The 60,948-nt window shown below is 43.2% G+C and overlaps 2 protein-coding genes, 1 long non-coding RNA gene and 1 pseudogene across 8 annotated transcripts; 3 read left to right on the top strand and 1 right to left on the bottom strand.

Annotated features, from left to right (window-relative positions):
• The first annotated feature begins 3,500 nt into the window (after nt 1-3,500).
• LOC121043767 (beta-enolase-like) lies at nt 3,501-4,922 on the top strand (annotated as a pseudogene).
• A 13,316-nt stretch (nt 4,923-18,238) lies between these two features.
• On the top strand, nt 18,239-27,482 carry FAM111B (FAM111 trypsin like peptidase B). The gene is made up of 3 exons (XM_040495062.1): nt 18,239-18,469; nt 19,661-19,827; nt 25,212-27,482. Exons 2-3 carry the CDS (start codon nt 19,747-19,749, stop codon nt 27,327-27,329), a joined length of 2,199 nt encoding a protein of 732 aa, XP_040350996.1. The 5' UTR covers nt 18,239-18,469; nt 19,661-19,746; the 3' UTR covers nt 27,330-27,482.
• Nucleotides 27,483-41,259: 13,777 nt separating this feature from the next.
• Nucleotides 41,260-42,793, bottom strand: LOC121043384 (uncharacterized). Its single transcript, XR_005796820.1, has 2 exons — nt 42,556-42,793; nt 41,260-42,048 (listed from the first exon to the last, which is right to left on the bottom strand). It is a non-coding gene; the product is annotated as an uncharacterized LOC121043384 (long non-coding RNA).
• Nucleotides 42,794-44,504: 1,711 nt separating this feature from the next.
• Nucleotides 44,505-53,937, top strand: FAM111A (FAM111 trypsin like peptidase A). 6 transcript variants are annotated; one of them, XM_040495059.1, is made up of 6 exons: nt 44,505-44,649; nt 45,027-45,085; nt 46,240-46,263; nt 47,885-47,971; nt 48,488-48,642; nt 51,217-53,937. In XM_040495059.1, the coding sequence occupies exons 5-6, from the start codon at nt 48,562-48,564 to the stop codon at nt 52,945-52,947; spliced, it is 1,812 nt and encodes a 603-aa protein (XP_040350993.1). In that variant the 5' UTR covers nt 44,505-44,649; nt 45,027-45,085; nt 46,240-46,263; nt 47,885-47,971; nt 48,488-48,561; the 3' UTR covers nt 52,948-53,937. The 6 variants fall into 6 exon arrangements, with proteins under 6 accessions (XP_040350993.1, XP_040350992.1, XP_040350991.1 ...); XM_040495058.1 differs by having other exon boundaries at nt 47,882-47,971; XM_040495057.1 differs by lacking the exon at nt 45,027-45,085.
• The last annotated feature ends 7,011 nt before the right edge of the window (nt 53,938-60,948 follow it).

Here is a 60,948-nt window from a genome sequence, read left to right as displayed (position 1 = left end):
TGTGAATTTTCATGTCATCAAATACACTTTCCTTTCACTATGAATTCTGAGGTATTTTTTTTTAATGAAAAGGCTTTTTCCTACTCTAAAGTTATACAAATATTTAAAATGTTTTTCTTACTGTAGGCTTCTTTTTACATCTTATGTTCCAATCTTTACTTCATCCAGAATATATTTTTGAATAGCATTAATTAAGTTTCTGCTACATCTTTCTTCCATATGGCTAACTAATGATGCTAGTACTATGTATTAAATAAATCATCCCACTGAAACTTAAATATCTCTTTTTCCCTATAACAGATTTGTATATTTTGTATCTATGCCTGTACTGGAGTTTAATCTTCTGTTATGCTGTGTCAGTGGCTTTATGGTAAGTTGTAATATCTCATCAAGGACATCTCATTTCACCATTCTTTTCCTTTCTTTTCTTTTTTTTTCTTATGGATTTATGTTCTGTGTGAACTTAAATTGAGTTTTCCAGTTTCCCACCAACTATTCCAACTACCTACTGCAATTGTCATTGGCACTGGACTCATTTGTTAAAATAATTTGGGGAGGATTCAGATTTTCATGACACTAAATCTTTTCATCTAGAAACATGATATGTATTTCAATTTTCTGTTTCTGTTTTAATACCATTTGGCTAAATTTAGTGTTTTCCTACAGTAAGCCAAATGAAATAAAACCCATTCGGGGCACCTGGGTGGCTCAGTCGGTTAAGCATCCAACTTCAGCTCAGGTCATGATCTCACAGGTGGTCAGTTTGAGCCCTGGCACTGGGCTCTTCGCTGACAGCTCAGAGACTGAGACTGCTTCAGATTCTGTGTCTCCCTGTCTCTGCCCCTCCCCTGCTCCCCTTCTGTCGCTCTCTCCCTCTCAAAAATAAATAAACATTAAAAAAAAACACACATTCAGTTTACTCTTGGGTATTTTATGCTTGTCACAACTGTTGGTGGAATTATTTGCCTTTTCCATTTCTGAGTACTATTACTTTGCTATTGATTTTTATTTCTGTTCTTAATTTCTAAACATGCCTCACAAGATTCTTTAAGATCCTGTTTATTTGTTTTTGGTTGGAGTCTCTTGGACTTTGTAAACACATAATACTGTAATATGCAAATACAGATTATTTGCTTCCCTTTTCCTATATAGTATTGGTTTTCTAGTTTCTTGCCTAATTATTACATGTGCAGAACCTAGCAAAATAATACCAATTAAGAGCAGCAATATCTCCATCCTTGTCTCTTTCCTGGCTTTAATGTGATGGCTTTAATAATTCACATTTGTAATTATATTTGGTCTGTCTTTACATGGTTAGAGTATTTTCCTACTATTCTTATTTTCTTAGAATTTATATTTGGAATAGCGACTGAAATTTTATGGGTTTTTTTGTATATGTTTCTTTCTATGAGAAAGTTTCTTTTTGGCAATTGATACACTCACACAATTTTTCATCCTTTAACTTAGACTACACTGAAAGACCTTCTGAGTCTTCGCCATTCTGGCCTTTCTAAAATAAACTCTATTTGCTCCTATCTACTATTCTTCTGATTTACTCCTGGATATTTTACTCAGAATGCTTGCATCTGTATTCATAAGTGAAAAGGTTCAATAAATATCTTTTATTCCTTTTTTTTTTTTAATCAGATTTTGGACTGCGCCGCCCCCCCGGGGTCTTTCCAGCTGTTACCATGGCTTAATATTTAAATTGTGTGTTAAGTTTTGGTTTAGGTAGAAGTTAAATGTAAAAGAATCTGATTTGGGCCACTTTTTAAATGGTAAACATTTCCAGTTATTTCTATCAGTCAGCTGAGGTTATTTATTTCTTTGAAGATCAGTTTTGAACATGGAGGGAAATTATCTATTTCTTTTATTGGTAAACATGTTGCCTAGAGTCACATCTAAACTTCTTTTGTATTTCTCTTGTTCCCTTTGCTATCTCCTTCCTCATCTTTAGTACTGTCTGCTTTTTGCTTTTGCTTCTCTTGTTTTTTCCTTAAAATGTCTTTTTTTTGCCATTTAAAAAGGAGCTTATGGTTTTGTCTATTCTTTGTTCTATGTCTCATTTTCCACTTCATTATTTTCAGCTTTGATTTTTATGAACTGCTCCCTTTGCTTTCTTCTGGCTCACTTTGCTATTCTCTTTACAATCCCTTGAATACTTTGTCTATCTCCAGTCATTCTTTCAAAATGAGGTTTCTTAACACATCTACTATTCTGAATACATCAAGGTTTTGCTTTGAGCCACACTGAGGAATCTGCATTTATTTCTACTAGCACCCCTCAATTCTTGAAGGATTATTTTTTAATGTTTATTTATTTTTGAGAGAGAGAGAGAGAGAGAGAGAGAGGGAGGGAGGGAGCACAACAGCAGGGGGAAGGTAATGGAGAGAGGGAGACAGAGAATCCCAAGCAGGCTCCATGCTGTCAGCACAGAGCCAGACATGGGGCTTGAACTCACGAACCGTGAGATCATGACCTGATGACCTGAGATAAAATCAAGAATTGGACGCTTAGCTGACTGAGCCACCCAGGCACCCCTTGAATGATTCTTTAAAATTAGTTACACTACTTTATGTTTCAGTTTTCAGCAATATACTTTTCAACAAAATATACTTCCAGCTGAAACTCTCAGCCTTACTGTTGATATTTACTTTCAGAAACAAATATTATCTTTCCATGGAAGTTGTGTCTTGCAAGAATGGGATTCCAAGTCTCTCTCTTCTAAGTCCATGAGAAAAATATGACAGCAAACCACCTAGAGTGCTACCAAAACTCCTGATGACCTTATTCGTCTACTTCTGGCTTTGAATGAGGTGTTCCTGTTTTCATAGGTTGATAGTCCTTTCTTTGACTCTGGGCCAGGGTGATGTCTTTGGGCAAGGGTAATGTCTCATTCAGGTTTATTTTCACTAGAGCATCTTGCCCATGCTTTAGACACTGTAGATTCTCAGTACATGAAAGCTGAAGAAAAAGTTCAAGGTCATGAACTGACCTTTCACCATCCCATACAGGAGCTGACATAGATACTTCATGTTCTCCAAAGAGCCTCAATAATTATAAGAAGTTCTGAAAAATTATGAAGTCATCAGCCCTAAGATGCTCCAAAGCCATGGCAACTAGTCAGAGGCAATGGGTATCTGCATTGATGACCCAAAGTGGGTTCCCAAGAAACAACATCAGCAGCACCTGTGATCTTGTTTAAAAATGCCAATTCTCAGGCTTCCTGAATCAGAAACCCTGGGAACCAGAAGGGGAACTGTAATCTTTGGTATAGGGGGTGCTCCAGTGGATTCTGATACAAGCTCAAGATTGAGAGCTACCAAGCACCTGTAGTGAGTTACTAAACAGGTGGAAGCTGAAGAAGCAGAGAGCTCTGAATCACTGACAGGGCTGCTTTCTTACCTTTCTTCCCAGGTTGTCAGGAAAGTTTGGGTGAGGAGACAAGAACTGTTATATTATCAAAGCCAATGACAGTGAAGGACACTGTTCCAGCTGCCATCTAGACTCAGAGCTCACCCTAACCCCCCAGTGAAGACATCCCAGCTATGGCCATGCAGAAAATCTTTACCTGGGAAATCCTGGACTCCAGGGACAACCCCATGGTAGATGTGGCCCTACACATGGCCAGGGGCCAATTCCAAGCAGCTGTGCCCAGAAGAGCTTCCACAGGTATCTATGAAACTCTGAAACTGAGAGATGGAGACAAATCCTGCTCCCTCAGGAAAGGGATTCTGAAGGCTGTGGGACACATCAATAAGACCCTGGGCCCCACTCTGCTGTAAAATAAACTAAGCATTGGGGATCAAGAAAAAGTTGACAAATATATTATTGAGCTGGATGGGACTGAGACTATGTCCATGTTTGGGGTCACTGCCATCCTGGGTGTATCATTGGCCGTGTGCAAGGCTGGTGCAGCCAAGAAGGGGGTCATGCTCTACTGGCACATCACAGACCTCGCTGGGAACCCAGACTTGGTCCTCCCAGTCCCTGCCTTTGATGTGATCAGTAGGGGCTCCCATGTTGGAAACAAGCTGGCCACACAGGAGTTCATTTTTCTGCCCATGGGAGCCAGTTCCTTCAAAGAAGCCATGCACATTGGCACTGAGGTCTACCACCACCTCAAGGCGGTCATCAAGGCCAAGAATGGGAAGGATGCCACCAATCTGGGCAATGAGAACAGCTTTGCACCCAACATCCTGGAGAACAGTGAAGCCCTGGAGCTACTGAAGACAGCCATCCAGGAAGCTGGTTACCCAGACAAGGTGGTGATTGGCATGGATGGGACAGCATCTGAGTTCTATTGCAACGGGAAGTACGATTTTGACTTCAAGTCACCTGATGACTGCACTGCACACCACTGGGGAGATGCTGGGGGAGCAGTATAAGAGTTTCATCAAGAATCACCCTGTGGTCTTCATCAAGGACCCCTTTAGCTAGGTTGACTGGGTCACCTGTATCTCATTCCTCTTGGTGATTGACATCCAGATCATTGGGGATGACCTCACAGTCACCAACCCCAAGAGGATTGCCCAAGCCATTGAGAAAAAGGCCTGCAACTGGTGCTGCTGAAGGTCATCCAGATTGGCTCAGTGACCGAGTCCATCCAGGCCTGCAAACTGGCCTAATCTAATGGCAGGGGTGATGGTGAGCCACCACTCCGGGGAGACTGAGGATGCATTCATTGTTGACCTCATGGTAGGGCTCTGCATGGGATAGATGAAGACTGATGATGCCTCCTGCTGCTCAGAGCACCTGGTCAAATACAACCAGCTCATGTAGATTGAGGAGGCTCTTGGGGACAAGGCTGTCTTTGCTAGACACAAGGCCCCAAGACCCCACAGGACAGATTTGACCTTCAAGCCCCTCCCCTGGAAATAAATACTGGTGCCAACCAAAACCAACCAACAGGAGGGAGCCAAGATGGTGTAACAGCATGGAAGTTTTTTGTGTGTCTCACATCCATGAAATACAACCAGACCAACACTAAACCATCCTGCACACCTAGAAAACTGATCTGAGGATTAACACAACAATATGCACAACCTGAACCACAGAATTCAGCAGGTATGTGGCATGGAGAGGTGAACTTGGAGAGAGAGTAGCTGTGGAGGGCAGGAAGCCGCTTTTGCAGGCAGAGAGAGGACAGAGACAGCAGGGGCTGGGGTGGGTGGAGAATACAGGAAAAGCACCCCTCCCCAAAAGCAGCTGGAGAGAAAGTGCAAAATTGGAAACAGCTGCAGGGACTGAACTAAAAAGGGAGAAAGGAGAAAGGAGAGGGTTTAAATTCCATTAAGACTGTAAATAGGGGGAATGCAGAGAGTCTGCAACTCCACAGCTCGATACCCGGCAGTGCTCTGATGGGAAGGGCAAATCCCCAGGAGCAGAGTGGGGTCCGGGAGTTCTTGGGCCATACCGGGAGAAGTGGTTCCACTGCTGGAAGGATACTTGATAGAGGCTGTGAGGCAACCTGGGCCCAGCAGACCCCAGAGAACGGCCACATTCGCTGGTGCTGGAACAAGGTCATTAAGAGTGAAGCCTGGTGTCAGATATGTGTTGTGATTTTCCATAATCCCTGAAACGCTGCTGCTACACTATCTCACGAACTTTTTCTGGGGCAGGCTGTCACCTGGCCACAGTCTCTGGGCATCAGCAGCAGCACGGTCCCTTGAACCTTCCTGAGTATGGCTGGCATTCGGCCATTGCTTGGTGAGACCCTCGGCACAAGGGTGGAACAGGTCAAAGCCGCAGTCCCTCAGAAGTAAGAGGCCGGGGAAAACAGCCGCATCTGAGACAAAACTCGGGAGAGAGGTACTGCCTGGGGCCTGGTCATGGACAGTGTAAAAGCAGGGAGCGGACACAAGCTGAATACAAAGGATGGATGTGTGATTGCTGATTGGGGAGAACAGAGTCTGGATACTAGAGACTGGGTAGCTGAGTGCTGCTATTTTCACCACTCCCACGCATGCGCATAAGCACCTACAAGCGCCACAACAATCCATCCCAGTAGGCTAGCAGCGCCATCTAGTGGAGAACAGAGCCGTGACACTAGGCCCCACCCAACTGGGCCAACCGCGCTCTTCAAGAACACAAGTCTAACCGCCTACTTAGTTTATGGACTATAAAGCGCTTCATAGTCTGACTCCTAGGGGAAAACAAAGTAATTTCAGTCATATTTCAGTCTGGCAGTAAGTCCATCTATTCAATAGTTTTTCTTTTTTTTTTTTTTCACTTATTTTCTTTTTCTTGAATACAGAAGAGAAAAATTCATTTTTATTTTCAATTTTTATTAAAAATATTTTTCTTTAATTTTTTACTATGTTTTTTATTTTTGTGTGAATTTTTTCAAATTCTAGCTTACTTCCATCATTTCATTTTAGTCTACTTCAGTGTATTCATTTTTTCAAACTTTCAAATGGTTTCCTTTTTTTTTTCTCTTCTTTCCCCTTTTTTCTCTAGTCTGTCAAGACACTTTCAACACCCAGACCAAAACACATTTAGGATCTAGCATCATTTATTCGATTTGTGTGTGTGTGTTTAATTTTTTAATTTTAATGTTTTTTTATTTTAATTTTTTCTAGCTCATTAATTCCTTTTCTCCTTTCAAAAGGACGAAATGAAGGAGTTCACCCCAAAAGAAAGGGCAGGAAGAAATGACAGCCAGAGACTTAACCAACACAGAAACAAGCAAGATGTCTGAACCAGAATTTAGAATCATGATAACAAGAATATTAGCTGAAATTGAAAATAGATTAGAATACCTTTCTGCGGAGATAAAAGAAGTAAAAACTAGTCAGGATGAAATAAAAAATGTTATAACTGAGCTGCAATCACATGGATGCCGAAGCGTCAAGGGTGGATGAGGCACAACAGAGAATCAGTGATATAGAGGAGAAACTTTTGGAGAATAATGAAGCAGAAAAAAAGAGGGAGATTAAGGCAAAAGAGCATGATTTAAGAATTAGAGAAATCAGTGACTCATTAAAACGCAACAACATCAGAATCATAGGGGTCCCAGAAGAGGAAAAGAGAGAAAGAAATAGGGGTAAAAGGGTTATGTGAGCAAATCATAGTGGAAAAACTTTCCTAACCTAGGGAAAGACACAGACATCAAAATCCAGCAAGCACACAGGACTCCCGTTAGATTCAACAAAAACCGACCATCAACAAGGCATATCATAGTCAAATTAACAAAATACTCGGGCAAGCAGAGAATCATGAAAGCATCAAGGAGAAAAAAAAGGTCCTTAACCAACAAGGGAAGACAGATCAGGTTTGCCGCAGACCTATCCACAGAAACTTGACAGGCCAGAAAGAAATGGCAGAATATATTCAATGTGCTGAATCAGAAAAATATGCAGCCAAGAATTCTTTATCCAGCAAGGCTGTCATTCAAAATAGAAGGAGAGTTAAAAAGTTTCCCAGACAAACAAAAATTAAAGGAGTTTGTGATCACTAAACCATCCCTGCAAGAAACTTGAAGCAGGACTCTCTGAGGTGAGAAAAGATGAAAATATAAATAAATGAATAAATAAAGACCAAAAGCAACAAATATTAGAAAGGACCAGAGAACACCACCAGAAACTCCAACTCTACAAGCATCATAATGGCAATAAATTCATATCTTTCAGTACTTGCTGCAAACGTCAATGGACTCAATGCTCCAATCAAAAGACATAGGGTAACAGAATGGATAAGAAAACAACACCCATCTATATGCTGTTTACAAGAGACCCACTTTAGACCTAAAGACACCTTCAGATTGAAAGTAAGGGGAGGGAGAACCATCTATCATGCTAATGGTCAACAAAAGAAAGCCAGAGTAGCCATACTTAAATCAGACAATCTAGACTTTAAAATAAAGACTGTATCAAGAGATGAAGAAAGGCATTATATCATAATTAAGGGGTCTATCCACCAAGAAGACCTAACAATTGTAAACATTTATGCTTCAAATGTGAAAGCACCCAAATACATAAATCACTTAATCACAAACATAAAGAAACTCATTGATAGTAATACCATAATAGTAGGAGACTTCAACAACCCCCTCACAGCAATGGACAGATCATCTAATCAAAAAATCAACAAGGAAACAATGGCTTTGAGTGACACACTGGGCCAGATGCACTTAACAGATATGTTCAGAACATTTCATCCTAAAGCAGTGGAATATATATTCTTATCCAGGGCACATGGAACGTTCTCCACAATAGACCACATACTGAGATACAAATCAGCTCTCAGCAAGTACAAAAAGACCAAGATCATACCGTGCATATTTTCAGACCACAATGCTATGAAACTCGAAATCAACCACAAGAAAAAATTTGGAAAGGTAGCAAATACTTGGAGACTGAAGGACATCCTACTAAAGAATGAATGGACTAACCAAAAAGTTAAAGAGTAAATTAAAACGTATATGGAAGTCAATGAAAATGATAACACCACAACCCAAAACCTCTGGGACACAGCAAAGGCGGTCATAAGAGGAAACTATATAGCAATCCAGGCCTTCCTAAAGAAGGAAGAAAGATCTCAGATACACAACTTAACCTTATGCCTTAAAGAGCTGGAAAAAGAACAGCAAATAAAACCCCAAACCAGCAGAAGACAGGAAATAATAAAGGTTAGAGCAGAAATTAATACTGTCGAAACAAAGAAAACCAGAACAGATCAATGAAACACAGAAGCTGGTTCTTTGAAAGAATTAACAAAATTGATAAACCATTAGCCAGTTTAATCAAGAAGAAAACGGAAAGGACCCAAATAAATAAAATCAAGAATGATTTTAAAATAAAGGAGATATCACAACCAACACAACAGAAATAAAAATAATAATAAGAGAATATTATGAGCAATTATATGCCAATAAAATGGGCAATCTGGAAAAAATGGACAAATTGCTAGAAACATATACACTACCAAAACTGAAACAGGAAGAAATAGAAAATTTCTTTTTCTAATTGAATTAGTAATCAAAAATCTCCCAAAAAACAAGAGACCAGGGCCAGATGGCTTTCCAGGGGAATTCTACCAAACATTTAAGGAAGAGTTAACACCTATTCTCTTGAAGCTGTTCCAAAAAATAGAAATGGTAAGAAAACTTTCAAACTCATTCTGTGAAGCCAACATTACCTTGATTCCAAAACCAGACAGAGACCTCACTAAAAAGGAGAACTATAGACCAATTTCTCTAATGAACATGGATGCAAAAATCCTCAACAAGATATTAGCCAACCGGATCCAACAATACATTAAAAGTTATTCACCACGACCTAGTGGAATTTATACCTGGGATGCAGGGCTAGTTCAACGTCCACAAAACAATTAACATGATTCATCACATCAATAAAAGAAAGGACAAGAACCATATGATCCTCTCAATAGATGCAGAGAAAGCATTTGACAAAATACAGCATCCTTTCTTGATAAAAACCCTCAAGAAAGTAGGGATAGAAGGAACATACCTTGAGATCATAAAAGCCATATATGAACGACCCAATGCTAATATCATCCTCAATGGGGAAAAACTGAGAGCTTTCCCCCTAAGGTCAGGAACAAGACAGGAATGTCCACTCTTGCCACTGTTATTCAACATAGTATTGGAAGTCTTAGCCTCTGCAATCAGACAACACAAGGAAGTAAAAGGCATCCAAATCGTCCAGGAGGAGGTCAAACTTCCACTCTTCACAGATGACATGATACTCTATATGGAAAACGCTAAAGATACCACCAAAAAATTGCTATAACTGATACATGAATTCAGCAAAGTTGCAGGATATAAAATCAACACACGGAAATTGGTTGAATTCCTATACACCAACAATGAAGCAACAGAAACAGAAATCAGGGAATCAATCCCATTTATAATTGCACCAAAAACCATAAAATACCTAGGAATAAATCTAACCAAAGAGGTGAAATATCTATACACGAAAACTATAGGAAGCTTATGAAAGAAATTGAAGAATACACCAAAAAATGGAAAAAGATTCCATGCTTCTGGATAGGAAGAACAAATATTGTTAAAATGTCGATACTACCCAAAGCAATCTACATATTGAATGAAATCCCTATCAAAATAACACCAGCATTCTACACAGTGCTAGAACAAATAATCCTGTATGGATTTTTCCATACAGGAAAATTTGTATGGAACCAAAAAAGACCCCGAATAGCCAAAACAATCTTGAAAAAGAAAACCAAAGCAGGAGGCATCACAAGCCCAGACTTCAAGCTATACTACAAAGTTGTAATCATCAAGACAGAATGGTACTGGCACAAGAACAGACACTCAGATCAATGGAACAGAATAAAGAACCCAGAAACGTATGGCCAACTAATCTTTGACAAAGCAGGAAAGAATATCCAATGGAATAAGGACAGTCTCTTCAGCAAGTGGTGCTGGGAAAACTGGACAGTGACATGCAGAAGAATGAACCTGGACCACTTTCTTACACCATACACAAAAATAAACTCAAAATGGATGAAAGACCAAAATGTAAGACAGGAAGCCATCAAAATCCTAGAGGAGAAAGCAGGCAAAAACCTCTTTGACCTTGGCCCCAGCCACTTCTTACTCAACACGTCTCTGGAGGCAAGGGAAACAAAAGCAAAAATGAACTACTGGGACCTCATCAAAATAAAAAGCTCCTGCACAGCAAAGGAAACAATCAGCAAAACTAAAAGGCAACTGACAGATTTGGAGAAGATATTTGTAAATGACATATCAGATAAAGGGTTAGTATCCAAAACCTATACAGAACTTATCAAACTCAACACCCAAAAAACAAATCATCCAGTGAAGAAATGGGCAAAAGACATGAATAGACACTTCTCCAAAGAAGACATCCAGATGGCAAACCGACACATAAAAAATGCTCCACATCATTCATCATCAGGGAACTACAAATCAAAACCACAATGAGATACCACCTCACACCTGTCAGAATGGCTAATATTAACAACTCAGGCAACAACATGTTGGCAAGGATGTGGAGAAAGAGGATCTCTTTTGCATTATTGGTGCTAATGCAAGCTGATGCAGCCACTCTGGAAAACAGTATGGAGTTTCCTCAAAAAACTAAGAATATAACTACCCTATGTCCAAGCAATTCCACTACTAGGTAGTTATCCAAGGGATACAGATGTGCTATATCCCCATCCCCGAACTTGAATGTTTTTTTAAAATATAATTTATTGTCAAGTTGGCTAACATACAGTGCATACAGTGTGCTCTTGGTTTGGGGGGTAAATTCCCATTATTCATTGCTCACATACAACACCCAGTGCACATCCCAACAAGTACCCTCCTCAATGCCCATCACCCATTTCCCCTCTCCCCTGCCCCATCAACCCTCAGTTTGTTCTCTGTATTTAAGAGTCTCTCATGGTTTGCCTTTGAAAGTTTTTTTTACAGTTTCTTTCTCCACAGCAGGTCTGCCCCCTCACGTGTTTTGACCTGGGGTTTTCCTGCAGGTTCATCTGTCTACTCAAAATCTCTGGCCCAGTGACAGCACATTTTGTTTTCCTTTGCTCTGCTGTTGCAGATTTATTCTGGCTTTATTTCTTTTTATTTTTTCCATGATCGAATACAGCTATTGGTGTGAAGAAGACAAGCACGTGTAACTTGGTTCACCACCTTGATTCCCCTCTCCACCTGGGACGCTGTCCTCACCCCTTCTCCCAGGCAGACCCCAGTCCCCACGTCGCACAAGTGCCCTCATGTGTACCTCAAGTAGTTGCCCTTGCCGGCCCATGAACCTGGGAGCATCCTGCTTTCCCGTGGACACTAAACTCCCCTGAAATACTACCCGAGTCTCAGGCTTTGCATCTGAGTCTTCCCTTGACACAGCAAGCCATTTTTTCTCTTACCTTCGTGGAGGCCTGGCTTCAGGAACAGGGGCAGCCCTACCATTGATCCCAGTGGGCTGTCCCTGAAGGTAAACTTGCTGTGCTGTGTTTAGGGTACAGAGGAGAGGTAGTAGGTGAGGAGGGACCATTTCTCCCCCAACCCTTCCTTACCTGAAGGAGCCCTCTTCTCACAGGAAAAACCTAGGGATTCCAGCAGAAGCCCCTGGCAACCAAGCCTTGCCTTGTCATCATGGGAAGAGTAGCCCGTGTGCTCAAGGGTGAGATTTTTACAGTGATGGGGCTCCTGGTTGGCTCAGTCAGCTAAGCGTTCAACTCTTGGTTTTGGCTCAGGTCATGATCTCATAGTTCGTGAGTTCAAGCCCTGCGTTGGGCTCTGTGCTGACAGCGCAGAGCCTGCTTGGGATCCTCTCTCTCTCCTCTCTCTGCCTCTCCCTCCACCTATAAAAATAAATAAATAAACTTAAAAAAAATTTTTTTTAATTTAACAGTAATGCCCAGGAGTGAGAATAAAAATATTTAAAAAACAGTAAAGGCACCAACCCTTCAGACCACTTTGTCTTTCCAAGGTCCTACACCAGATCTGGAGACCATAGCACCTCCCTTGCCACCCTCGGGCTTCCATTTGTCCCTCCATTCCAACACACACACACACACACACACACACACACACACAGACCCCTCTACCATCCTCTTTGGCCCCTGATTTCATCTAGATTTAATCCAAATCTTTATCTTCCTGTTCCCCAAACCCATGTGCTGTAGAACACTCATGAACCCCCTTTTGAGCATCCTCACAGACCTTTCAAAAACTATCCATGAGAAATGTATCTCAGATAAATTTTTCACTTCAAGCCAGATCCACCAGTTTTCTTATGCATGAACAGAGCTTCTTTGTTGCTGTGAAAATACATTGAAAATGAGTTCTTATGCTTGTGCCATCACAGATTATCTCTGGAAAGGTAGAGCATGTAGAGAATGGGATGAAAATTTATTTCCCTTGTAGAGGTTTTTTTTTTTTCTTTTAAAAAGTATACCCTATAGTATTCAAAAGATAACATTTTTCAAAGGTGATATTGCCTCCACTAAAGAATCTTAATTTACTTATCATCATAGTCCCTTTTTAACTTTGTATTGATCACTAATATTTTTCCTAGTATCATAACTGAATGCAAATTTCTCTTCTACTGTAGGCAACAAAGTACCAGGTCCTCTCCCTGTGCTTCCCACGGACCCCAATAAGATGGTGTCTTTCAGAAAGATTCATTCCCTATCCTCCTTCCTCATCACACCCAGAGGAGTGAGTGAGATGGCTGAGACCAAACACCTCACTCCTCCAGCCCTTCTGGCCCAGAGCACAACTCTGGGTGGCTCAGGCAAGATATGGTAGACCTCTCTTGTTGTTAGTCGTTTCCAGAGAGTCTATCATGGTCAGTGAGATTTAACCATCTACATAAAATTGGCCACCTGGGTGGCTCAGTCGGTTAAGCGTCCAACTTCGGCTCAGGTCATGATCTTGTGGTTTGTGAGTTTGAGCCCCGCGTTAGGCTCTATGCTGACAGTTTGGAGCCTGCTTTGGATTCTGTGTCTCCCTCTCTCTCTGCCCCTCCCCCGTTTATGCTCTGTCTCTGTCTCTCTCTCTCAATAAATAAAACATAAAAAAATAAAACAAAAATAAAATAAAATTGGCCAGAACTTTTTTGCTCACCACTGTTTCCTGTCTTTGTTATCTGCTCCTGTCTGAGGTCTGTGTTCCTATTTACTTACTGTTAGGTTACAATTCTTCCTCCAGTATTTTCTACACATGAGTATGTCAGTAATAGGATTTCTGAAGTCTCCCAAAACCACAAATATCTTTCTCTGATCCTCAGAGACTGACACCCTGGGACCCCACGTGTGAGGCTGATGACATTGTATTTCTTCCCTCTTAGACGTGATGAACCTGAGGCTCAAAGAAAGAAGCTAACTTCTTCAAGGTCATTCAGCTAATAAGAAGTGGATGACTAATAATGGGGAGTTTCGGACTGTGATTAACAGTCAAAAGCACAAGATCAAGTAGGGCTTAGCCCAATATTGACTTTATGGTGATGTAAGCCTGGACAGAGGCGACAGAACGTATCCCTCTTCAGCGGTGCTGCGATGACCTCAGGGGTGTGGGGGAAGCTTCTAGGCTCACCCACAGCAAGAGGTGCTAAGTCACAGAGGAGCCAGTGCATATCTGTGCTCAACTTTTTCCCTGGCTAGCTATGCTAGCTCTTCAGGGATGTATGACTGGTTCCCACTGATTATAAATCATATAATAACCTCTATACCCTGTGTAGATTTCTCAGGATGTTCTCCATACATCGCACTGAAACCGGCACACTCGCAAGATTTGTTCATCATTAGTTCAGGACACAGTTTGGGTAAGAAGTTCAATTCAGGGTCAACTCTCAGATGTCCTTGGCTCCTGTATAGGGAGTAGGTCAGCTAATGTGAGGACAGGCTATTCAATCACGCTGTGTAATCTTTCTTTCTTCAGGGGCAAATCTGGGCAGAGATTACATCTTCCAGCTCCCATCCCAGAACACTTTGTTCAAGCACCTTAACACAGAAGATGCTGAGAGAGACAACAACAGAATTTTTCTTGGAACTATAACTGAATCTTCCTGGAGGTACCTGTGTATGGGGCATCCACATTTCCTACTGTGGAGTAGGGGCTGAAAAATCAGAGAGAAGAGGAAGAGACTGCTGTTAACGGGGCCAGAGGGAAGAGTTAGGTGCCCCTGGCCCTGACAATTGCAAGAATGGAGGAGACAAATGGGGCATGAACGAAGAGTCTCCCATCTTCCCTGTTCTCCCACCTCAGCCCCAGGGTTTCTGGAACCTCTACCTCCCACCCTTCTGCTCTGTTGCTTTCCTCCCACAGTCACCAGCACTGAGGACTCCTTCTTGTTCTTCTAGAAGCTAGATTCTGATGCAAGGAGGCAAAACTAACCAAGCAAATTAATCCTGTCTATTATACATCGAGATATAGTATATGAAAAAATAAAGCAGAATAAGGGGACATAAAAAAACAGAGGGGGAGAAGGTCATATTCTATAGGAAGTAGTCAGAGAAGGACACCCTGAAAACCTGGTGGTGTTCTGAAGAAAGAAGACAGCCAGGCACATAATCAGGGTAGAAGTTTCCAGACTGAGGAAGCACTTCAGGATGTGACCGAGATGGTCCTTTGGGGTGAATGAAGAATCTATTTGAACCTCCATTTATATTTTTACCTAAAACATAAAAATCACATGTGCCTAACATTTAATGTTAATTATTAAAATGTATTAGGGGGCTGGGTGGCCCAGTGGGTTAAGCATCTGACTCTTGATCTTGGCTCAGGTCATGATCTCACAGTTCATGAGATTTATCCCGGAGTCTGGCTCTGCATTGACAGTGACGATCCTGCTTGGGATTCTCTCTCTCCCTTTTTTCCCCTCACCCCCTCTCTTGCTCTCTCTCTTGCTCTCAAATAAATAAATTTATAAAATTAAATAAAATATATAAGGTAAATAAAAATAGATGGGGCGAATACTCAATTTTTAAAAATTACAGGAACGGGAAAATAAAAGTTCAAAGATTACTACAGCTTAAGGCAATGATCTGGAACACCAGGGTAGATTTTCTCCCTCATATTATTTGGAACAAAACAGGTATCAACATGCTGTGTATATCTCTTTTTCTTGTAATTTACAGCACAGTTCCTATTACTCTGTATTTTCAATAGCAACTAGACCCATGGCATGCAGATGGGTCCCTAATAAATGAATAGATGAACGAATGGATAGAAAGATGAATGAGGGTGGAGCGGTGATTCACTGGACCTTCCTGCATTGAAATGCCACAAAGGCAGCCTGGGCACAATAAAGGACCTCAGCTTTGGCGTCTGACACGAGTTAAAATCATTCAAGGACTACTCTTGGATGATTTATTTACCTCGTTTTCTAACCTGTGAAATTGAAAATGAATTAAATAGAAAGATGAAATGAGACAATCCTCCAGACAATTTCGAAAACACAGCGCCCGATGTTCAGTGGAGGCTTCCCACCTGTTTTCTCCACTCTGCTCTCCTGACCCCCACTCCCACTCAGCCCACTCCCCATTATCAGCACCCGGAAATACTTATTTGCTAAGGCAATGAGGCACCATGCTGGCTTTGCCCCCTCGATGACTGTTACAAAAACTCCAAGGACCCAAGAGTGATGGACAGACAAATGCACGGAGAGACAGGTTAAGTGGGCCTTAGTTAACTGAGAGCAAGGTAAATTGGAAAAAAGGGGTTAAGCCAGCCTGAGTTAGAGCAACTTTGGACGTACACGTGTACCTTCAGGGAGCACGTGACGCGGCATAGGCCACTCCCACCTGTCTGTTCGGTCCCACAAATGCACCCCTTAAAGGAGTGGGAAGATCTTGGGCGCCAGAAAACGGAAGAGTGGGCAAGCCAACATCGCGCTGCCTTTGGCCATAATGAGCATCAATCCTCACTCGCTTTTCCCGCCTCCTTTTCCCTCCCTTTTCCATCAGGCACGTCCTCTGGCGCCATCTGCAGGCCGCGAGCGGAACTCCGTCCGCGGTGGAAGATCCTTTGCCCGCAGCGAGTATCCGCTGTTCTAGAAGACTGGGCTCTGTTCCTAGTGGCTCTGTTCACCTTCCTGGGCGATCCTGCCTGGGGACTGTCCGTACTGACCCCATTCCCAAGAGCTGCGTGTAAGAAAGCCCTGGAGCGCAGAGGGAGGGACAGAGGTACTGGTAAGGGCGGTGGGGAGCGCAACTGGAGGGGAGCGGGGCTGGAAAGGGCTGGAGTGTGCTGGGGTCGTGGAGACTTATTGGAACAACAGTGGAGAAGCAATGGGTAGTGGTTTAGGACACCTTGCCTGCCTGTTTGGGTCGTAATCCTAGCCTTGCCGATAGCTGTTTGTCTTCAGGCCAATTGCTTGCTGTCTCTCTGTGGCCACAATTTCTTTTGAAATGGTGATAACGGCAGCTGCTTCCTGTGGTTGTTAGAGGATAAAACTAGTTAACGTTTGTAAATGCTCAGAGTACTTTTTGGTCAATGAAATTAACAATTGGACTTAAAGATGGCCACCAGCAGCACTGACAGTACCTTTTGAGAAATGCAAATTACCGGGCCACACTCCAGCCTTACCGAGTCAGGATCTCTAACAGAGGGAGCTCAGAAATGTATTTCGACAAGCTCACCAGAGGATCCTGATGCATCATCAACTTTGCGCAGCAGTGGTCTGGGTGTCCGCGGGTTTTAAAGCTACCCAAGTGATGTTTGGACACGAATGGACGGTGAATCACAAATGGCCAGATCCGTTTAAGTTACAAATTGGTAATCAAGACCCCCGTGAGGGGAGTGAACTTCCCTGTCTCCCTGCAAGAAGCTGTGAGGCTCTAAGGTTAAAACTACTCGCGGACACCGCTGCCCCCAACTAGTCCCGTGGTCTTGCGCAAACTATCCCGTGAAATGGGTGCAAAACTCGCACCTAACTCAAGAGGTGACTGCGAAGATCAAATGAGACCCAAATAAGTCTACTACCAAACACCACCCCACTGGGAATAGAGGCTGAACTAAAGTGTACATCCATCTCCAGGCGCAGAGCGGGAAATGCCTACAGGCCCCTGGGACCCCGCCCGGCGGATTTCCCTCTAAGAGGGATGAAATCGGGCTCTTCGGAACCGCGAGTCACAGGGGAGGGGACTGGGGGAGAGGGTTCGATCTCTGGGCTTCTTGGTTTGGTCTGAGTGTGTGCATTAGTCTCTCGGCGAGGTTGGCTCATTTGCTGGGGGCGCCAAGTCCCGCTAGACCGGAAGCAGGAGTGCCGCTGCCCGCTTTGGGCCCTTTCGTCCGCTGGAAGCCGGTGCGGCGCCCGCCCGGACGCCCGCGGGTGTTGGCGGGGCCTCTACCCGATCCCGGCCACCTCTGCAGCGGCCGCCGCGTCGCGCCCGGGATGCTCCTCTTGCCGTCGCCGCCGCCGCCCACCTGGCAGGAAGGCCGTTTGTCCCGCTGCTCCCGACGCTGGGCGCGCAGCTCCAGCCCCGCGAGAGCACCAACCTCCGGCTCCTCCCACTCCCGCGCTGGCTCCAGGCACTACCCCCCCGACGGCCGCGGCGCCGAGGCTCTAGGGAGGGAGGGCGGGAGGAGACTGTGCAGTGGGTCCCGGAACAAGATGCTGACCGTCGGCCAGGGTGGGGAGTACGTGCCTGGGAGGGACTGAGCCGCATCACCAGCTCCGGGATGGCGCGCACGCGGGCACATTCGGAGAATCCCGCCTTGGGACTCGCCAGCCCTCTGGACTGGGTCAAAGCCCAGCCATTCCCGCCCGCCCCGCTGGGTGGCCGGACTCGGCCAATCGGTTCCCGAAGTGAATGAGTTACTGGCCAATGAATGAGCACAGGCAGCCTCCGCCCCCTAGCCTCCTGGTGGCTGGGCGCCGAGCGCAGGAGGGCGGACTTGCACTTCCCAGAGGGAAGAGGTCCGGAAGAGAGGCCCCTGAGCCCAGTGCTTTGTAGCTCTTGCGAATCCCAGACAGCGGTACCCGCACCGTTGGACAGATTCTTCGCATCCGTGAGTAGCGCTCTGGTCCTGAGTCGGACGTGGAGCCCTTAGGGGGTGGTTGTCAAGGGCACTAGGCAGAAGGACCTTGATCCGGAGCCAAAGAGGTTTCGAGGGTGGGGGGATAGGCAGCCTCCCATTGTGGGAACCCACTTTCCGTCCCCCAGCTTCAGAGGTCAAGAGTTTTACTCCTGGAAAGACACATTGAGATCAGCTAGGAAGCTGCTTCCGCCCCCGCGGGGGGTGCGGCGGGGGGGGGGGGGGGGCGGTGTTAAAGCGCAGATTCTGTAACTGCAGTCCAGAGGTACTGAATCCTGATCTTTGAGGGTGCGATGTGGTATCTTCCTTTTTAACAAGACCAGAGGGGGTAATTCACAGGAACAATAAAAGTTTGGTTTACACCAGATTCCTTAATTTACAAACGAGGAAACCGAGATCCCCAGGAGGGGTGTAGGGAGAGGGTTTGACGTTTTGGGGTGGTTCTTTCCTGGCCTTATCTGGTTTCTTCCATTGCTGCTCTGATCAGTTCTCACCCGAATGCCTGAGGGGAACCCTCTTCCTGTATCCAGAGTTCTGTCTGTGTGGGTCTTTCCCTTCTGTGTCCTGTGAACGTGAACACGTGCCAACTTCCTCTCTCTCTCTCTCCCTCATATCAGGGATTACACCTGGCTCTGCCTTTTGCACTGTCCCCTGCACCCTGGCCTGAGATCTCTCAAGCAGTCAGCCGCAGTAATCCTAGGGTGTACTGTATTTGTCAATGTCCTCAGTTACAGGAGGTCAGAATTATTCCATCTTTTCCCTTTAGGTGATTCTTCCCCTGGCTTCCGAAAGCTTCATCAGCACGTATGCACTGACTGATATTTATTTGGCTGAAATGTCAAGGGGTACCCACTGCAGATCTCGGATTCTCTGGGTAGCTGTCGCTCTCTTCTCTCTAGTACTCTGCCCCACAAACTCCAGCCACATAGGCCTCCCATGACCCTGAGTTTGTCTTCTCAACTCAAGGGGAACTGCCAGGCTCCATTGTGTGTCCCTTCCCTGAGAGATGGTCTGGGAACACCCCCCAGGTGGAAAGCTAGACGGCCATAAGGATTACCTCATTTGGTTTCTCTCTCTGAAGGATGGGAAATCACTGTTCTGCACTGCCTGGTGCCCAGTGTTTGAAAGTTGTTTCACATACTGTATTCTTTGTTTTTTTTTTAGTCATTGTAAGTGGGAAGGTAAATCCAGTCCTTGTTTCTGTAACTTGGCCGGAAGCAGAAGTGAGTCATATTTTCTGTGAACGCGTCATGAATTCCATGAAGCCTGAAGAGAACCAGTCATCCAGTGCTACAGAAAATGGCCAGAGTACCAGACCTGAAGTTTCAAAGGTGTGTCCACTTTTTAACAACTCTTTGCTAGAGCAGCACACCTAACCATAGCATGCTATCAGGATTCTGGAAGGGGATACGCTCATAGAGGATGGCAGTTATAAACCCTTCTTCCATGTTGTGAAAAATATATTTGGGGAGACACATATATAAGTGTTTGTGTAAAGCCAAATAATAGTGTATGAATCAACAATGCAAAGTGTGCCGTTTTAGACAACAGGATCACTGACCAACAGTGTAGACACTTGATATCAGAAGGACAGACAGGCAAAAAACAAGAAATACAGTTCATGCTTACTGAGAAATTAGTGTGTACCTGGAATTATTTTTGTCACTTCCTATGGATTATCTCATTTGACATTTAATAAAACAATACGTGGTGTTATCATCCCTATTTAACTTTTTTAAGATTTATTTACTTTTGAGAGAGAGAGAGAGAATGCGTGGGGGAAGTGCAGAGAGAGAGGAAGATAGAGGATCCAAAGTGGGCTCCATGCTGGCAGCAGCGAGCCCAATGAAGGGCTCAAACCCACAAACCCTTGAGATCATGACCTGAGCCAAAGTAAGATTCAGCCGACTGAGCCACCCAGGCACCCCTCTCATCCCTATTTTAAAAATGAAGAAACTGAAACCCAACTTTCTTAAAGTTGCAAAAATAATGAACGCTAGGGCAAGGATTTGAATCCGGGTGTTCAGACTTCACAGCCAGTTTTTGACCAACACAAAATATGCAAATCGTTAATACCAAATCAAGATATAAACAAGTGCTTTTGGAGTGCGGAGAGAAGAATGCTTAATTCACACTCAAGAAATTAAGGCAGGATCATATGAGACTTGCTCTTAGTGAATAGAATTTCACCAGGTAAGTGTATCCCGCGTGAGGGAAGAGTGTGAGTAAAGTCATATACACATAAAAACATATTTGGGAGCAGCATAGTTAGATTTGATCGTATGTAAGAATTTGAGAATGTCGGCTAATAGAGCTGGAGAGGTATTTTGGTAGAAGATTATAGTAGGCTTTATTTCCATTAGAACTTTTATTTTGTCAAAAAGAATCCTCTACTTGTGAAATAATAAAATGGTTTCATTGGATTAAAATTAAGTAAAATTTAAAATTAATTTCCTCTGTTCACTAGCCACATTTCAAGGGCCCAGTAGCCATATGTGGGTAATGGCTGCCGTACTAGACAAGCAGATATAGAACATTTTCATCATTGCAGAAAGTTCCATTGGACAGTGCTGTTCTAGATTAGGGACCCCTGTGGCCTTGCTGTTCCAGGTGTGGTCCACACACAGCAGCAACAGCATTGCTATCTCCTGAGACCTCTCTGTGATCTGCATTTTCACAAGACCCCCCCCCCCGGGTGATTCTTAGGCACGTTAAAATTTGAGAAATACTGATCTGAGATACCCTGAAGATTCGGTACGGTGAAATCTATCATTGTTAATAGCATTATTTGCTAATATTTACTTCGCTTGTACAGTATCGTTTCAAAAGAGGAAATGTTTAGCCCTGGGAGAAAATAAAACGGATTCATTGGTTCATCTGTCTGACAAGTGCAGAGTTCAGCAAAGCTTTAATGCAGCAGTACACCTGGCTTCAAGGGACTCCTTTGTTTCCAATCTCTGGGCTCTGCTCTTTGTTGTTGGCCTCTGTCTGGCCTTCTGCATAGTGACGACAGAACTCCAGTAAGTTCAGAGTGCATACCTGCATTGGCTACCATTCAGATAATGAGTCCATCCTGGTACCCTGAGAAGACTTCCTTTTGCATCTAACCCTCCCACGCTACATAGCTCAGCCATTCCTGCACAAAACCGTGTGATTGAGGAGGCACTTCCGGCAAGCGAGGCCTGTCCCTGAGCTGGTGCAAATTCACTTTTGTACACACGTATGGCTGCGACAAAACGGGAGAGAGGTGCAGTGGCTTTCTGGAAAAGAGCTGTGGTATCTTCCTCTTCTTTGAACCCCATGCTTAAGTATTTGGGTTTCATTCTGTAAGTGAAGGAGAAGTTATATACAGGCTTTATCCTTGTATCTTTAAGGAGGAGATTTAATTTAAACTCTAAGCTAAATATTCACATTAAAGGGCTACACTGTTCACTATGGTAGCCACTAGCCGCATGTGGCTATCTAAATTTACATTCAACTTATCTAAAGTTAAATAATGAAGAAAGTGAAGAATTCCGACCCTTGCTCACACTAAGCATACTTCCCCTGAGGCTGCCGTATCCGGAAGGATAGATGTTGGAGATCTCCATCACTGCAGAACGTTCCACTGAACAGCACTAGTCTAAGGCATCCACTTCTACAACAAAACTACAATGTAAAGTTTCCAAACTATTTGGAGGGAAAGTGAAAGGCGGAGGGGGAAAAAATCTAAAAGAAGACAAGAGAGAAGGAGAATATAAGTAAATCTGGGAAAAGCTGGAAAAGGAGAAAATAACTAAAAAGATAACAAATGAATAAAAAAAGATTGGTTATCTTACTGGTTGTGTGAAAGACTTTAACTTTTATCACTACTTTCAACCTATTTATTATATATGCAGTAAAATTGAATCTTTTCCACATATAGTTCTCTGGCCTATGACAGTTACCTGTGGTCTTGTAATCATGACCAGAATCAAGATGCAATAGAGTTCCATCAGCTTAAATAATTCCCTTGTGTGTGTCAAGGGGGACACTCACCTTGACCCCCTGGTGATCAACAATGTGTTCTCCAAGCGTTGCCTTTTCCAGAATGTCATGTAAATAGAGAGGGGCCAAGATGGCAGAGCAGCATGGAAGCTTTTTGCTTCTCTAGTTCTTGAATGCAGCTAGATCAACACCAAACCATCTTACACACCTAGAAAACTGATCTGAGGATTAACACAACAATCTGCACAACTTGAACTGCAGAACTCAGCAGGTATGCAGCGCGGAGAGGTGAACTGTGGGAGAGAGAAGCCACGGAGGGTAGGAAGCTGTTTTGCAGAGAGAGGATGGAGAGAAAGAATGGAAACACCCATAAGGGACTTAACAAGAAAGGGAGAAAGAAGAAAAAGGATAGGGTTTAAATACCATTAAGACTCTATAAACAGAGGAGTGCAGAGCTGAAAGAATCATGTAAATAGAATCATATGCTGAATCAAACCTTTTGGGTCTGGCTTCTTTCACATATAACGTGGCACTTGAGATTCATCCAGGTGGTTAGATGTGTCAGTAGCTTTTTCTTCTTATTGCTGGGTAGTATTCCACAGTACGAATATATGAGAGTTTATCCATTCACCCATTGAAGGATGTTTGGGTTTTTTCCCCAGTTTTGGCTTTTTTTTATATATATATTTATTTTGAGAGAGAGAACAAGAGAGAGGGAGAGAGAAAATCCCAAATAGGCTGCACACTTTCAGCACAGAGCCAGACATTGGGCTCGAACTCACTAGCAGTGAGATCATGACCCAAGCCGAAACCAAGAGCCAGAGACGATCAACCAGCTGAGCCACCCATTTGTGTCTTGTATAAGTAAAGCTGCCTTGAGGATTTGTATACAAGTTTTTGTATGAATATCATTTTCATTGCTTTTGAGTTCTTGCCTATAGGTAGAATCGCCAAGTTATAGGGTAAGTCTATGTTTAGCTTTATAGGAAATTGCCAAAATATTTTCAAAATGGCTCTATCATTTTGTATCCTCACCACCAATGTATGAGTCCCAGCTGCTTCACATTCTTGCCAACATACAGTTTTGAAAGTTTTCCTGATTTTACTCATTCGAATAAGTGTGTAATAGAGAAATATGTAATGGTCTCACCTTGTAGTATAAATACATTTCACTAATGACTAATGATATTGCATATCTTTTCATGTTCTATATAGCATTTATGTATCTTCTTCAGTGAGGTGTCTGTTAAAATCTTTGGCCTGTTTTTATATTGGTCTTTCTGGTTTTTTGTTGTTGAGTTTTGGGAGTGTTTTATATATTTTGGAAATGAGCCCTTTGTCAGATTACTTTTCTTTTAATCTTTGTGGATAATTTATCTCAGTTTGTGGCTTATCTTTTTATTTGCTGAATACTATCTTTTGGTGGGGGGCAGTTACTGACTTTAAAGAAGTGCATTTTAACATTTTTTTCTTTTTTGGATTATGCTTTTGGTTGTATCATCAGAGAACTCTTTCCAAACCTAAGATCACAAAAATTTTCTTGTGAGTTTTCATCAAGAACCCTTACAGTTTTAGGTTTGTCTGTGACCCATTTTGCACTAATTTTGTGTGTATGGTGAAGTATGTGGATCATAAAATAGTAATAGGAAACAGTGGTTAATTACTTAGTTCATTTGTTTGTTCATTTTGTATATGGCATCTGGCACAGTTTGTTGAAACATCTACCCTTTCTCCACTGAATTGCCTTTATACCTTTGTTAAAAATTGAGCAAAACTTGATTGGATCTGTCTTCCAGATTCACTGTTCTTTTTTTTTTCTAATGTTTATTTTTTTTAATTTTTTGATGTTTGTTTATTTTTGAGAGAGACAGAGACAGAACATGAGTGGGGGAGGGGTAGAGAGAGAGGGAGACAGAATCCAAAGCAGGCTCCAGGCTCTGAGCTGTCAGCACAGAGCCTGACTCAGGGCTCGAACTCACAGATCTAAGTACAGCTCTACTAGTAAGTAAGTAATGCAAATTTACAAAAGCAGTCAAATTAAATGGCATTTCATCTATCAGTTGGAAGACATTTAAAATAACAGTACTGAAATCTCTGAAGGAGCCAACCATACGGTTGGTCTCTGGGCATCAAGGGGAAAAGGAGCAGCATGAGTTGACACAATTTTTCTGGAAAGCAGCTGGGCAGCATATATGTTGTGAAGTACATTTATAACCTTAGTGTCTGTATTTCTACAGCTGGGAATCTGGCCTAAGGAAATATCCAGATGTTCAGCCAAAATGTTTTACGTATAGAAATGTTTGTCCTATAAAAATTTGAGACAGTCTAAGTATCCAGCTACAGAAGAATGAGTTAGAAATTATTGTACAGTGAACTATATCCTGTGGCCCCCAAAATTGTGTTCCAAAGGTTGTTTGATGGCATGTAATGTCATTAAATTTAAATGTTTAATGACATGTCATCCAATGGCAGATTGCTTGGCGAAGAATAAACTCATGCAGCTTAGCACAACTTCAGAAACCTAAGGTTTGTATCTGCACGTAAAGTAAAAGAAATGAATAAAACAAAATGTAGGATGGTTATCTCTGGTGATGGAATAATGATGGGTAATTTTTCTCCACTATTCATTATCCAGTATATTACTCAATTTTTATTCAGAATATATACTAGTTTTATAATTAGACAAACATGAAATATTATTATTAAAGGAGATTCTCATTATGTTTTTTAATCTTTCCTTTTTTCTAAGGATATGGCCATCAAGCAGACCTGCCCTAGAAGACTTGCTATTCATCTTCTACCTGACATAAACGAGTGTGGCGGGACCAGTAAGCTTAAAAGTGAAGTCAAGCATGAAGCATCTGTGGAAATCCAGAACCCAGACTGGGACACCCATAAAAAATGTTATTTTACTTTTACTTTGAATGAAAACTCGAGGAAATCTGACCGTAGTATGTTTAAAGCATATGGTAAACCCCATGAGAGTATCTACTCAGCTCTGAGAGCTAATGACAATTTCAGTGAAAGGATGGAGAATCATTTGAATAAGCACATTCTGGTTTTTGAAGAAAAAACAATAGAAGGATATATAAATTTAGGAATGCCTCTCAAGTGCCTACCTATAGGGTCCCACTTCAAAATAAAATTTAGTCAAAGAAAGGGTAACCAGGAAGGTGATCAGATCTTGCGCCAGTGTGAAAATCCATACGTGGAATGCGTTCTTTTTCACATTGTTGCTGTTGGGAAGAGGATAAAGAAGATTCTTAAGATCAAGGAACTTCATGAAAGAGGAACTACACTTTGTATCTATGCCCTAAAGGGTGAGACTATCGAAGAAGCTCTAAGCAAGGATGGCCGATTTCGGTCTGACCTGGATGAATTTAAATGGAAAATAATAGAAGATCATAAGATAATTCATGGAAAGCATTCCCTGGTGGATGATGTGTCTGGAAAAACCTTAGAAATGGACATTTTTAAGAAAAACCTTGCCAGGAAAGGTACCCATAAGAAAATTAAACAGGAGAATGAAAATACCACTGAAGAAATCTGTCCCTGGGATCTGATACAGTCTGAGATCAGGGAACACGAACCAGAGGAAGATGAGGAGACTGAAGATGTAGAATACAACAGAGAAAAAATTCTCCCAGCTCGGAATCTAGGGCATGATATTGAAAGTAAAAAACAACGGACAATTTCCAGAATTAGTAAGTATTACAATAATAGTTTCAACAGAAAATACAGGAGAAACAACTCACAGGTTAGGCAAAGGCCCCATCCAGGTATGGAACATGTTAATCAATATATCCAAAGGATGGCAATTAACCTCTGGCTGAAGAATTTCCAAAGGTTGAACAAAGTGATAATGGATCAGTATCCGAATTTTAAGGAAGAGACTCTCTGGATGAGAAAGTATTTTCAGGATGAACAGAAGAAAACCAAACTGCTACCATTTCAACAATTCAACATTTATAAAAAGTACTTTGGAAAAGTGACTGAAAATTCTACTTCAGTTGCAATCTGTGAAGATCTTATTCATCTTAGTAAGTCAGTTGGGTTCATGAAATGGGACAATAATGGAAACACAGGCAACGCTACTTGCTTTGTCTTCAATCATGGTTATATTTTCACCTGTCGACATGTAATACATCTTATGGTGGGAGAAGGCACAGATCCAAGTTTGTGGCCAGATATAATAAGCAAATGTGCAAAGGTAACTTTTGCTTATAAAAAGTTCTGTCCTATGGATGTTGATTGGTTTTCCATTGAGCCGTGGTTTGAAGTGTCTGATGGAACTCTAGATTACGCCATTTTAAAGTTAAGAAAAAACGTAAATGGATTTCCTCCAGGCCTGTTTGGACAGATTCCCTCTCAACCATCTAGTGGTTTGATTTATTTAATTGGTCACCCAGAAGGCCAGGTCAAGAAAATAGATGGCTGTGCTGTGATTCCTCCAAATCAGCGGTTAGAGAGGTACCCAGAGCATCATCAAGATGGGGTGGTAGGTCCCCATGCTGCCACTTATAATGCTTTTTCTATGTTTACCCAACGAAGTTTCCTATCAGAGGTTTGGAGCACAGATACACTTAGCTATGATACTTGTTTTTCCAGCGGGTCCTCTGGCTCCCCAGTGTTTAATGCATCTGGCAAGTTGGTTGCTATGCATACCATTGGGTATTTTTATAAACATGGAGATAAAGTATATGCCCTTATTGAATTTGGCTATTCTATGGAGTCAATTCTTTGTGATGTTAAACAGAAAAATGAGAGTTTATATAAATTATTAAACGAAGAGAAAAACGAGAACCATGATGAAGACCAAAATAACAAGTCGTTTCAAGATCATCAGATTGAACCCATGGAACATTAGGAAAAAGATGTTTTCAAGAAAATATGCTAATAATTTAGAGTATTCAGGGCTGTTTCCATAAACTATAATGAATAGTCTTTTTTTAATTAGAAAATGATGTGGATGTTCAAAAAAAATATAAGAGTTCAAATAAATTCTGATTTTTTTTGGTCATTGGCTGTTTTCTTATTTGAAACAATCTCAAACCTCACTTAAAATACTTAGCTCTGTTCTATACATACAACAAATTTGGTATTTGCCATTCTAAGTACATCGGATGATACATCTATCCCATCTTCCTAACTGGTGAGGTGACCCCTGTTCTCTGAATAACAAACTGATGGGGAAATGCACTTTTAGAGTGAACAAAATAAGATGTTCCTCTAAAACTCAAAATTCTTTGGTTGTTGGGGCCCCTGGGTGGCTCAGTTGTTAAGCTTCTGACTCTTGATTTCAGCTCAGGTCATGATCTCATGGTTCATGGGATCAAGCCATGCATCGAGCTCTGCACTGACAGTGGAAAGCCTGCCTGGGATTCTCTCTCTCTCTCTCTCTCTCTCTCTCTCTCTCTCTCTCTCTCCCTCCCCCTCTCAAAGTAAATAAATAAACATTTTTAAAAAATTATTTGGTTATCTTAATTTTTCCCTTTTGTGCCCCCTGTAACATCAGCCCTTATTGCAAATGACAAAAGAAAAGTCCAACTTTTCTGTTCTTTCCACTAGTTCTGCCCTTCTGTGAAAGATAGAAGCATGACTTAGTCCCTATCCCCACCCTCTTATATCCAGAGTCTAGAAAGCTAAAGGCGTGTCTCTGTCTAGTTTGCAACTAAGAATCGGTATAAATCAGATGCCTCAAAATAGATTCACTTGCCTGTTATTTGGAAGATAGAAATAAGGTGGAGACCATCTTTCTTCTGCTCCTGGAAAATGCTTAAACACTGAGAATAAATTGAGGGTTGATAGGGGTGGGGGGGGGAGGGGAAAGTGGGTGATGGGCATTGAGGAGGGCACCTGTTGGGATGAGCACTGGGTGTTGTATGGAAACCAATTTGACAATAAATTTCATATTAAAAAATAAAATAGTAAACTTTGGTAAAATTTTTAAAAAATAATTGGATGCCTAAGAATAAATAAAACAAAAAAAAAGGAAAAGAAAAATGAGTGTCTAGAGTCACATCTAGTCTTTAGCTTCATGTGGATGGAGAGGTGATTGCAAGCAGTAGCAGCCAAAATCTGCATTGCAGGGCCTAGTCATCTGCTTTGATAATGTCAAGAGGCATTTGTAACAGCTTCCTCATCCAGCTTCCTGATTCCTGGTTTGCAGCTGAACAGGTGTGGTTTTTTTTTTTTTTTCATTTTAAAAATGTCTAAATTGACCCAATATATGTATGTATGTATGTATGTATGTATGTTTATTATTTTTTAAATATATATAAATATAAATATTGTCAAGTTGGCTAACACACAGCGTATGCAGTGTGCTCTTGGCTTTGGGAGTAGATTCCCATAACTCATCGCTTACATACAACACCCAGTGCTCATCCCAACAAGTGCCCTCCTCAATGCCCATCACCCATTTTCCCCTTCCCCCCACCTCCCCCATCAACCCTCTGTTCTCTGTATTTAAGAGTCTCTTGTGGTTTGCCTCTGAGAGGGTGTGTTCTTGAACTCAATTGCAATATTGGCCCTTTGAATCCCTCCCATTGCTTCTATCATCCTAAAGATGTTCTGGCACTTAATCCCCTCCACTGAATCTCTTTTACCTGCATGGAATACCCTCCTTACCAACTAGCAGTTGATCGGATTGATCAAATATGTGATCATCTCTCAGTTGTGCAAAAGCCATAAATCTCACCCAGAGAAATTGTTGGTTCAGAAACTCTAGACATGTATGTCTATTAGGAACAACTGCTAAATTCCAAAAATAAAGTAGCAGCGTGAATGAGGGGAACTTATTTCTTTCTCATGTAATATCTAAATGTACAGCCCTCTGTGGTTGTGGGAGTTCAGGGTGTCATGGTATTAGGTTTTCTCAGTCAGGTCCAGGGTGGTTACTAAACTTCTAGCCCATGCACCTACACCACAGGCAGGGCCAAGAGAAAAATGTGCAAAAGAGGTGTACACCTCTTCTTAACACCATCTAAGGGGTGCCTGAGTGGCTCAGTTGGTTGAATGTCTGACTCTTGGTTTTGGCTCAAGTCATGATCTCAGGGTCATGGGATCAGGCCCCAAGTCAGGCACCACACTCAGCATGGAACCTGCTTGGGATTCTCTCTCACCTTCTCTCTCTCCGCCCCTCCCCTGTTCACATGGCTTCTCTTTCAATTTTTCTCTCTCTCTCTCCCTTTCTCCCTCTCTCAAAATAAATAAATAAACATTTAAAAAAGAACCTCATCTAGAAACTGCATATATCACAGTTGCTGGTACCCACTGTCTACAACTTGGTCACATAGCTCACTTAACTGAAAATCAGGCTGTGAATGTAGTGTTTATTTTGGATGACCAGATGCCCAGCCTAAACTCTATTACTTTGGAAAAAAGGGAAAATGATATTGGATGAACTAGTCATTTCAACCACAGTCCCACTCATATAGCCTCTATAGTGTCCAAATACACTCTAGTTTCCACGCACGAAGCATACTTAACCCACTCCCCAAGACAGTCCAGAATTCTGGGTGTTGTGCAAGTGTCTTTATCACATTTGGATGTAGCTTTCATGGCCCAGAGATGTGTCTGCCTGTTCCTTTCACCCTACTTACACACCCAATACACCCTATGGAGTATGGCCAGAATCCAACCACTTAAACTCGTATTCAGAAGAGGCAATGGAAGATACAACAGTCATTGTTCCATAGCAGTGATCAAATTCTGTTGTGCAGGAAGTGCCAGGATGCCCAGCTCCGCAGGGAGCACAATCGTGGGTTAGCCCACTGCAGCTGTCCGTCACTCACTGCTCATGGCAGTTGGAAATGCTTTGACCATTGTCCTTCAAAACCTCAGATTTTGACCTTCAGGGTGTTCTCTTCTGTCCATTGTTTTCTATGGCCATTTCCCTTCTGTAAGTTAGGATTTATGTTTAGTGAAATACATCCTTTTTGGTACACAGGTCTATGAATTCTGACAAACACACATACCAGAGTAACTACTACCACAATCAAAAAAAGGGAAGCAACACTTTTTATAAAATATACAGTGCAGTCAGCACACTTACAGAAATTTAATGATAATTTTAGTCAGTGTATAGCTTTCCCTAACTTCTGAACTTGCTGTCCTTTCAGAGGAGCAATCTGAAGCATCCTCCAGGGCGAGATGATATACTTGCTGTTAATGTTTTTTTATTTTGCATCTGGAACATTCAGATCAGAATCCAAACAAAGGCTATACATTGTGTTGGGTTGTAGGAGACTCTTCAGTCCCTTTTAATGTGTAAATTCCCCCTTTATCTTTTCCCTGGCATGTATTTATTGAAGAAAGTGGATCCTAATTGTCCGGCAGAGAATTCTACATTCTGTTCTTTGCAATTCTATCTTGGCAGTGTCATTGAATATGGACCCCTGTATGTCCTATAAATGGGTGGTTACATCTAAAGACTTGATTATTCTCAGTTTAGGCTTTTTCCAAGAAGACTTCCTAGGTGGTGCCTTGGGATGTCTGGCCTTCCAGTTGCACTTACTGTGGGCTAATATCTGAGCCTTGTTTTCACTAGTGTCATGAAATTTAGGGTAAAACTCACTGGCTTCCTAAAATGGAGTGTTGTTGAATGAGAATCTCTGGAGAGTTCACCACTTCAAAGAACTAAGCCAAAATAATTTCCCATCTTCTTTTATTAAGAACCTTTAAACTCCACTCCCACAAATATTCCCTGGGTTTTGATGTCAAGGTCTAGAACTTCAGAAAGTTCTCTTTGCATGAAACTTCTTTCCCACACATTCTGCAAATCGCCCGTCAGATCATCACACTAAGTTTAAATCTGGTGTGAAGCTTAGTGTCATGTGTCAATGTGGCCCAGCGCCAGGGTGACCAGATACTTGGTCAAACATTATTTTAGGTGTTTCTGTGAGGGTGTTTTTGGATGAGATTAACATTTAAGTTGGTAGACTAAATACTGCAGTTTGCTCTCCCTAATGTGAGTGGGCCTCATGTAGTCAGTTGAAAGCCCAAAGAGAACAAAAAGATTTACTTTGGGAGGCCTCAGGTAACAAAGTATGCTTCCTGTATGACTGTCTTTGAACTGGGACATTGACTCTGTCCTGCCTTCATACTTGAACTGAAACATTGGCTCTTTCTGGGGTCTCGAGCCTGCTGGGTCCTCAGACTTTCTGACTCCAACTAGAACTTCACCCTCAGCTCTTCTGGGGCTCCAGCTTACTGACTCACCCTGCAGATCTAGGGACTTTCCAGCACCCCTAATCACATGAACCCATTACCTACAATAAGTTAAATTATATTGTCTTATGTATATTTATGGGTATTGTTTTAAAAGAACCCTAATACATAGGATGTCAGGACCACTATAGCGAAGCATTGTGCGTGAGGGAAATGTTTTATCTTTCTCCTACCAGAAGACAAAAGAGAAGCAGCAAAGAGAATACGTCATTCAAGTTTAGGGGTTGATACTTTCCATGTCTTAGAAGTCTCCCAAATAGCATAACTCCAATTCTAAGAAACTTACCGTTTGTAAATAAATGTCTTAAATTTCACAAACAGGACAGGAAAATTTGTGAATGCAATTGCCCTTGGAACTTAGTAACATTAAAAAAATCCATCTCAGAGTTCTGTAATGATGGGATGGGTATTTCAGACCAAACCTTCCCTCCCATCCCACAACCCCCCCACACACACAGAGGCACACTGAACAACCAGAAAATCTAGATGAAAAACAGGAAACACCTGTGTGAAGGTATCAAAACGCTACCAAAGCAGCTAGGAAGTACTGGGCCAGTATCCCAGTGAGGAGGGAAGCCCAAAGGGGTCAGCTCTGTAAGTAGTGCTGCTTTTACCTCATAGGCACCTGCCAATTCTGGAGGAGATGAGAGGCTGAGTGGCTGACCAGACACTTGAAGAGAATCATGAAGCTGACGAGGCACAAGAGTTAGAGCTGAAGGCCTATCAAGTAGTAGGGGTTACAGAAATGGACCCACAAACGTATGGCCAACTAATCTTTGACAAAGCAGGAAAGAATACCCAATGGAATAAAGACAGTCTCTTCAACAAGTGGTGCTGGGAAAACTGGACAGCGACATGCAGAAGAATGAACCTAGACCACTTTCTTACACCAGACAAAAAAATAATCTCAAAATGGATGAAAGACCTAAACATAAGACAGGAAGCTATCAAAATCCTCGAGGAGAAAGCATGCAAAAACCTCTTTGACCTTGGCCCCAGCAACTTCTTACTCAACACATCTCCGGAGGCAAGGCAAACAAAAGCAAAAATGAACTACAGGGACCTCATCAAAATGAAAAGCTCCTGCACAACGAAGGAAACAATCGGCAAAACTGAAAGGCAACTGACAGAATGGGAGAAGATGTTTGCAAATGACATATCAGATAAAGGGTTAGTATCCAAAATCTATAAAGAACTTATCAAACTCAACACCCAAAAAACAAATCATCCAGTGAAGAAATGGGCAAAAGACATGAATAGACACTTCTCCAAAGAAGACATCCAGATGGCCAACTGACACATGAAATAATGCTCAACATCACTCATCATCAGGGAAATACAAATCAAAACCACCATGAGATACCACCTTACACGTGTCAGAATGGCTAACATTAACAACTCAGGCAACAACAGATGTTGGCGAGGATGAAAAGAAAGAGGATCTCTTTTGCGCTGCTGGTGGGAATGCAAGCTAGTGCAGCCACTCTGGAAAACAGTATGGAGGTTCCTCAAAAAACCAAAAATAGAACTACCCTGTGACCCAGCAATTGCACTACTAGGTTTTTATCCAAGGGATACAGGTGTGCTGTTTTGGAGGGACACATGCACCCCCATGTTTATAGCAGCACTATCAACAATAGCCAAAGTATGGAAAGAGCCCAAATGTCCATCGATGGATGAATGGATGAAGAAGATGTGGGATATATATACAATGGAGTATTACTTGGCAATCAAAAAGAATGAAATTTTGCCATTTGTAACTACATGGATGGAACGAGAGGGTATTATGCTAAGTGAAATTAGTCAGAGAAAGACAAAGATCATATGACTTCACTCATATGAAGACTTTAAGAAACGAAACAGATGGACATAAGGGAAGGGAAACAAAAAGAATATAAAAACAGGGAGGGGGACAAAACAGAAGGGACTCATAAATATGGAGAACAAACAGAGGGTTACTGGAGGGGTTGTGGGAGGGGGATGGGGTAAGGAATCTACTCCTGAAATCATTGTTGCACTATATGCTAACTAATTTGGATGTAAATTTAAAAAAATTAAATTTAATTTTAAAAAAGTAGTAGGAGTTCTAGTAAACACAGGATTTTGAATGCAAACAAAGCGTTGCACCCATAAATAATTTTGTCCGGGAAATACCTCAGCTTTCACAGGGACACAAGGCAGTTTGAAATCACCTCAACACAAATTAGGTTAAGGTGTTCTGGGATTGCTAGTGACACCAGCCCAGCCACCTCCCAGAATGAACTGTAAAGTCCTTTCCTATCCTCCTTGAACCTCATATGTCTTCTACAAGACAAAATTTGTGACATCAAAATGAAATTGTAGACTTTTAAAAACAAGGTAAAACACACCTGCTGCTGTGACTAAATGTCCCCTGAAATGTCTTCATGGCAGCTCCTAACTGGGGGAATGTAGACCCTTAGCCCACAGGGAAGCCTGCCCCTGGCAGTGCCAATCCTGAGAGCCTAACCACAGGCCACTGCTTGAGCTTGCCTGCCGCTCGATCTCTGCTCCGTCCCTCTGAACCAAATATGGGTCCAACCAGATGCCCAGCAAGTGGTGGTTCCAAGTGCTTATAGTAAACATGCATTTTCCACCAATATTTTCCTTAAAGCTCATCACTGGGATGTGCAAGAGTCAGACGCACAGACCCTGGGATTTTGCCACAACAAGCATCTTGGAATGTGGGATCTACAGCTCAAATGTGAACGCCTCTGTGCTACCATCCCCGAAGCCTCCGGTGACACCACACCTCCTCCTCATTTCTGTATTTATAGCACATGAGTTGTAACCCTTTTCTTACCTGTCTTTCACCTACTAGATTGCAGCTCATTTGGTGATTAGGACAATGTTACATTCCTCTTTGTATCCACAGTGCTTAACACTATTTTTTGGCACACACTTCAAGCTCCAGTTCCTCCAAAAAGAGTGAATACATTTTTTAAAAAGATGGGTTTAGATTTATGTTTCTTTGACAGGTCAATGAGAGATCAGTGAAGACTGTCCCATAGAGGGTACTCATGGAACTTCTACCCCAACAGATAATTTGTCCTGGAACCACACAAATCAGTTAACAATGAGGCTCCAAGGGTCCCACTCATCCAGCATTTCTGACTTTGCGGCTAGGTCCTCACCGGCTTCACCCAACCTTGCAAAGGGCAGCCAAGAAGAGAAAATCGGAGGCTGGTCCACACCTCCATGGGGAGGTGACTGGTGGATCTATCCCCATAGAATGTTGGCTTTGGCCTGGATTTCTTTTGTTCTTGTTTATCGTGAAGGTCAGGTATACAATTAAAGTGGAACTAAAAAAAAAAAAGAAAACAAACAAACAAAACCCAACCAACCACTCAAGAGGAAATCTGATTAGTGCTACTTGTGGTCAGTCTTATCATGTTGTCCAACCACTTTCCTAGTTGCCAGCAAAGGAGGTGAGGACAGGTACATAAATTCATTGTTTACCAGGAAACAGAAAGCTGCTGCAATGTGGCAATGTGAATTACAGTGTTTTTGTTGTCGTTGCTGCTGCTATAAAAAGGCTAGGGAAGAAACCTCAGGTTGAGGAATTAAACTTCCTAATATGTTATATATCGCTTAACCCAAGAAAAATATATAACGTAAATATATTTTAAAAATCTTTTTTTTCTTTAATTTTAATGTTTATTTTTGAGAGAGGGAGAGAGACAGTGTGAGCAGGGGAGGGGCAGAGAGAGAGAGGGAGACACAGAATCCGAAGCAGGCTCCAGGCCCTGAGCTGTCAGCAAAGAGCCCCACGCGGGGCTCGAACCCACAAACCACCAGATCGTGACCTGAGCCAAAGTCCCACTCTTAACCGACTGAGCCACCCAGGTGCCCCTATAATGTAAAATATAGTTTTAAATCCGGCCTGCTTTCTCCTTTTTTCAGGACCAGAAATACCTGGCAGCTAATTTAATTAAAACAGACTCCTTAGCCCTGCGCCAAGAATCCCTTTACATGTTTGCAATACATCCAGGGTATCATGAGTGATGGAGAAAACGGCACTTGTTTCCCAGCAAGGTGAAGACGGTCAATAGTAAACTAAAGACGAGGCGAGGCAGCCCCAACAGGCCAAGCCGACTTCAGTTCTGGCACCGTTAGGCCAACAGAGGGATCTAGGAGGAGCACGTGAGAAGACGTCCAGCTCCCCAGCTTCGCAACTGTCCGCTAACCTCCCCGGCTGGTCCAGCATTCTGCGAAGGAAAAGCAGCTTCCGAAAAACCTCAAGCACTGCCCCAGGGAACTGAGGGTTTGGTAAACCGCCTCCGTATTGTGCTGCCATTGGGCAGGAGGGATGTCAATTATCGTCCCGGCTCCACCCACTTCGCCCCGGCTCCACCCACTTCCTCTTTCCCGCAGGCTCCTGCTCTGGCGCCACCTGCAGGCGGCGCCCGGGACTCCGCTCGCGGTGAGGTAACGCCCTTGCTGGACTGGGTGCTTAAGGACTTAGCTTGCTCTGCAGGTACTGTCCAGGGAAGGGGGCTGCCGGCGCCGATCTCAGGCCCCGGAGCGCCGAGTCTAAGAGCACCGCGGGAGCCGCGAGAGGGTCCTGGAGGAACAGGTGGGGGCGGCGGGACGCGGGGAGAGCCCGGCGGGAAAGAGCTGGGGTGGGGAAGTGGAGTCACGGAGACCCATCTAACAATGGAAAGGAAGCAAATCCTAGAGCCTAAAGTCTTGGAACCAGCTTTCTCCTCCTCAAAATGAGGCGATAAAAACTGTGCCCATTTCGCAGAGGTGTTGTGATGACTTAACATTTGTAAAGTGCGTAGAACACTTTGCCAGGCCCAGAGTGTGCGATGTTTGTTAATTAACAATCGGCTTTAAAGATCATCTAAGCCAAAGACTCTCACCAGCGTGATTTTGTAAAGAGGCAGCTGACTGAGTCCACTCGCTCCGGATCTGATGAACCATAACATATTGGGCTGGCTCCAAGAATCTGCATTTTTAAAAGACTGCCCCAAATATTTCTTCTAGACACTAAAGTTGGGGGATCACTCATCTGGGCCAACCTCTTTGACTTGCAAATGAATGAACTGGGAAGTGCCCAGAGTCTCTGCAGAGCCCTAAAAGGCTGTAAGGCCCTAAGACTAAAATCCTACCATACAGCCCTCTTTCCGTCCAACTGGTTACGTGGCCCCTAGCAAATTTACTGTTTCTAATCTGTGAAATGGGGGCAAAGTCACACCCACTGCCAAAAAGGGGGATGTGAGGATTAAATAAGACCCAGGTGCGCCAAGCACAACCCTAACGGGTGACAAGTGATAAGTGAACGTGAGAGTTCCACCCTACGCCACCCGATTTTATGAGGTGCAAAGGACGGTCCCAGCCAGGATGCCCCAAGGATGGGCGTTTCCTTACCACCTTCCCCAGTACCTCCTCCTGTGACTGGCATGTCCAAGACGTGCTGTTGGGGCTCAGTCCAGCCCAGCCAGGTCGGGAGCTGCTGGTACGGCAGGAGAGACCCGCACCGGGTCTCTACACCGCTCCGTAGGAGGAGGGGCAGAAGCCACTCCAGCCCGCGCGTCCCTGCGCGTCGCCGCGCCAGGACTGTGCCGCGCGCGGCGCCGATATCCCTCTTCCTGGAGAGAGGAAGAACCCAGCGTACAGGTAGCCTCCTCCTGGTGTCTCTGCCATCGGGAGGTGCAGGCACCCTCCTAAAAGTCTAAGCAGAGGCTCCTGATGAGAGTGTTACCTCCTGGTCTTGGGCGGATCCGGAGTTTCTGTGATCTGGCTCTGACGTTAGGAATCCCGGTCGCTCAACACTTAGGACCTCAAGATGAAATGAATATCACTTCGTCCTGCTGGTGGAAGAGTAATTTGGTACATCCTTTCTGTATAGTAATTTGTCAGTATTCCCCCAAACGTAGAAATCATGTGCAACTTTTGACCTAGTGCACACGGCCTTCTAGACAGGCATACAGCAAACAGTAACATGATGGCAATAAAAGAAGTAACAAAGACCGCGACTATCGTTTACGGAGCATTTGTGCCTGGTGTGTTTGGACAGCCATTACATGCGCTGCCTCGCTGAAGCCTGGCCACTTCACGAGGCAGTACTAGCAGGATGGCAGAAATCAAAGAAAGACCCAGTGACACCCAAGGCCAAGCTCAGCAAGTTTTGGTTCTGCACAGGTTCTGCTGTCTAAAGCAAATCAGGTGGCTAAGCCTGACATTAATGAGATGGGAGGGACTGCAAAGTCACAGGGCGAAAGGTGTGTATACAGGGAAGGGCGAAGATTTGACAACAATTTCTCACACCCCGCACATCTGGTTCTTCCAGTTCTCCAAGGACTTTTCAAAATAGAATTAGGGCTCCCCTAATTCCCAGAAAATCAAAATAAATGTTTTCCAAGGCAAAATTACATAAAGCTTTACACAACTTTAAACAGCAAACACGTATGGTGCGTCCTGGAAAAGTACCCTGCTTAGAACTATATTGTATTGAACTGCTCTTAGGGAACCTGGTGGCTCAGTTCATTAAGTGGCCAGCCGACTCTTAGTTTTGGCTCAGGTCATGATCTCATGGGTTTGTGGGTTTGTGAGTTTGAGCCCCGTGTTAGGCTCTGCACTGATAGCAAGAAGCCTGTTTGGGATTCTCTCTCTCCTCAATCTCCGCTCCCCTCCCTCTCTCTCAAAATTAAATAAATAAACATAAAAAAATAAATAAAGTGCTTGGAGTCCATGAATGTGAGCAACATATTCATTCAACTCTGTATCCCTAACAGCCAGTACAATATCTGGAAACAGGAAATCTACATTAAAAAAATTTTTTTTTATTTTTAGATTTATATCCAAATTAATTAGCATATATGGTGCAACAATGATTTCAGGAGTAGATTCCTTAGTGCCCCTTACCCATTTAGCCCATCCCCTCTCCCACAACCCCTCCAGCAACCCTCAGCTTATTCTCCGTATTTATGAGTCTCTTCTGTTTTGTCCCCCTCCCTGTTTTTATATTCTTTTTGTTGCCCTTCCCTTATGTTCATCTGTTTTGTCTCTTAAAGTCCTCATATGAGTGAAGTCATATAATTTTTGTCTTCCTCTGACTAATTTCGCTTAGCGTAATACCCTCTGGTTCCATCCACATAGTTGCAAATGGCAAGATTTCATTCTTTTTGATTGCCAAGGAATACTCCATTGTGTGTGTGTGTGTGTGTGTGTGTGTGTGTGTGTGCGCGCGCCACATCTTTATCCATTCATCCATCGGTGGACACTTGGGCTCTTTCCATACTTTGGCTATTGTTGATAGTGCTGCTATAAACATGGGGGTGCATATGTCCCTTTGAAACAGCACACCTGTATCCCGTGGATAAATGCCTAGGAGTGCAATTGCTGGGTCTAGGGTAGTTCTATTTTTAGTTTTTTGAGGAACCTCCATACTGTTTCCCAGGGTGGCTACACCAGCTTGCATTCCCATCTACATGTGTTTTAAATGAATGAAACCATGTTGGAAATCCTATTACGTGTGTACCTTTTCCTTCTTCCCAATTTGAGGGCAGGACTCTTCTCAACATTTCACCCTTTATAGAATCCAGAATTGGGTCTTATAACTTGTAACTGGAAATTTATGTGTTGAAGAAAGGCTTGCATAAATGAAAAAAATACACAGGAAGAGGTGAACCGCTGTGCCCTTGGCCTTTAAATACTAAAGACAACCATAGTTCAACAGGAAGAGTTTAGCCTTAGTTTCAAATCCTTACAAGGATGTTTCTGGGAAAATACTTGCTAAACATTTGATTTGTGAATCCAGGAAGATGACCACATCTTCCGTACAGGGTTATTGAGCATATTAATTGAAACAAGCAAATGCATGTGTCAGGCAGAGAGTAGGAGCTCAGACCAGTCGCCCAGCAGATTTTGTTTGCCTGTACACCCTCTTGACCCCTTCCATGGGCAGACATAAGTGTAGCCCATCAGCCAAAGCAAACAGCCTGGCTGACCTTTGCCAAGGAATTCCACACCCCTCTCTCAGTTTACAAATTACTACAAAAGTAATTACAACAAAATTGTATATACCACCAACAATTTATTTTTAACTTGATCACATATCTTGGATTATTGAAACAGGTATTTATTTACAGTGCCTTCAATAATAAAGAATGAGTTAGGGCAACAAACAAAAAAACTTGTATCCACTAGGACGAACCTGGAATTTTTGTTTATTTACTTTTTTGGTTTTTGTTTGTGTTTTGTGGAGCAGCCAAGGCTTTTAAAATAAATCCTGAGGGAAAAATGGAAAACAAGTCAACTTCATGTATGATATAATCTTTTCCTACAAGGAGACCTTGCAAAAAAAAAATTAATAACCAAAACTGCAGATGAAGTTATACTTTTACAGGTTTTATGTAATACCTTAATAGGAACATTATCTAATTAAGATTTTCTAGTAAGGATTCAAGAGTTGCTGTAAACATTCTCCAAACAGACCAATTATTACAGCATAATGATACCCATGCATATTATTATTGTATCTATTCATATCTGTTTCCCATAATAAAATTAGAATATATGAGTGATTTATTAAAATTAATGTTTATAGGGGCACCTGGGTGGCTCAGTCGGTTAAGCAGCCAACTTCAGCTCAGGTCATGATCTCGCGGTCCATGAGTTCGAGCCCCGTGTTGGGCTCTGTGGTGAGAGCTCAGGGCCTGGAGCCTGTTTCAGATTCTGTGTCTCCCTCTCTCTGACCCTCCTGCATTCATGCTCTGTCTCTCTCTGTCTCAAAAATAAATAAACGTTAAAAAAAATTAAAAAATAAATAAATAAAATTAATGTTTATAGACCACAGTACCATACAAACCTATGAAAAGCCACAATAGAGTTATTTTTACATGTTTCCAAAAAGTCAGAGTAGTATAAGCTTTGAATATAATAACAGGGTTAATTTCTGTAGCAGAATAAACACACCCAGGAATTAACCATAAAAATGATGCTGTGTTAAGTCCATTTGCTCTTAACTAGCCGCATAAAAGAAAGAGGCAGGAAATAAAATGGTGTTTATGTTTATGGAAGAAAACTCATTCCATTCTGTTACCTTTATAGTTGACCTCACATGTAAAAATTAATTCCTTCCCATCAAGGAGAAAGGTCCTTCCCCCACCCCCAAACTACGTACTGACTGCAAGTTAATTATGGAAGAAAAAACTCTTTGGGGCTAGTGATGGGAAAGAGTTGTCCTCTGTACCTATAATCTAGGAATTAAGAAATAGCCTATTTGATTAAGCACTGACAAGGAATACAGCTTTTTTTTTTTTTTTTTTTTTAGTTTTCTGGTAATTATAAGAACTCTGGTCTTTAGCAGACAAAAGAAAAAAAAGAGGACGCTTTCATAAATAAGTTTAATGGTCAAATAGCTTTTTAAAACTTTTTTTGGTTTCTAGTCTTGATAATGTGAATTTTATTTGGTTTAGTGCTCACTCGCTCTATTTTGTAACTTTGAAAGTACAACTTCATTTTTTTCTGAAATTGGAAGAAAAAAATACAGTAACCAAAAGATGTAGGGATTATGAAGGGGAAAAAATGTAACAGTAATCTTTCATCCAAAAAATGTTTATTTTCCTATTACCTTAAGGCAAAATATATTTTATTGCAAATATATCTAAGGTTTAGGAAATATTTGTTATTTTATGCCCTTTCCCCAAGAAGCCAACACATAACTTCCCAAGCCAGAAATGTTTTAAAAATACTGTTAAAACTATACAAAATAATAGAAATACTTAAGAAAAAAGTGATAGATATCTTGCCACATAGTAGGTATAGTTTCACAGATATTGCACAGATAGGAACATATTTTATATTTCAACTTTTCATTATCTTCTTGTGCACTAATATTTCATAGAAACAAAATGTTGAATTCTTAACATCCATGTTTTAGAAAGTGTTGTTAAGCCTGTTGCCTACTAAGTCACTACTTTGTTTCAACACTGAAATGTACAAAAGGCAAAAAATGGAAGGAAAGAGAAAAAGACACAGAAAATGATTCACATCTACATAAATACATTCTCAGTGGACTGTCTAGATTTTTCTGTCGTTATAGGTTTTCTTACTCAATAGTATCTGCACATACAGTGGCTTCAATAATACCAAAAAAGACAACATCACTCTTCTTCATAGTTCAGATCCCTTTCTTAGTTTCCAGACAATATCTCAAAAGCCCATCAAATGCTAACCGGTCAGCTGGAATAATGGACCAGGAGGTTGCTGGTCAATGTTGGTAAGTCACCAGCATAGCTCTCCAAAACCGGATAGATCCGGTTGGGCAATTTCAACTCCGTATTTTTATCACCTCTTGCTTGTCACTGAAGTTTTTACTTCTTCAGAATCTACAATGAATTTAAAAAAAAAAAAAAAAGGATCGGCCAAAGTTAATTCTTTGGTGATCACTGCATGCATTACTCTCAGGAGCATAGAAACTTGTAATGAGTCGGAGAAGATATTTAGTGGTGAAACTTTCGTACAATCTGGGTTTTCTGTTTCTTTTTGGCTTTTAAAAAGCTACTCCAACCAAACCCCAGAGAACCCACAGAAGAGGAAGCAGTAACTGAAGCTACGTTGGGTGCACTGTATGCACATTAAATCCAGTTCCCCCAAATTATCACATATATTGTTGTTACTAACACACTTTTCAACACTATCCTTCTGCACACATCATCTATTCCTCTGTCAATTGCAGAAAAGTTGTCACGGTTGTAACCGTGGTTCCTTTTCAAATACAGCACGGAATACGTGCACATCTGCTTTTGATGGTAGATCCGTAAACAGCAGGCTGTCTACAAGCCCTACCCTACTGAAGCTGTCAGCTCTGAGATTCATATTCCCAAAGTCCATACCGTTTTCTTCATCAAGATTGTAAACTCCTGCATATATAGATGGATGGACGTTTAGAGAATTGATTTACGACAAAGTCGTTCACTCCAACTCCATTCGCAGCTTCTTCCTGACTGTCATAGTCTTGGGACCTGTCCCGTCTGCTGGGAATGCCAGCCAGAGCCGCCCAAGTCCCCCGCCTCTTCACCCACCAGCAGCTAGTCCAGCGCGCTGGAGCTTGTGACAAGCTGCAGAACCCTGGCTAGTGCCTCGGCCTCCACCCCCAACAGGATATGCAGGAGGGGACAGCTGTGCATCCGGAAGCCGCGTTTCCACCCACCCACTTCCACTGCGGGTTCCCTAGCACAGGCCTGGGGCCGCCTCAGTGGCTCGCGCCCAGCGTCCTGCCTCCCGCCCCGCGCCCTCTTAAGCCCCTCCTCCCCTCCCCAGGGAATGTCTCGAGGATTTGGGGCTAGGGAAAGGAGGAGGATGAAGCCGGCAGTGACGGCAGTGAGGCAGATCTAGCTCACCGCGACTAGGAACGCTTACGGAGGGAGGGTGCGCAGACTCCCGCGCCCCAGAACCCTGCCAGGCTTGCGGACGCTCATTGGCCGCGCATCGTTCACACACTTTCGCGCCCTCCACGGGGAGGCTAGAGCGCGACCAATAGGCTTCCGCAGTAAGAGAGCTGCTGCCCAATGAGACCAAAGGGACTCGGGACCTCTCGTTCATTGGCCAGAAGGGCAGAGACCACTTGCCCAGAGACCATTTTTGCCCCGAAGGCGGAATTCCTGGCTGGAGGCAAAGATCACCCCAAAGTCGCAAGTTCCTGTGAGTGACTGGTGACTGACGGCGGAATTTGGGACGAACTCTTTTATTCGGTGAGTCACCTCTTTGGTCATGGAGCTGATTTAGAGGTTTGAGAAAATTCACTGACAGGGACACGATACAGAAAAATTTCAGGCTGGGAGAGATGGGGCATAAAAAACCCATACGGCTGGATAGTATCATATCCTGAAAGGACTGAGGTTTGTCCCTGGAAACGTAAAAAAAAAAAAAAAAAAAGTGCATTTCTTCTGCAGTGCCCAAGGGGAGAGCATGTTCTAATTTTAAAAACTGATGTGTTTTATAAGACCCAACGTTAACGTTATGAAAATGTTCTCTAATAAGTTCAGCCTCTCCGTGTCTGAATTCTGTGTGTAACAACCATGTCAAATGTGTTTTCCTGAGTGACCTGAGCTGCTTTCCAGGGTAAAATAAGTGACACGTGGTGACTATGTTCTCCATCGTGTTCATCATTTTTTTTTAAATTTTTTTTCAACGTTTATTTATTTTTGGGACAGAGAGAGACAAAGCATGAACGGGGGAGGGGCAGAGAGAGAGGGAGACACAGAATCAGAAACAGGCTCCAGGCTCTGAGCCATCAGCCCAGAGCCCGACGCGGGGCTCGAACTCACGGACCGCGAGATCCTGACCTGGCTGAAGTCGGACGCCCAACCGACTGCGCCACCCAGGCGCCCCAATCGTGTTCATCATTAAGAGCACTGAAGCCATCTACATTCACATAGCTTGCCAACTACATTAATATGATTTATCTACTGTTTTCATCAAAATAAATTTACTCTCCCAGCAAAGTTTTGCCCAGGGACATGAAAGTTGCAAATATCTTTATTGTTTATTCCAGGAACTTCCTCAAAGACCCAAGCACTCTTCAGTTGAAATCATCAAAGTACAGTTGGCATCCCAAACCTTGAAAATCCTTGCCTTGTTACCCACCAATTCTAAACTGTCACCCAGTGCTTACTCAATCCTAACCAATTCCCCACATTAAAGACCTGATTTAAACCAGACGTCAAAATCTCAATAAATAGCCCAACCTTGCTCTCCTCCTTCTGAAATGCTACCAAAGTTCTGTGAAGCTATTTCTTCCCAAAACCTCAAGAAGCAGTAAGCTTAGCTTTGTCTTATCAACAGTTCTGCTGAGATTTCTGGGAGCCAGCATTTGACATCCTTGGAAGCCCCAGCAAACACCTAGTCAGTTTCTGCTGCCACAACTCCGGATCCGTGTAGTCCTGAGGTCCCATTAACTTTCTCTCCGGCGCTCTCTGAACTCAAAGGTGAGAACAGCGGATCTTGCGTGAGGTTCAGCCCCAGCTTGCTTTTTGTTGAAGGTCCCCCAAGGGCTGAGCTTATTTTGTCCCTGGGAGTAAAGAAATCTTTTAAGGAATCCTCGTGATTATCTGGCCTAAACTTTAGAAGGTCTACGCTTGAAAATCCGCCTTATTAACAATACAATTGGTCTCTACCGCCGTCAGTTGTGGCTGTACTTGTGTCAGAGAAAAGTTCATAGGGAAGAGAATAGGCTCTGACTCCCCTAAGTCTGGCCCCTCCACTGGCAGTGGGGATGAAGTTCGGAAGGTTTCGTTACAGGCTGGAAGGACTGACACAAACACGCTTTCTAATAGTTTATTCTGGGGGCCCCCACCCCCAACAGCCAGGCCCGTTTCCGGGGTGTCCAAAGAAGCGAAGACGCAGAGACGGCGGTGGAAAGAGGTAGGTGCAGGCAGAGGCAGAGGCTGGTAGAAGCCGGGCGGATATAAAAGAGGAAGGAACCCAGCAGTGGGCGGAGCAGCGGGTCGCGAAAGGCGGGAAAAGTTCTAGAACCTCAGCCCTGCCTCCCGCGGGTACAGCCCGCCGAGCTATCCCTGGCGCCCCTCCCCGGCGGGCTTCCAGCCGAAGCTCCTAGGCCTAGGTTTCCTCCAATAAGCACCGATCATGGAAGGGCGCTGGATTCGAGTGCCGGAGGCCTGCGGAGGGGCAGGAAAGCGGAAGCGCACGCGCGCCTGCAGGTCTGGGCGGGACACAGCCGCCCACGCGCGGAGCGCGGGGGAGGCTTTTATTTCCGTGGCGGCTGCTGGTCACTCCCTGTGCGGGAGGGGGCGGGGAGCGGGGTGGTGGCCTAGGGTCAGCCGAGACCCGATCGATCCCTCTTGTCTGGCTCAGATCTGTGCACTTGCTCTAGGGTAAAGGGGGAGGGGGGAGGAGGAGTTCGTGAAGGGGACAGAGGAGATGGGGAGGGGAGGAAGCTGGAGGAGAGGGGAGGCAGATGGGGCGAGCGAGGGAGAGCGAAAGAGAGAGAGGAGTGCGGGAAGAATTCCAAGAGAGAGCCTCTGGGTGGGCAGGAGATGTCCCTGTCTTTCTTAATCACCTTACCTGGGGGACATTGGGCAAGTCGTTCAGGTCAGCAGAGCCTTCTCCAACTCTAAGACCGGGCTGGAGTATGAGAGCTAGCTAAGGACACTTCACATTTGCTGTAATATGGTTCCAGCTGGATACTGGAAATGATGTTGGGGGCAGGAGGTGGATATTGGGGTGTTTTCTTAACCTCTTGTCTCTTTCCACTGTGAATGCTCCAGTTCACCCCCGTATAGTTCAAAAGTCATGTTTCTTTCTGTCCACTTTATATATACACATATGTGTATATATATATATATATATATTTTTTTTTTTTTTTTCTTTTGGTCCATATGTAATAATCACTCCTAAATCACCTGGGTCCTGTCTCAAAGTCCGCCAGTTCGGGTCATCCTCAACAGCACACTGAACTCCCAGATTCTCTTAACTATTGGGCAGTAAGTTCTTGCCTTCAAGGATCTTACAACATAGCCCCACTGCTCCATGATATGTATCTGTTTCTGTTTCCCCAGGTTCTCTGCAGTTTAACAATTGTGGTAAGTATATTGATATTGATAATAGTGATAGTAGTAATATTTACTGGGCAGCCTGTTATGTTCCAGGAACTGTTCTAAAGGCTTTATATGAATTGTATTTTTTAATCTCCACAAGCAGAGAGACAGATTCCACCACTCCTCCCGTCTTAGAGATGTGGACAAGGAGATAGACAGTGCTTAATTAGTAGGCCCAAGGTCATGCAGCTAGTAAGTGGTAACCAGATATTTGAATCCAGGTGGTCTTATAAAAACTAACATTGATGCAGCAACTTCATATTCTTTACCTCATTTAGAATTATGGCCTCGGGGCGCCTGGGTGGCGCAGTCGGTTAAGCGTCCGACTTCAGCCAGGTCACGATCTCGCGGTCCGTGAGTTCGAGCCCCGCGTCAGGCTCTGGGCTGATGGCTCAGAGCCTGGAGCCTGTTTCCGATTCTGTGTCTCCCTCTCTCTCTGCCCCTCCCCCGTTCATGCTCTGTCTCTCTCTGTCCCAAAAATAAATAAACGTTGAAAAAAAAAGAATTATGGCCTCGTTTTACAAATAGGAGAGTTAGGTTCAGAGACGCTGGAGTTTCCTGGGTAGCTCATTACCAGTAAAGAATGAAGCCCAGGCTCCTGCTCCACAGTGAAATGGTTAAGGGCACAGTCTTTGAGAACTTCCACTTGACAAGAAACAGACAGGCTAGAGCATAAGTTAAACAACGAGCAGGAACCCAGCTGAGCTGGCAGCACAGAGCCTGATTGCTGGGCTGGAACCCACAAACCACAAGATAGTGACCTGAGCCGAAGTCGGACGTTTAACCAACTGAGCCACCCAGGCAGCCTGGGTTTTATTTAAGTTTCTATTTTTAAGTAATCTCTACACCCAACATGGGGCTCGAACTTACGACCCCGAGATTGAGTTGCATGCTTTTCCGACTGAGCCGGCCAGGCACCCCAAGAGACACAATTAAAGACAGGCTTGTGTACCCCAGTTGGATCTTGGTCTAACCAAATCAGTATTGTAATTATACAAGAAAAAGTTCTTCATTTGTAGAGCTGGAAAGAGATAATTAGGGATAAAATGTCACGATGTATCTAAGTGTAAAATAATCTTGTAAAATAAAAAGATGATGCAAATTTCGCAAAAAATGAACAATCACTAGGCATATGAGATCATGACCTGAGCCCAAATCAAGAGTCAGACGCTTGACTTGAGCCCAAATCAATCATTATACTATTCTCTTTTTTTGTTCTCGTTCCTATTTGAAATGTTCGTAATCAAAAGTATGCTGGAGCTTTGTAACCTTGAGTAAATAGTTTAGTCTCTCCGGATCTCAAGATTTTTATTCACAAAATAGAACTAAGAATGCCTATCTCACAGAGTTGGGAGAATTAAATGAGATCATTTATAAAGAGCTCTTAGGATAGGGCATAGCATATCATGTGCAGACTCCATTCCTTCATTGGATCTTTATAAATGTGTCTGTATTGAGAGCTCACCACGTGCCGGCATCATGGTACATGTTGGGATACTGAAAACAGAGGGCTTTTGCCCTCTATGGCTTTTGTTCTATTTACTACTAATGAAAATTGCACTGTTTTATTTACATTGTTCATTCTCTTCTGTGGGGTCATGAGAAGAAAGATAGAAGGAAAAATACCCCTTTAAACAAACAGACAGACAAAACCAACAGACGAGCAGCAACGAAACTTCCTGACTCTTCCCAGGTAAACTCTCATTCCAAGATTATTTTGTCTTTATGGTCCTTTTCCCATCCATTCCTCTGTAATTACACCATCCCTGTGCTACCCCCACCTTAAGTGGGGGCCAGATTTTGACATCAGTGGAACTAGAACACACTTCTGCATTCTCAAACTGCAGAACTACCCTTCTGTAAGGCATTTATACCTGCGTTTGAATTGCATCTCTGCCATGTAGCTCTGGCCTTGAGGGTCACCTGCCTGATCTGAGTTATACGTTCCTCATCTGCAAAAAGCAAATATACCTGCTTTGCACGGTATCTGGGGGGATTGGCAATTAGAGATAATTTTTGTAAAGTATTTAGTGTGGTATCTAACGTGCGGTGCTCTATAGAAGGGACCTTGTATTGTTGAGGTGATTATAGTCATTGGTAAAGGGTCTGTTGCTAGGTTAACATCTTTGAAGAGAGGGTGCTAGAGCCCAGGGGAGAAGCGTGGGATGTGGGGTCCCTGTTAACATTATCCTCTATACAATGAACACAGCTCTGAAGACACAACTCTTGAACCTTTGGGAAACTAGTGTTTTGGCTGAACTGTCGATTCATCTTTAAGCCACCATGAGCCCTACAAAGCGCAGGTCACAGAAGATCGCATTTGATGAAAAGCGTAATATGAAAATTGATCACTATTTTCATCAGGTATGTTTGTAAATATTATTTATGGAATATACCGATACGAGACACAGCTCTCCTTGACACTGGGTGCCATAGTTCTCTCTTCCAAGAAATTACCTCATGGTAGGTTGAGGATATTAAGTTAAAATCTTTCTTGGGGCACCTGGGTGGCTCAGTCGGTTAAGCATCTGACTTCAGCTCAGGTCATGATCTCATGGTTTGTGGGTTGAAGCCCCGTGTCCAGCTCTGTGCTGACAGCTCAGAGCCTGGAGCCTGCTTCGGATTCTGTGTCTCCTTCTCTCTCTCTGCCCCTGCCCTGCTCGTACTCTGTCTCTCTCTCTCTCTCTCTCAAAAGTAAATAAAACATTAAAAAAATTTTTTTTAATCTTTCTTATCCATTTGTTCTATTTTATAGTTTTAGTATAGTTTTTTTAAATTTTATTTATTTATTTTGAGAGAGAGTGAGTGAGGGAGGGACAGAGAGGTAGAGAGAGAGAATCCCAAGCCGGTTGTGCACCATTAGCCTGGAGCCTAATGTGGGGCTCAAACTCATGAACCCTGAGATCATGACCTGAGCCCAAATCAAGAGTCAGACGCTTGACTTGAGCCCAAATCAAGAGTCAAATGCTCAACCTATTAAGCCACCCAGGCACCCCAGTTTTAATATAAATCTTGGCCATATCAAAGCAGCCTTTGGTAAAAACTATTGTAACACTTCCTGAACAACAACAACAAAAAGTACAATATCATGTATTATAGTCAACTATGGAATAAAAACATTAACACCATTTCATAGCATGAAACTATATGCTATCCCAAATATGGCTCATGTATTTGAGCACAACAATAACCTACATTTATATTGTGCATTCTGGTCTACAAAACACATTAAAAATTTTTTTTTTCAACGTTTATTTATTTTTGGGACAGAGAGAGACAGAGCATGAACGGGGGAGGGGCAGAGAGAGAGGGAGACACAGAATCGGAAACAGGCTCCAGGCTCCGAGCCATCAGCCCAGAGCCTGATGCGGGGCTCGAACTCACGGACCGCGAGATCGTGACCTGGCTGAAGTCGGACGCTTAACCGACTGCGCCACCCAGGCGCCCCTAAAACACATTTTAAAATAATGATCCTCCAGGCACCTGGGTGGCTCAGTTGAGCATCCCACTCGTGATTTCAGCTTAGGTCATGAACTCACAGTCATGAGTTCAAGCCCTGCATCAGGCTCCGTGCTAGGCCTGGAGCCTGCTTGAGATTCTTTCTCTCTCTCCCTTGCTCACATGGTCTCTCTCTCTCAAAAAAAAAAAAAAAAAAAAAAAAAGTAAAACATAATAATGCTTATCATAACCCTGTTAGGGAGGGAGGGAGGATTTTATTATGTTTATGGGGAGAGAGAAATGACTTCTTGCTTGAGACAGAAGTGGGGTGAAGACTTGGACTTACATTTATTGACATTAAGTCAGGGCTCTTTCTAATAACAGGGCTCTGTGATCATATCAAACCATCATATTCTATCCTGAGTCTGAAATGCTCCTTGAAATTATCAAGAAGAAGGCTGAGAATTTTGAGAATTTGGGGATGCAACATAAAAGCTTTCATTTGTTTTCTTTTATCCTGGTTGTAGCTAGAATATCCAAATATCTAGGGAAGCCAAGACAAGCCTAGTTATGTTTCTTTTGGTTCTACTTCATGACAGAGTGAGCTAATAGCCACATACTACCCAGTTCCCTTTCTTAAATTCTTTATTTTATTTATTTATTTTTTAAATGTTTCTTTTTGAGAGAGAAAGAGAGAGTGTGTGAGCTAGAGAGGGGCAGAGAGAGGGGGACAGAGGATCTGAAGCAGACTCAGTGCTGACAGCAGAATCCAGTGCAGGACTCGAATTCATGACCTGTGAAACCATGACTTGAGCCAAAGTCGGACACTTAACTGAGCCACCCAGATGTCCCTCGTTTTTATATTTTTAAAAAAAATTTTAAGTAGGCTCCACACCAATGCACAGCTCGACCTCAAAACTGTGAGATCAAGACCTGAGCTGAGATCAAGAGTTGGACACTTCACCAACTGAGCCACCCAGGCACCCTATTGTTCCCTCTTTGAAAATGTCTGTATCTGCCCAGGAATCTTTGGAAATCCATTACACCGTCCCCATAGGGTGTGTGACAAGGATGTTTCCGACAGGATGGGGCTGAAGAGATGGTCTTTGAGAGTTTGTATGTTATGTGCAGAGTAAAGTTATATTACCTTATGTTCCTTTTTTTTTTTTTTTCTCCTGATCCAGAATATTAGCAGCATCACGAAAGGAAAATAAAAGTTAACGCATTAATGTGCTGGTCATTGTGTTAGGTATTGTCACACATGACATTACATTGAATCTTTACAACAATCCTGCCATTGTCATTCCCATTATCAGCAAGTAGCATTGCTGCCATATAAACTTGTGTCTGTTGACCCCTAGGCCCCGATGCATAGAACACGTATCATTTAGATACAGAAATCAAATGCTCTTAATTTTTCATTAAATTTCTGCTATTTGATTAACCCTCCTTGTGTAAGGTTGTAATCGGAGTTTTAAAATATTTCACATTTATTTTTAGGTCAATAAAGAACAAGAGAGTCATTCCAGTATTTCTCCAATGAAGAGGGGCTCTAAAAAAGGTCCAAAAGATATAACTAACATCCAGGCACTAGGACCCAAAGACCAGACTGTGCCCCCCAACAAGACAATTTACATTACCTTGGCTGTAAACCCCAGGAAACACAAGCTCACACATAGTGAAGAGAAGAGCTTCTATGCGGCCCTCAACACTCTCAAGGCTGTCAAGGAGGAGATAGAAACTCAGCAGGGCAAAGAAATGCTGGCGGTTGGCAAAGAAGGAATTGAAGGGTACATAAATCTTGGAATGCCCCTCAGTTGTTTCCCCGAGAGCTGCCATGTACAAATCACATTTGTCCGAAGTAGAAGTAAGCAGAAAGAAGGGAACCAGGTATTTGGCCGGCATGAAAAGGCATCCGCTGACTGTGTCAAATTTTATATTCACGCAATCGGGAAGAGAAAGAAAAGGATCGTCAAACGCAGGCAGCTTCACAAAGAAGGGTGCAAACTCTGCGTCTATGCTTTCAGAGGAGAAACCATCAAGGATGCTCTGTGCAAGGATGGCAGGTTTCTCTCCTTTCTGGAGAAAGAGGATTGGAGGCTCATCAGAAACCTGGACTCCATTCTAGAAAGCACACAGACCGTGGACGACCTGGAAGGCAAGCTCTTTGAGGTTGAGGTAGAGAAAGGAATGAGCTCCAGGGCAGTAGCCGCTCAAAAGTCGGAATCAGAGAAAGGAAACACCAGTGTGCTGAGAGAAGAAATTGTGGCTCAGTACCCCAGTTTGAAAAGAGAAAGCGAAAAAATCAGAGAAAACTTCAAGAAAGAAATGAAAAGTAAAAAGAGCAAAACCTCATTATTTAAATTACTCAAAGTAAAGTTTGGGAAAATGACGAGAAACTCCACCCCGATCAGAGTGCACAACTTTCTTTCTCTTGTCGGTAACTCAGTGGGGTACCTGTCATGGGACAACAATGGAAATAAGGGTTGTGCCACCTGCTATGTTTTCAAAGAGTTGTTCATTTTCACCTGTCGACACGTAGTAAGTGACTTCATGGGGAAAGGAATAGAGCCAAGTAAGTGGGCAGACGTGATTGGTCAATGCGCAAGGGTGACATTTTGTTATAACAGCTTCCCCGAGAAAGATGAGAACTGCTTTTTCCTTGAACCGTGGTTTGAGATATCTGATGCCACCCTTGATTATGCTGTTCTGAAACTGAAGGCAAACGGACAACAAGTACCTTTGGGACTCTATAGTAGAATTGCTCGTGCACCATCTACTGGGTTGATATACATCATTGGCCATCCAAATGGAGAGGAAAAGTCTAGTGATGCTTGTACAGTGATCTCTCAGGGCCAGCGAAAAAAGAAATATGAGGAATGTCTTCAGGCTGGAAAGGGAGAGGGTTGTAGTTATGGGATGCAATACATCCATATGTGCACTCGAAAAACCTTCGAGGAAATAGCTCACAGCCCTGATGTGATTACCTATGACACCTCTTTTTACTTTGGGGCTTCTGGCTCCCCAGTGCTTGATTCAGAAGGTTCACTGGTGGCCATGCATACTGCTGGCTTCACTTGTGATAACGAAATTGGGTTATCATCTCATGTCATTGAATTTGGCTCTACTCTGGAATCCATCCTCCTTGATATTAAGGAAAAACACAGACAGTGGTATACAGAAGTATGCGTAAGTCCGCAAGATGTAGAAATGGTGAGCGATGAGGATTGAGGATGGTGAGAATTAGTTTGTTTACTAGCTTTAAGTTTGTTTAAGCTTTAACCACTTTTCTAAGCACGTGAAGACTAATCCTAACAGGTGGGCCATTATCCCTATTTTAAAGTCAAGTAACATGAACGACGATGAGATTATGACACTAACTCTAGTGTAACTGCTGTGGGGTTTTCCTCCCCATTTCTGTGTCTTCCTGTAAGTTCAGTTGCTTGAAGGAAGGACATTCAATTATGAGTGTTCATCTCATTATCCCCAGTGTCTGGAAGAGGCAAGTAAGTGCTTAGAAAACGTGTGGGTCCGTCAGTAGCACAACTTAGGGCTGCTGTTAATCTTAAGTAAGGAACTAAATGCTTGATTGGAAATAATTTCAAACAAAATCTTTAGAATTTCCAAAATCCTCGTATTACTGAAACTAAGGATATTTGTGTTCTGAAACTCACAGGGTAATATCCACTCTTTTTATAGGCTATTAGGGCAAAGAGACTATCTGAAAGATCATATTACTTTATTCGTATGCCCTTAGTTTTTACCTAATGACCTTTTTTGTTTTAGGATCATTTGTGTGTTGCATTTAGTTGTTATGTCTCCTAAGGCTCCTTCCTTGTGGCTGTGCAGGTTCTCGGGCTTTGACCAGTGACCTTGACAGTTAGTAAGAGTACTGGTCAGGTATTTTTGTGGGATGTCCTTCTATTGGAATTTGTCTGGTAATTAGGCTGTGGTTGTGGGGTTTGGAGAATAAAACCAGTGGGGCGAAGTACTTTTTCACTATATTGTATCAAGGGTACATAGTATCCACCTGAGTTATGATTTGGTGTTGCCTTTGATACCCTGGCCAAGATAATGTTTATCAGGTTTCTCTACTGTAAATTTACTCCTTTCCCTTCCTTTCTATAATGTACTTTTTGGAAGGAAGTTTTATTCACAGCCCACACCTAAGGAGTGGGGCATCCTTTGTCTCTTCCTTATGTAGGGAACTCCTGGAGTCTCTACATAATTTATTCAGCATGGGAGATTTGCTTCTTCTTTCCTATTTATTGTACCAGTGTGGACTCATAGATACATGTTGAGTTATAATCCAAATTACTTTGTTGTATTTCTCAGATTGTTCCTGCTTTGGTCATTGGGAGCACTTTCATTTGGCTCTGGTGCCCTCTTTGACATATTCCCAAGAGTGTGTTGTGTTTGTTTCCTGGGTTTTCTAAGCACTTTCTTATGTTGTGGTCCTACGATATGCTCTGGGCTCCTCTTGTGTATTACCTGACCCAGTCGCATCATCAGCCATTTCTCCTATGAGCCTTTGGTTACTTTTATTGGAGAAGTGTATTTGAAATCAAGATCTGGGCACTAGGTATGCTTTTGCAAGTGGGGTATTATTTCTTCTACGCCCGCTCAGCAGACAAAGCAAAGGAATATGTGTGTGCATATTAACTCCTGTATAGTCAGGCTCCCCAGCTTATTCTTGGTTTCACTTTCTGGGGCTTCAGTTACCTGGGGTCAACGGCAGTCAAGAAGCCAATGATCTTCCTTCTGACTTATCGCCAGAAGGTCAATGGTAGCCTAATGCTGCATCACAATGCCTATGCCATCCACCTCCCTTCGTCTCCTCACGTAGGCATTTTACATCATCATAATGAGAAGAGGGAAGAGTACAGTACAATAAGGTATTTTGAAGGATAGACAATCTTTACATAGCTTTTATTATAGTACATTGTTATAATTATTCTATTCTATTATCAGTTATTGTTAATCTCTTACTGTGCCTAATTTATAAATTAAACTTTATCATAGGTAGGTGTGTACGGGAAAAAGCGTATCTATATAGGGTTTGGTACCGTCCCCTAGGGGATCGTGGGATATATACCCTGCAGATGAAGGGTGGGAGGAACCACTGCATATATGCATATCTACAAACATTTCTTTAAGACAATTTTTTTAATGTTTATTCATTTTTGAGAGAAAGAGACAGAGTATGAGTTGGGGAGGGACACAGAGAGAGAAGGAGACACAGAATCTGAAGCAGGCTCCAGGCTCTGAGTTGTTAGCACAGAGCCCAACGTGGGGCTCGAACTCATGCCGTGTGAGATCATGACCTGAGCCAAAGTCAGACGCTCAACCAACTGAGCCCCCCAGGTGCCTTTCTACAAACATTTCTATATGTAACTGCCTGTATGTACAGTAAGTTAAACATTCTTACCGATGTCTCCAACCCCAGTACCACCTGGATCATTTTTGCCTCCTGCCTTGGTCATCTATGAATGACCTAGTCCAACAGTGAGAAACGTGGCTCCTGCCATCCCCCACCCATTTACTTAATTGCTTAATTCAGTTTTCATGCATAGCGGTATCAGAGTTGTTCACCTGCAGCAGGACAGGAAAAAGTGAGTACAGTGTGTGTTTAGTCTTACAGGCTCACTTCCAAAGTTCCTGGGGTCAGCACCTTTCCTGCCACGCCCTTCAGTGAGGTGTTTTTGTACATTTGTAGTGCAGTTAGATTCTCTTGTCAAAGTCTCCATTCTTTCATCGCTCAACCTAAGTGACTTTTATTATTTTTTTTTTTAATTTTTTTTCAACATTTATTTATTTTTGCGACAGAGACAGACAGAGCATGAACGGGGGAGGGGCAGAGAGAGAGGGAGACACAGAATCGGAAACAGGCTCCAGGCTCTGAGCCATCAGCCCAGAGCCCAACGCGGGGCTCGAACTCCCGGACCGCGAGATCGTGACCTGGCTGAAGTCGGACGCTTAACCGACTGTGCCACCCAGGCGCCCCCCCAAGTGACTTTTAAAATTTGCATACATTAAGGTTCACTCTTCATGCTGTATGTTCTGTGGGTCTTAACAAGTGCATAATGTCATGTATCCAGCATTATGATATTATACGGAATCATTTTACCAGCCTAAAAGTCCCCTCTGCTTCAGCTGCTCAACCCTGCCACTCCCCTGAACCAGTGGTGATAACTGATCCTTTTACTGTCTTTATAGGTTTGCCTTTGCCAGAATGTCACTTAAGTGGAATCAGATAGTATGTAGCCTTTTCAGCTTGACTTCTTGCACTGAACAATATTCCACTAAGGTTCCTCTGCATCTTTTCGTGGCTTGATAGCTCATTTATTTTTTTGCCACTGGATAATATTCTGTTCTATGGATATACCACAGGTTGTGTATTCATTCACCTTTTGAAAGATATCTTTTGCTTCAGTGTTTGGTGTATATGAATAAAGCTGCTGTAAGTATTTGTGTACAAATGTTTGTGTGAACATAAGTTCTCAACTCCATTGGGTAAATACTTCAGAGTGTGATTACTGGACTGTATGGTAAAATTATGTTTAACTTTGTAAGTATCTGCCAAACTATCTTCCAATGTGGCCGGACCGTTTGGCATTCCCACCGGCAGTGAATGCGAGTTCACATCGCTTCACATCCTCACTAGCATTTTGTGTTATCAGTTTTTTTTTAATTAAAAAAAAAATTAGTGTTTATTTTTGAGAGAGAGAGAAAGAGACAGCAAGAGTGGGGGAGGGGCAGAGAGAGGAGACACAGAATCCCAAGCAGGCTCCAGGCTGCACAGAGCCCCACGCAGTGCTGGAACTCCCCAACCGTGAGATCATGAGATCGTTACCTGAGCCAAAGTTGGATGCCTAACCAACTGAGCTACCCAGGTGCCCCTGTACGTACCTTTAGTATCAGTCTGGATTCTGTCAGCAGAATAATGCCACTGAATTATCCTCATAGTATTTATGAGCTCTGAACTTCTGAAATCGAGAGAGGAGACCAGAAACATAGGGAAATATGAACCAGGACTCTGTGGGAAGAAATAGATTGATATTTAAGTGACATAACAGAAAAAGAAGCTGGAGTGGCTTGAACTGTGTTTCTCAAAAAGATATGTCCAACTCCTAACTGCTGGTAACTTTAGGATCTCTAGGTGAGACCATCCTGGATTTAGGGTGGACTGGAAAACCAATGACTGAGGTCCATATAAGGGAAAGGAGAGAGAGGTTTCATGTACACCAGAAAGAAGGCTGTGTGGGGCGAAAAAGAAGGAGGAGCAGGAGGTGGTGGAGGAGAAGAAGGAAAGGAAGACGTGCTGATCTGAAAAGCCCCGGATGGGACAGTTGGGGTGGTGGGCCAAAGGAATGAGGGGAAGGAAGCATCAAGCCGATCAGTTTCCCTCCAGGCTGCAGCCCATTTCAGAGCTGTGTCTCTTTTGCCTTCACCTCCCTCACTCCTTACCCAGCAGGGACCGACTTTGTCACGTGTTTGCCAGCCCCCAGGTCTCTCCGGTTCCTTCACTGCGTCCACTCAACCCCCGGACTCTGTCCAGGATGCTCACTGCAACTAGCTTTGGGAACAACTAACACATTAAAAGTTTATTTGGTCCACCCAAACCACCGGCAGCTGCTGAAAACAAATTTAGAAGCATATAGTGACTCTCCTCTCCCTCCTCACCCCTGATGCTTTTCCTCTCTACCAAAACCTCAGCTGATTTTGGAGAAATCATTGGAGATGGAGCTGAGCTCACCCCGCCCCCAAGGGGGACCAAAGTCCATATACACGTGTGTGAATCCGGGAGGGAGGACCCAAATTTATGGCCCTGTTGCACTCAGGTGCCCAAATCACCAAACTACCCTGTCCCAGAAGAGGAAAAGGTTCTGGGCACAGGAGTGATTAAAGGCCCCAAGGACTGATTGGTGGAGCTCAGGCAGCTTGCGTAGGGGCAGAAAGTGGTCCCTGGGCCTTGATGCTCATCAGGCACTGAGAGGTGCCTCATCAGGGAGAGGACCTAGCTCCAGGGTTTAGGTGCTGACTTTGGAGCGAGAAGAAAGAAGGGAAAAAGACTGACAGCTGTTCGTTCTCTCCTCCTTCGCCATCCTCCCTAGCGTGACCCCCGATCACCACCCTGAGCTTCCCTGGGCTCCTGCATGGAACCTTTGCTTTTCATTGCACTTGTATGGGAAGAAAGGCACTCTAATTCAAGTAATGGGGTTTAGGCAAGATTGAGGTGGGGAAGGAAAGCTGAAGTGATCCTGTGGATGGTTACTTTGAGTGGATTCAATGATTGCTGTTGTAGAGTTGATGTGTTGTGGAATGATGGACTTCCTATCTCCGAAGTGCCACGGATGATTCTCCTGTTAAGGAACTGCTTCGTGTTGGACATATAGCCTGTCGCCAAACCACTTCCCTGTCCCCTCCGAATATTCCAGCAAAAATAATATAAAACTTCCAAAGAAGAAAGGAAAATCCCAATTTGGGTTAAAAACAGGCAACTGGAGCACTCAGAAAAGCCACTTCCTGGTACAACGTCGCCACCTGCTGGACGCAGCCACTAGCGCACCCCCTTCTAAACAAAGGCTGCCATTGACCTGTTGCTAAACCAACCTGCATGGAAACTGACCTCAGGAGTCAGGAGGTCTTTTTCATCTGGCATCTCCTTTTTAAGGCAGTTCCACTCAGACTCATTTACTAACAAAGGAAGGATCCAAAGGCCTTGGAAGTCAAATACTAATGGTATGTATATTCAGGAGCTTAGCCGGCCTGGCTTAGGCATCATCCTTGCATTTTACATGAAAAAGTAGAAATTGCATTATCACCTACGTATCACCTGGATTTTGTTGTTTTCCTCCGGGGGTCTCCCTAGCTTCTGACAGATCATCTAAACGTGGTCAGGGACAAAAGTGACTGCAGACCGAGTCACAGAAGGCTGTCTACCTCTGGTGTGCACCACTTCCAGAACGTTCTCCGAGTGTCCCAGCCAGCAGCTAGGGATGTTTACTAGTGCTGTGTCCCGTATCAAATCCTGAAGTCCAACTTGTACCTCATCAGCACTATAAGTTTTTAGGGGACCCTGTCCCCATTTTTCATTGATGTATAGGGGGCACGAAAATAAATTAGTGCGTGGGGACCCTGGGTGGCTCGGTCGGTTGAGCGTCTGACTCTTGAATTCGGCTCAGGTCATGATCCCAGGGTGGTGGGATCCAGCCTGCATTGGGCTCCACACTGAACATGGAGCCTGCTTAAGATTCTCTCTTTCTTTCCCTCTGCCCCTCTTCCCAGGTCGTGCGCCCTCCCTCCCTCTCTCTCTCTCTCTCAAATAAAAAAAAAATTTAATACGTAAGTAAATAAATAAATGTGACCCTTAAGGATCTGAAGAATATAGAAATAAAGGCCTTATCATACATACGTTTAATTTATCAGTTGACCCCTGTGGGAAGCTAGTGAGTCTGAAGGACAGCAGTTGACAGCTGCCAAGTCAAATCGAGTGAGTGGTAGGCCCAGTTGCAGCCACAGTGCCACATGTGGTATCTTTGCTAGAGTAAATCAGCACTGCCCCAAGTACATGGTATTCGGCCATTGACTGGATTAATGTGCTCTTTTGTGCCACTATTAGAAAAGGGCATCATAAGCCGTTCAACTCACATGGACTAGACAATGGCATGTTTTTTCAGTTTTGCCCAAGACTATATTAGCACTCTGTTTGATACAATATAGATAGGAAAAGTCTGGACTGTTTGTGCATCCTGCTGACCATCACATCAATCCACTCTGTCAATGACATCATGCTAATCAGGCCAGAGGAGCGACAAGTAGCCAACGGAGATCGACTCTATGAAGAATCAGCAGCCCACTAAATCAGGGATGTGCCAGGACATCTCACCCAAAGTAAGTGATAAACTGTTGAATCCTGTGTGCCTCACTATGAAGAAGGAGATACACTGCCTCTTTGGTTTCTGAAGGTAGCATGGTCCATACCTGGGTATACTGCTTTAGCCCATTTATAGGGTGACAGGTGCCGGCTTTAAATCAGGCTCAGATTACAAAAAGGTTCTGCAGGGGCTCCTGGCTGGCTCATTCAGTAGAGTGTATGACTCTTGATCTTGGGGTTGTGGGTTCAAGCCCCACATTGGATGTAGAGATTACTTAAAAAAAAAAAATAAGGTGGCTTGGCCGGTTAAGTGCCCCGACTCTTGGTTTCAGCTCAAGTCATGATCTCAGGGTTTGTGAGTTTGAGCCCTCAAAGTTTGATCCCCTGCATCGGGATCCTTACTGACAGCATGGAGTCTGCTTGGGATTCTCTCTCTCCTTCTCAGTCTGTCCCTCCCCTGCTCTTGCTCTCATGTGCTCTCTAAATAAATAAATAAATAAATAAATAAATAAATAAAGGTTCTGTAGACTCTGGTTATGGAAAAATGAAACAAAAGCAAACAAAGGAAAACAGTGCTGTCACTTGGATGGTGCATCCTCCTGGCTGACTCTATATCACAAGTGTCAGATGAGGGCAAAGATACCGTGTGGAGTCGGAGTGCCTGGCCGGTTCAATCGGTTAGCTATCCAACTCTTGATATCAGCTCAGGTCGTGACCTCACGGTCATGGGATCGACCACGCTCAGCGTGGAGCCTGCCTAGGATTCTTTCTCTCCCTCTCCCTCTGCCCCTCCCCCACTCTTATTCGAATGCACTCTCTAAATACATAAATAATTAAACATTTTTTAAAAAGATACCATGTGGCGTTTATGGCAAACACAAGTGGGAGAATCACAATGCAGACTCCTGGGGTTCTGAAGCCATATCGTGCCATGTGCAGTGCAAAATTGTATGCCTTTTGCATAGCAAATCCTGGTGTGTTACTGGCCCCCATTAACAATGGAACACCCGATCTTGAGATATCAGGTGACCATGCATCCAGAAAACTGCCCATTATGTAGTGGGCTCTCTCAGATTTCTGAAGTCACAATGTCGGCTGCAGCCAAACACTGTCTCTTATAAGACACTGTCTCTTATAGAAGTGATGCACCCAGGACAGTATGAGCAGGACAAAAGGTCATGAGTGAGTCACATGGACAATGTGGACAGCATCCGTACAAAGACATCCACATCCTAATTCCTGGACCCTGTGAGTATGTTAAATTACATGGCAAAGGGCAAAGGTGGGCCATCTCTAATTGGCCATTTTAGCTTCTGAGCTCCCTGTTGGCCAACACTGTTACAGGGCACAGGTTC

Source organism: Herpailurus yagouaroundi, unplaced genomic scaffold, assembly GCF_014898765.1.
Source record: "Herpailurus yagouaroundi ecotype Mexico unplaced genomic scaffold, PumYag 187, whole genome shotgun sequence".
Classification (NCBI taxonomy): Eukaryota; Metazoa; Chordata; class Mammalia; order Carnivora; family Felidae; genus Herpailurus; species Herpailurus yagouaroundi.
Note: the sequence above shows the minus strand (reverse complement) of the source record. Positions and strands in the feature narration are given on the sequence as shown.

Bases quoted from the DNA above. Each gene is read 5' to 3' on its own strand.
- FAM111B (XM_040495062.1), top strand. From the start codon at position 19,747: ATGAATTCCATGAAGCCTGAAGAGAACCAGTCATCCAGTGCTACAGAA. The intron at 19,828-25,211 runs GTGTGTCCACTT...CTTTTTTCTAAG, and splicing joins CCAGACCTGAAGTTTCAAAG to GATATGGCCATCAAGCAGAC.
- FAM111A (XM_040495057.1), top strand. From the start codon at position 48,562: ATGAGCCCTACAAAGCGCAGGTCACAGAAGATCGCATTTGATGAAAAG. The intron at 48,643-51,216 runs GTATGTTTGTAA...ATTTATTTTTAG, and splicing joins TTGATCACTATTTTCATCAG to GTCAATAAAGAACAAGAGAG.